The sequence below is a fragment of the Jaculus jaculus genome, chromosome 4 (assembly GCF_020740685.1).
Source record: "Jaculus jaculus isolate mJacJac1 chromosome 4, mJacJac1.mat.Y.cur, whole genome shotgun sequence".
In the NCBI taxonomy this organism is placed as follows: Eukaryota; Metazoa; Chordata; class Mammalia; order Rodentia; family Dipodidae; genus Jaculus; species Jaculus jaculus.
Window position 1 is genome coordinate 29,874,734 of NC_059105.1, and position 72,089 is coordinate 29,946,822.

The 72,089-nt window shown below is 42.8% G+C and overlaps 1 protein-coding gene across 1 annotated transcript; it reads left to right on the top strand.

Moving 5' to 3' along the window:
- Positions 1-10,905: 10,905 nt before the first annotated feature.
- On the top strand, positions 10,906-55,687 carry Lancl1 (LanC like 1). The gene is made up of 9 exons (XM_045147496.1): positions 10,906-11,107; positions 14,960-15,077; positions 36,381-36,588; positions 44,953-45,088; positions 45,517-45,663; positions 48,217-48,399; positions 50,856-51,032; positions 51,735-51,807; positions 52,541-55,687. Exons 1-9 carry the CDS (start codon positions 11,027-11,029, stop codon positions 52,615-52,617), a joined length of 1,200 nt encoding a protein of 399 aa, XP_045003431.1. The 5' UTR covers positions 10,906-11,026; the 3' UTR covers positions 52,618-55,687.
- The last annotated feature ends 16,402 nt before the right edge of the window (positions 55,688-72,089 follow it).

The following is a 72,089-nucleotide window of genomic DNA, read 5'->3' on the forward strand; positions in this document are numbered from 1 at the left end:
AGTGCACCAGTTCTCTCTTACTAGCTGCCTCTTTCTTTCTCTCTTTCAAATAAATAAATAAAATAAGATATTTAAAATGATTTTGCTGAATGAAAAAAAAGCAAGATTATATACTACAAAGGTTTTTTGTTGTTGTTTTTGAGGTAGGGTTTTACTCTAGTCCAGGCTGATCTGGAATTCACTATGTAATCTCAGGTTGGCCTTGAACTCACAGTGATCCTCCTACCTCTGCCTTCCAAGTACTGGGATTAAAGGCATGTGCCACCATGCCCAGCCAAAGGTCTATTTTTAAAATATTCTAGATAAGAGATAGCAGATCAGTGATTGCCCAGAGTTGAGGAAATTGGGGGATGTTAACTATTACTATCTATTACTATCTCAACTATAGCTATAGTTTCATTGGTGCATGCTTTAGTCAAAATTTATCATATGACATACTTAGGTATTATTAAGTATATAGCAATTGGATCTCATTAAAAATGTTTTAAACCATCCTGTGTTTCAGATTGACTCAGCAGTTAAGTGCTCTTCCTGAAAATGTTTGAGGGTACAAATGGAGCTGTGACTACCAAGTTCAAACATCCAGAACCCTCATAAACTGCTGGGTGTGGACTTTCATGGCTATAACCCCCATCCTGTGAAGAGCCAACACTGGAGAATCACTGGGGTTGATGAACATCAAGGTCTGGAATCAGTGAAAGACTGTCATAGGAAACACAGGCAGGTGAGACACAAAAGGGGATAATTGATGTTCTCCTCTGGCCACTGCAAACAAAACTGCCTGGCACCGCAGGAGAGTACACAGAATGTGACATATGCATACTCAACACACACCACCACCACGCATACTACATACAGGCAAAAAAAAAAAAAATTCCATTGCAACCTCTTGACTTTAGAATACAGCAAAGTCTCCTCATCTATCTTATGAAAACTTGTAGGACCAAGATGTCTCTCGCTTCGTTCTCTTGCAAGTCTTTACCCTTCACTTTCAACGTCGCAGCTGGGCTACTGGTGTTCATCTGAATGTGCTGTGGTTTTACTTGTGCTCACCTTTGCACAAGATGATCCTTTTGTTTAGGATGATCACTCCTATTACTCACTTTTACTTGACTATTGCTAAGCTTCTTTCCAAACTCAGCTCTGATGTCACCTTCCAGAGACACCCGTGACTGCCCCCAGTTGGTTTATTGCCTTTCCTATATAGATTTTCGGTATTTTATAGCACACCATGTTTGAACCTTGTAATCATTACTTGTGGCCTTTCTACTCATCATCACAATACAATAGAAGATAATTTAGATCAGAAAACACATTTTTTTAAAAAAAATATTTATTTGTAAGCAGAGAGACAGAGAGAGAATGGGAACAACAGGGCCACTAGCCACTGCAAATGAATCCCAGATACATCGGTCATTTTGTGCATCTGCCCTTATGTGGGTATTGGGGAATTAAACCCAGGTAATTAGGCTTTGCAGGGAAGCACCTTAACCACTAGGCAATCTCTCCAGCCCAGAAAACACATTTTTAATTTTTGTAATACCAAAACTTAGAACATAATAGGTATGCCATAAACACCTAGTTGAAACAGCCACATATATAGAATAAATAAATAGTGAGTAAATGAATCAAAAAATATTGAGAGATTTTAGAAGCCACAGTCTTATGTATTCATGTAGGCTCAATCTTGATATAAGCAAGATACACAAAGATAAGGTGTGATTTTTGCAGGAACGTGTAAAAATGTTTGTCTTTTGCCACATGCATCATCACGGGTTTATTTGAATTATACTCAAATATATAAAGTAAGGCAAATACAGGGTTGGGGCAAAGAAAGTCACTTAACACTTCATACAGAGGTCTGGGAGCTATGAGAGAAACCATGTTACAGCTAGAGAGCCCTGACTTCCAGCAGGGTTCCGATGGAAGTGAAGTTGGAAGTGCAGAAGACTGGCCAGAGCTGCCGGTATGGAGGAACGTGCCAAAGCATGGTCATGCGCAGGGCTCTCAAGTCAGGAAAACTGGTGTCACCACTTGCTTCATGGGGTCCCTGGACAGGTGACTTACCTTTGTCAACCTCACTTTCCTCACATGCGGAAGTACATAACAACACTGGTCACACAGTGAGGTTGTCAGAATGAAGACTGTGGTTTAATAAAAGGCCTGGCACGCGGCAAAGGTCCTGTGAACAGTGGGTGTTATTAGGAAAAAGCTGCTGTCCAGTCTCCACCTTTTGGCCTTTTCTTGTGTCCCCCAGCTATGCCAAATGTTCTGGAAGGTTTATGAGGGTTTCTACAGAATGACAATAAGCCTCCAGTACCCTCAGCACTTGCCCCTGGCTTGGTGTCAAGGAGCTCTGTTACACAGCTTCAGTCCTGGGATGAAAAGGTGCACAGTGGAATTATTCTGCCGGAAGAACAAGTTTGAGATATAAAACTCATAAAAGACTCGTCCTGACTAGTTATTCCCCACCCTGTTCAAGACATGTTTGAACTTATGGTTGGGAGATATTCAGGCTACAACTAAGAAAGAAATCCTAGCTTTTGAAGGAGAAATGCAACACCCCTTTGACAGCCGAAGTAACTGATGAGTGCTCTTTTCTGACAGCATTTTAGTGAGACATCCAAACTACTCACCTGAAGAATACCTTGGCTTAAGTCAAAGTGACTACACACTTCCTTCTTTTATTTTTTTTCCTTCTTTCTGTCTTTTCTTCTCCTGTTTTTTCTTTTAACTGTTGTCTAGAAAATACTTCAGAGACTATAGTGTACCATATATAAATTAGAAATCATAATAATTCACCAAACCAGTTCATTATCATTTAGAGCCATGGGGTTTTTATGTTCAGAATATTTTTTTTCTCTTCTCTCTTGAGAACATATAAAACTCTAGGCTGCAAAAAAATCACAAGAAAATTCAACCTCATCTACAAGACTCCAATGTGAAGGAGGTTCATATATTTTCATAATACACATTCAACTCAAACCTCCTGAGATAAAATACCTGGCAAAAAAAGAATCTGTACTTTAAATAAGCTATGGAGTGACACAGTGGATGGAAATTAGTTACCCATGGGACAAGTTTTATATTTCTTAGACTCCAAGTCCTGTCCTCCAAAGGTCAGGAAATTGAGAATTTCAGCCTCCCATTCTGTGCCGGTTTAGTGAACAGCCCTGAACATGGTCTCAAGGCTCAGCATAGGTGTGGGGATAGTAAAGAACCAGGTCCCCTCCGTAGCCACAGCCCTGATTGTCACAGCCTATTCTCTGTACCACTGTCAGGTCTGCTGTGAATAGTTCAAAATGTGAGACCTGGTGGTAACAAGCTAATGCAACTGTATACTTTAACTTTTAATTTTTATTTTCATTTTCTGTGAGTGGTGTGCGTGTGTGTGTGTGTGTGTATGCATGTTTACATTTGTACGTGAGTGAGGACACATGTGTATGCATGTATATGCAAACTAATATGGCATAGGACAACTTCCTTAATCGTACTCTACCTTGTTTTTTATGAGCTTTTCTGAGACTGTCTAGCCAGTAAGCTGCAATGATCCTCTTGTCTCTGCTGCCCCACACCGGGACATACCATGTACACACCATGTCTGACATTCTTTTAGTTATTCTTAACAACATATTTTATGTCGATACATCATGTGCTGGAACCCTCTTTTCCCTCGTCCCTGCTCCCATTCCAATGAGGACGCTGTGCAGTGGTATTGTAGGTGTTCCCCATGGGATTGTGGGTTATGTGTTATGGGAGCAGTAGTCAGTTATGAGGGGGGGGGCAGGGAATTTCTCTGGCCATGATGTCTTGACCTTTGGCTCTTACAAGCTTTCCGCCCCCTCTTCCACAAAATTCCCTGAGCCATGGTGAGCAAATTTCAAGTCCACTTCAGTGATGAACCCTTAGGAGCATAGGGATCTCTCTGCTTTGATAAATGTCACATATCCTCACATCTCTCTTTATCACCCTGGCACTGGTTATAAAGCACTCTTGTTCATCTCCCCAATTCCTCTGTAGCTTCAGCTGTGGCTGAAGTGCAAAGGGTAGTTTATCTCCTTGGGTCTCACCACCTTCTGAAAAAGAACAGATTATCCAACAGAGAGTGAAGTTTAAATGGGATAAGCATTATTAATTTAGGTAGAATTTGTTGAATGTAGACCTCTTTTAGCCAAAGACTGGTGAGAGCTCGACACTGGTGAACATAATCTTTGTTTTCATAGCATTCTGAGCTGGTTTCCAATTCCAGATAAGGGTTCCTTTCCACGGAGCAGATCTCTTAGCCATTTAGAAAGCTATTGCTTACCCACTAAATCTGCATGCCACTATTGCACTGATGTGCACATCCTGTCAGGGTGTTTGCTTGTGAGTAGCTTGGAACTCTCATTGCTCAAGCCATTGTTGACCACTTTCCCCCCAGTATCTCATGTAGCCCTTAATGTTTAAATGGGTGGAGGGATCCAAACTCAGGTCCTCATGCTTGTGAACCAAGCACTACAACAACTGAGCCATCTTCCCACTCCTAGATATTTATTTTTCTTTAAAGTATGTGTGTGCGCATGTGTGTGTGTGTGTGTGTGTGTGTGTGTGTGTGTGTGTGTGTGTGTGTAGATTATGTGCAGTGCGCTATGTGATGTGATGTATGTGTAGTTTATGCATATGTGTATATAGATGCATACTGTCTGTGCATACATGTGGGGAGGCCAGAGGAGAATATCAGGTACATTCTTTTTTTTGAACCACCTGTTTCCTTAAGACCAAGTCTCTCACTCAACCCAGAGCGGCCATTTTCAAAGCGTATTTTTCATAGTTTTTATTTTTTGTCAGCAAGCCCCAGCAATTTTCCAGTATCTATTGATTTTTCTGATCTCCACTGGTCTCTCCTCCACACCCAAGGACGAGAGTTTCAGACATGCATGCTGGGGAATAGAACTCTGGAGTTTCTGGCCATCTCTGGCCCTCATGCTTGTGCAGCAAGCACTCTTAACCACCAAGCCATCTCTCCAGCCCCTAGCTAGATGACTAAGCCCTCCTCAGGGTGACGTAAGTTGCACTGTTAAATTCACATTGCCCTGATGAAGCTGTTTGTCCACGTCTCATTGCCAACTGCAATTGCTCTAGTCAGTCACCCATGCCTCTGAACTCTTGCCATCATGGCAAGTAGAAAAGAAAAATGGAGTTCAAATAGTGAGGCTACCAGCCAAGTTGGAAATTTTTGGAATTTTTCTTCTTAATGATTGAACAACACCCATTCGAAGCAGTACTGAAACTTTAAAGAAGCATTATAAGATATTGTCTCCTTGTTAGATTCAGGACTGTGAGATATGTCAATGGACGTCTTAAAATGGGACAGAGCCAGGCTTAATAATACATGATGTCATTTTGTGAAAGAATGGTGTATGATTGGATGATTGGATACAGAAACACAAGCAGTCTACCATTGATAATCAATGGTTTCTGGTTGTGAGAACCCTCCAGGTAAGAAGCCACAATGACTTTCCATCTCTCTCGCCACATGTATTTCAAGCAAATCGGAAACAAGGGTATGAGTAATCTGAACCATACCATGCAGGTACATATTTTCAACAATGAATGGAAAACCTGCTTTCTTTTTTCTCCTGAAAATGTGAACTATACTCTTGATCAGGATCCTTTCTCAGAAGTTAAGTGTAAAGAGGGAAAACACAGGCTATATTTTTGAACATATTTGATCAATGTTCCATACTGACAATCTTTGCACTTTCCTAAAGAAATCCTAGCAAGTCTGTGTTTCACATCATAGTGGCTCTCACCTAGCAGGTACATTTAGAAAGGAACTTGTCAGCACACTGTGATGGTCCTGACAAGGTATAGAGGGAATGTTGCCTATACCACAGGAAATTTAAAATGTGCCACACTGTGATTGTTGTGTGTTTCTCTTCTTGTTTCCTCCATTGGAAATCACTTGTGTCAGCCCACGAATTCACTTCCATGAGTGAAACAGAAAATTGTTTCAGTAGTACATGTCACTGCTAGATGTTAGGCCAAAAGAATGGAGATATGAAATGCAGGTTTAGAGAACTCTCGCTTTATACAATGTTGAGCTAAAAAGAAAAGAATATTCTCCCACAAGAAGATGAAGAAAAGGAAAAAAGTCATGGGCCTGAGGATGTGTGTGTGTGTGTGTGTGTGTGTGTAGAAGGGGAACTTCCTTTTAAAAGATAAAAAAGGGATGGAGATATAGTTTAATGGTTGAGGTACTTGACTGTGAAGCCTAAGGACCCAGACTCAGTTCAACAGTACTCATGTAGGCCAGACCCACAAGGTGGTGCAAGTGTCTGGAATTTGTTTGCAGTGACCAGAGGCTCTGGTGAGCCCATTCTCTCTCTCTTTCTCTCTCTCTCTCCCTCTCTGTCTCTCTCTCTCTTCCTCTCTTTCTCTTCCTAATAAATATATTAAAAAATATGGAGTCACATAATTTGTCTTCTACCAATGGACCAATGATATAGCAACTAAGAAAGTTCAAGGGAAATTGTCATCGGAAATAGAGGAGCACCTGCAATGAGACAGGAGCAAAGGGAGGAGCACAGGAACTGAACTGCCAGGCCCTTTACCAGTAGACAGGTACTATCAGTTACTAGAACTCCCACTTCGCACTAGAGACCACTAAGTCTCCTTAAATCAGTCCTATTCCTGTCACTAAAGCTTGGCACCCACTAGCTAAGAAGAAGCCCTCATTTCTTAGCTTCCTGGGCAGGGAGAGACAGCCATGTTCTCATCAGTAGAACAAGAAGGGAAATGATGGATTTCACTAACTGGCCTATGCACGCCTGTCCTTGCTGGACCATCTCACAAGATGGAATACAGACATGCCTATGACCAGCATGGGTCCATCCTGGACAAGAATTACATAGTAAGGGAAGGATGAACAACATGGAAGAAATCTATAATACTGATTACATAGAACAAAGGTAACCAGAACTAAAAGAAATGCATTTATGTTCATTGCAGTAATTATGAATCAGAATTTAGCTTTTAACCTAATATTTGTTATAACATCTTGAAATTGAAATCTTAAAAAGGAACTAAAGAATGGTGAGACAATATTGACTTTCTCTGTTTAATGTTAACCTAAAATTTCTAGCACTATTCTCTTTTAAAGGCAATAATACAGTGATTATTTTCTGAGATTTCACATGACATCTTCATAAATTAAGACAGGGAACATTATAATACATAAATATATAAAAACCATTAAGTTCATCAAAAGTGGAACGGTCCTTGAAAAAATATAGCTATCAAACCTATGATACTCCATTGGGTTGAATTATACTCAAAATTTGTATGGAGTAGTCCTAAAAGCCAGTACTTCAGCATGGCTACAACTGGAGATGGAGTCTTTAAAGAAGTAATGAAAGTAAAGAAAGACATAGTGTGGGCTTTACTTCCATAGGATGATATCCTTAGGAGAGGTTAGGATACAGGCAGCACAGACTAAGCCATCCAATAAAAAAACAGGGAGGAGATGGCCATTCTTTCTTTTTTTTTTTTTAATTTATTTGAGAGCGACAAACACAGAGAGAAAGACAGAGGGAGAAAGAGAATGGGCGCGCCAGGGCTTCCAGCCTCTGCAAACGAACTCCAGATGCCTGCGCCCCCTTGTGCATCTGGCTAACGTGGGACCTGAGGAACCGAGCCTCGAACCGGGGTCCTTAGTTGTCACTGGCAAGCACTTAACTGCTAAGCCATCTCTCCAGCCCAAGATGGCCATTCTTAAGCCAAGTAGAAAAGCTACAGAAGAAATAAATGTGACCAACATCATGACCTCTTTTACCCTTCAGAACTTTGAGAAGCAAATGAATTCTTGTTGTTTAAGCTACATGGCCAAAAGTTCTCTGGTATGACTGTTGGGGCAGACTAATGTGAGTAGGAAGTCATCTTTGCAGCCTGTGAGCGTGAGGCTAAGTCTTCAAATCACAGTACCAAAATTGTATGGGTTTAACTTCATTGAAAGCCTAAAAAAGTTAACAGACCAGAGAACATACTTGCAATATTGAAAACCAGGGGTGATTAATACCTGCAGTACACTCTTCAAAAGAAATAAAATATCTGAAAAAAATAAAATAATGTCATAACTGATGGAAAAATACACATAGAATATCCACATATAAATCCCAGTCTAATACAAGTTCAACTCTTAGCAACTATTAGCATGCACGTCCACGCGTGTATGCATGCGCGCGCGCACACACACATTCATATTCCCTCTTTTTAAACTGCAAACAAACTCTAGGTACATGCGCCCTCTTGTGTATCTGGCTAAAGTGGGTCGTGGTGAATCAAACCTGGGTCCTTTGGCTTTGCAGGCAAAATGCCTTAATGACTAACCCATCCCTCTAGCCCTGATATTTACATGTTTTATATCACCTCAGTTTTCTGAGAGCAAGGTCATTGCCTGATTGTGTTCCTTGATCTGGCCTTTCCATAATTGTAGGACCAAACAAACCTCCTTTTTTATAACTTACCCAGTTTGTGGTATTGTTCATCAAAAGAATAAAGAGTAATACAGACACAATGCATGAAACCGTACCTAAAGTAACACACACAGATGTAAAACACATGTTGCTGATGCATCATTCTACTAAATATGACATATTTTCTAAAGGACATATGAATTTAATGTTGTGTTAGTTGTCTTTCAGAGAGAATAGGTAGGAAGTGGTGATTAAGAGAAAAAAATGAATAGAGTCTTGCATGCACAGAGGATACTGTACTGCAATCCAGGGAGTACAGTTGGCTAACTTTTGCATTCAAGGTTTAAACACACACACTCCCAATGTTCCTCCCAAATTCAAAACATTATTCAAGCAACCCATGACCTTGCTAGAGTTACCTCATTTAATTGCACTAAACACTTTTGGTGTCCTCAGTTGTTAAAAACTAGAGTCAAACTTGCCTCACTCCCACCTCCCAGAAAATAGACATTTGACATCTAGAAGCGTCTTCTGTCACCACTGGGAGAGATGATCTGCTGAACAGCCATGTGAGAAGACTTCAAAGAAGCATCTGTTTCAAAATGTGCTGGTGTTGAGGTGCCCTGCTGTCCCTCATTATCCTTGTAGACAGTATTTTGCCAGGCTCCTCAAAGCTGACCAACATTCTCTCTTCTTCCCTTTCTCCCTGCAGCCATATACCACTCCCATCTTCCTATGCACACTTTAATTTGCTCCAACACTATCTACTTACGTAAGATGTTGTGTTATGATGTTATTCCTTATGTATGTTATTAGCAAGTCTGAATGGAATACAGTGAGACTAAATTTGAAATAATAATTGATAAAATGCCCTCACTCTTTTTCCTGTCCTCTTTCCTGACTTGAGCTTTCAAACATCCATATTTTTTAAGATATTTATTTATTTGAAAGGAGACAGAGAGAAAGAGAAAAGAAAGGACAAGACATTGAGAAAGAATGGCCACTCTAAGGTGTCCAGTCATTGCAAATGAACTCCAGCTGCATGCATCACTGTGTATCTGGCTTTACATGGGTACTGGGGAATGAAACCTGGATTGTTAGGTTGTGCAGACAAACACCTGAACTGCTGAGCCATCTCTCCAGCCTCAAACATCCATATTTTAAAATATGAAGGATTTCCAGGTTAAAATTTACAAAGGTCCTTTCTAAATCTTCATTTTGGTGAGGGAACTGAGTTAATAAATTTTCTGGGAGATCAATAACTAGAAAACACTGAGCTCGGGGGTGGGGTCAAAGGTAAAGTTTGGGGTAGCATCTACACACGAAATAGCTTGCACCAAGGGGAGATCATGGTGAGGGCTGAACTTTATTACCTGGGGAGGTCTGAGGTTAGGAGCTTCCACTCAACAAAAGTAGTGGCAAGGAGTGACTGACACTTCCACTGGAACAGAAGGAAACTAGTATGTACCAGGTAGGTTTAAGTTTAAGGGAAAGGAAATTATTTCAGACCATGGAGATCATTAATCACTGAAATTGCACGCATGGGTCTCCTTTCTGTTGCCTTCGATTTAGTCATTAAAGGGATTCAATAGAGTCTAATTTAGGTTCAGGAGCAGACTAGATTTCCCGAGAGCTGTAATTTGATAATTTATGTATTTTCCCTCACATTTTATAAGTTGTCATTCGATACCTGCCCTTTGGGCACTCACATAGCCTCTGCACTTTAGGTAAAAATTATCCCCAAAGGACAATGATATCCCTTTCCAACACATACTGGTTTCCTTAATAATGTTGTTTGTAGTGGCTGTAATGGTTTTCTTTTCTTTTTCTTTTTTCCTTCCTTCCTCTCTTCTTCTAGAAACAAAAGGGTCATAAGATCACTGGAAAGGCATTGTCATCCACAAATTTTGTTGAATCACAGCAAAAGTAATACTAACATGTTTAGATCCGAAAGCAACTTTTTACTGCTCTAGATTTTCTTTAAAGGTTTTAGCTGCTATGAATCTAGAATTGAATGCTTTCCTTCATTTCTTTTTCTTTAAATATTGGGTACCTTTGCACATTTTTTTTTGTTCTAAATCAGCTCCTCACTGCACCTACCCAAGAATTAAATCATCTTCTTACTAGCTTTCAGAAATCACAATCCTGTGTCTTTAACAAACTGAAAGCAAGGAGGCGGGCCTGGGTAGCGGCGAAGGCTCTGATTGGTCGAGGTGGCAGGAAGTGGGCGGTGAAAGTTCCGCTTGTGTTGTCGTGCTACGCTGCCCGCGTGAGGCTGTCCGGCGGAGGCTCGCGGCGCGCGGCGTGCGGCGTGCGCCGGTCCTCGCGTTCGCGGCGTGGGGCGCGGGTGTACCTCGGGCCCCGTGCGTCTGCGTGGGCTCCGCGCCCTGGCTGCCTGTGTGCGCGTGTGCCGCGCGCGCCCGGGTCCCCTCGGCCGGTCGGCCTTGCGCAGCGGCGGCGCGGGACAGAAGCGGCTGCCGGGGCGCCTACCGCCGCCCTCGCATCCCGGCTGGGAGCCCCAGCGCAACCTCGGCCCTCTCTTTCCCCTGTTCTGCAGGCTCGCTTCCGGCATCATGGCTCAAAGGGCCTTCCCGAATCCTTATGCCGATTATAACAAATCCCTGGCCGAAGGCTACTTTGATGCTGCTGGGAGGGTGAGTCCGGGCCTACCTGCCTGCATCCACCTGTCCCCGCCAACCCCCGGTTGGGAACGGGCCTCTCCTCCGCCCTCGGTGGAAGGGTTGTTTGGCCTCCCTCTTCTGAAAACACGTGATTGGAGGAGAAATACTTAAGTATATAAGAGGCACGTTAAGGTATACCATTTGAGGTCTTTAACATGTTGAATGTGAAATTAAAAAAAAAAAACTCACTGTTAGTATTTCTGAAGAAATAGCCTCAAGCATTGAGAATATAACATAAAAATCGGCGGCTTCACAGCTTAGGTAGTTGGTATTTGCGATTGCTTTTGAAGGGACACGAGGACATCTGATGCTATTCCCCGTTGGATGTTATTCCTTTATCACTATAGACAGTTATGGGAGGGTTATGATAGAGCAAATGGCATGTGTAACTGACAGTACTGAGAGAAATGTGCCTGAGGCCTGGGATTCTTTGTACAGCTGCTCTTCTGTCAAGAACATCCCCAAAGCTGTAAGGAAGGAAGATAAGAGGACTGTGATGGTTTAATGTGTCTCCCATAAACTTAGGTGTTCTGGATGCTAGGTTCCCCAGCTGCTGACAGTTGGAAATTAAAGCCTCCTGGAGGCGTGTATTATTTGGGCGAGCTGATGAGTGTTATAGCTAGGTTACCCATGCCAGTGTTTGGCCCACTTTCCTGTTGCTGTGATCCACCTGATGTTGGCCAAGGGGGTGATGTGCACCCTCTCTGCTCATGCCATCATTTTCCCTGCCATCATGGAGATTCCTCCTCGAGCCTGAAAGCCAAAATAAACCCTATTTCCCCCCCCCCCCCACAAGTTGCTCTTTGTTGGGGGATTTCTACCAGCAATGCGAACCTGACTGCAGCAAGGGCCCAAATGGTTGGAGAAATGGGTGTAAAGTCAAGCCTAAGAAAGTGTGTATGTAGTTAGGATCTATTAGTTAATGATCAGTATTGAGCTGCCATAATAAAGCTTTTTGTCGTCGTCTTGAGTTGGATGGCTTGCCTGTTGCCTTCTGGGCCTGCCTTCTGCCTCACTCAGCAGGCTGAAGCTGCAGGATGAGTCCTGTCTTGTTGGAGGAAGGTGTGCCGCTTCATGCTAGCTTGGCAGCTGACTGAGAAGTGTGGTTCTCTTGTTAGGCTGCTTATAAGCTAATTGCTTTCACAATTTTTTTTTTCTGTTTCAATTCTTGAGATGTCGGCCTAGAACCTACTTTATAGTCACCCTGGCCTCAAACTCACAGCAGTCTTCCTGCCTTAGCTTTCTGAGTACTCACATGATAGATTTGAGCCACCAAATCCTGCCCTCAAATATAATACATTGCTGAGGAAGGCAAAAAAATAAAGGGCATAAATCTGACTATACATAGTTTGGGATCCTGTAAAGAAATGTCACCTAGCTCTAAAAATAGTGTTGAAGCAAGACCAGCCCCTGGAGATCTGTCTTCAATTTGTTAACATAAAGATTGCAGTAAGGAACTGATCTATTCTGGTGGTTGTCGGGGGAGGGGGAATTTAGAGACTCTTATCTTAATTGCTAGAGTTCCAACAGTTTGGTGGGCTGCCACAAGCAGTCAGTATTCACAGGTAGGTCACGTTAAATGCAGTATGTGCCAAATAAAAAATGGCCCCTTCTCAGGGCTGAACAGTTCTCCTTATGCATGGCTTCCTGAAGACTGGCCAACACAGTGATTATTTTACATGATCTATGTACAAAATGACACGTTCTCCTGCCCATCTGCTTCTGCTTCTCTTTATGTTAATCTTAAAAGTATTTTATCTTGCTAAATCTATTTGCAAGTGTTGTTGAAGACTTCACCTTTTGGCAGAAACTGTTAAATAATGGTAGTATGTTCATCAAACATGTGGCTTCTTCCTTTCATGCTGAAGGAAAGAATGTTCCTGGTTTTTAATATATCTTAAAAATGAGACTCTGGGCCAGGTGTGGTGCTGCACACCTTTAACCCAGCACTTGGGGGAGCTGAGGTAGAAAGATCACTATGAGTTTGAGGGCATCTTGAGATTATAAATTCCAGTAAATTCCAGGTCACCTTGTGCTAGAACAAGACCCTACCTCGAAAACCAAAAAGTAAAAAGAAAAGAGAGAAACTGATCATAACAGGTAGTGGCTGAATTTGCATCTCTAATCCTTACATGGTAAAACACAGTGTTTCTACCTTCATGATATTCCTTTAACATTGTACTGAAATTCTAATGCTCTGAGAAATCTAAGTTTGGGAATTATAAGTTCCTAAAATTGTTGCTTAATTAAAGTTACTTTAAAAAATTATTTGAGAGAGAGGCAGATAGAGAGAATGGGTGTGCCAGGGCCTCCAGCTACTGTAAACAAACTCCAGACACATGCACTACCTTGTGTATCTGGCTTATGTGGGTACTGGGGAATTGAACCTGGGTCCTTTGGCATTGGTGGCAAGCACCTTAACCTCTAAGCCATCTCTTCATCCCTAAAGTGACTTTTTAAGAGCCTTAGTAATATAGTGTGTATAGAACTTTAAACATGGTTTTCACCTGGCTTTATGGAGAATATGCATTGAGGAACATAATGATTGTCTAAGTCTCATAGTTTATCCAGTCTTCTTAACTTGATGTAGACCCTTGGGCTGCAAAAGAATTATTAAAATGTCAACATTGATGTTTCTGAATGAAAAAGACCTGTGACAATCTTACTGAATCCTAAAATAGATAGCCTTCTGAAATTTGTAAGGCAGATGTCACCTTACTTTATGAAAGTAGTTGAAGCCTAAGGAAGTTAGGCATTGAGACACTCCACTAACATCAGGTAAGTATGCAGCCATACCCGTGAAGCCCTTCCTCCTGCTGTGCACCATGTTGGGTATGGGTCATGTTCTTGCCACTCTGCTTGAGGTTCCTGAGTTCATTTTGCATTTTTTAAATATTTTATTTATTTATTGGAGATAGAGTGGGTACACCAGGGCACCAAGCAACTGCAAACGAATTCCAGATTACGTGGTCCTGGAGAATTGAACCTGGGTCCTTTGGCTTTGTAGGCAAGTGCCTTAACTGCTAAGCCATCTCTTTGCCCTCATTTTGTATTTTTCATGCTGCTTCAATTAAAAAAAAAAAAAAAGTTTACCAGATTTGAAAATATTAAAACAAGTTAGAATACCTTTTCAGGATTTAACATTGCCACTGCTTGGTATAGCAGCTTCAAATCAGCATCTAACTCTCTTTTGATCTGTGCTTCATAAAATGACTTTTTAATTTTTCTGATACAGCGTCTCACTATAGCTCAAGCTGGCCTCAAACTCCTCCTCCTGTGTCAGTCTCCCAAATGTCAGAGATACAGGCATGTATCTCTGTTACCTAACTTGAAGTAACTTTTATTAAAATAAAATGTTGAAATAAATAATATGGGCTTCTCACTGGGTGGAAACTTACATGTAAAACATTTAGCTTACAATAATATTTCTTACCTTAAGTAGAAAAATCTAGTAGTGCGTTTGAGTTTCATTAATGTGTTGTTATTCTCTGGGTCCCTCAGGCATAAAATGTGACCTTAGGGGTGATAACATACCTTCCAATTTTTTTGTTGTTGTTGTTGCTTTTTGATTTTTCGAGGTAGGGTCTCACTCAAGTCCAGGCTGACCTGGAATTCACTATGGAGTCTCAGGGTGGCCTCGAACTCATGGCAATCCTCTTACCTCTGCCTCCCGAGTGCTGGGATTAAAGGCGTGCACCACCACGCCCGGCTACCTTCCAATTTTTGATACCCTGTTTTAAAAGAAGTTAGATGGCTTTTTCTTTTTGTTTTTTTTTTAAACATACTAATGTTTATGTGTGTGTGTGTGTGTGTTAATTTCTGTAGCTGACTCCTGAATTCTCACAGCGTTTGACCATTAAGATTCGAGAACTCCTTCAGAGAATGGAGAGAGGACTGAAGTCAGCAGACCCTCGTGATGGCACGGGGTACACCGGCTGGGCAGGTAAGTTTAGAGTGCTGGCTGAGCTTGCATGTTCATTTTGCATGAGAGGGAAAGAACTGTGGAGGGTAATACTCACTACATGAGGGAAACAGAAGTGTGGAGACTCACGCTCACTACATGAGAGAGAAAGAGAACTATAGAGGGTCACGCTCAATGCATGAGAGGGAAAGGGAACTGTGGAGGGCCACGCTCGCTGCGTGAGAGGGAAAGGGAACTGTGGAGGGCCACGCTCACTGCGTGAGAGGGAAAGGCAACTGTGGCGGGTCACGCTCGCTGTGTGAGAGGGAAAGGGAACTGTGGAGGGCCACGCTCACTACATGAGAGGGAAAGGGAACTGTGGAGGGCCACGCTCACTGCGTGAGAGGGAAAGGGAACTGTGGAGGGTCACGCTCGCTGTGTGAGAGGGAAAGGGAACTGTGGAGGGCCACGTTCACTACATGAGAGGGAAAGGGAACTGTGGAGGGCCACGCTCGCTGTGTGAGAGGGAAAGGGAACTGTGGAGGGCCACGCTCTCTGCGTGAGAGGGAAAGGGAACTGTGGAGGGTCACGCTCGCTGTGTGAGAGGGAAAGGGAACTGTGGAGGGCCACGCTCTCTGCGTGAGAGGGAAAGGGAACTGTGGAGGGCCACGTTCACTACATGAGAGGGAAAGGGAACTGTGGAGGGCCACGCTCACTACATGAGAGGGAAAGGGAACTGTGGAGGGCCACGCTCACTGCGTGAGAGGGAAAGGGAACTGTGGAGGGTCACGCTCGCTGTGTGAGAGGGAAAGGGAACTGTGGAGGGCCACGCTCGCTGTGTGAGAGGGAAAGGGAACTGTGGAGGGCCACGCTCTCTGCGTGAGAGGGAAAGGGAACTGTGGAGGGCCACGCTCGCTGTGTGAGAGGGAAAGGGAACTGTGGAGGGCCACGCTCTCTGCGTGAGAGGGAAAGGGAACTGTGGAGGGCCACGTTCACTACATGAGAGGGAAAGGGAACTGTGGAGGGCCACGCTCACTACATGAGAGGGAAAGGGAACTGTGGAGGGCCACGCTCACTGCGTGAGAGGGAAAGGGAACTGTGGAGGGTCACGCTCGCTGTGTGAGAGGGAAAGGGAACTGTGGAGGGCCACGCTCTCTGCGTGAGAGGGAAAGGGAACTGTGGAGGGCCACGTTCACTACATGAGAGGGAAAGGGAACTGTGGAGGGCCACGCTCGCTGTGTGAGAGGGAAAGGGAACTGTGGAGGGCCACGCTCTCTGCGTGAGAGGGAAAGGGAACTGTGGAGGGCCACGCTCGCTGCGTGAGAGGGAAAGGGAACTGTGGAGGGCCACGCTCACTACATGAGAGGGAAAGGGAACTGTGGAGGGTCACGCTCACTGCGTGAGAGGGAAAGGGAACTGTGGAGGGCCACGCTCACTGCGTGAGAGGGAAAGGGAACTGTGGAGGGCCACGCTCACTGTGTGAGAGGGAAAGGGAACTGTGGAGGGCCACGTTCACTACATGAGAGGGAAAGGGAACTGTGGAGGGCCACGCTCACTACATGAGAGGGAAAGGGAACTGTGGAGGGCCACGCTCACTGCGTGAGAGGGAAAGGGAACTGTGGAGGGTCACGCTCGCTGTGTGAGAGGGAAAGGGAACTGTGGAGGGCCACGCTCGCTGTGTGAGAGGGAAAGGGAACTGTGGAGGGCCACGCTCTCTGCGTGAGAGGGAAAGGGAACTGTGGAGGGCCACGCTCGCTGTGTGAGAGGGAAAGGGAACTGTGGAGGGCCACGCTCTCTGCGTGAGAGGGAAAGGGAACTGTGGAGGGCCACGTTCACTACATGAGAGGGAAAGGGAACTGTGGAGGGCCACGCTCACTACATGAGAGGGAAAGGGAACTGTGGAGGGCCACGCTCACTGCGTGAGAGGGAAAGGGAACTGTGGAGGGTCACGCTCGCTGTGTGAGAGGGAAAGGGAACTGTGGAGGGCCACGCTCTCTGCGTGAGAGGGAAAGGGAACTGTGGAGGGCCACGTTCACTACATGAGAGGGAAAGGGAACTGTGGAGGGCCACGCTCGCTGTGTGAGAGGGAAAGGGAACTGTGGAGGGCCACGCTCTCTGCGTGAGAGGGAAAGGGAACTGTGGAGGGCCACGCTCGCTGCGTGAGAGGGAAAGGGAACTGTGGAGGGCCACGCTCACTACATGAGAGGGAAAGGGAACTGTGGAGGGTCACGCTCACTGCGTGAGAGGGAAAGGGAACTGTGGAGGGCCACGCTCACTGCGTGAGAGGGAAAGGGAACTGTGGAGGGCCACGCTCACTGTGTGAGAGGGAAAGGGAACTGTGGAGGGTCACGCTCGCTGTGTGAGAGGGAAAGGGAACTGTGGAGGGCCACGCTCTCTGCGTGAGAGGGAAAGGGAACTGTGGAGGGTCACGCTCGCTGCGTGAGAGGGAAAGGGAACTGTGGAGGGCCACGCTCACTACATGAGAGGGAAAGGGAACTGTGGAGGGTCACGCTCACTGCGTGAGAGGGAAAGGGAACTGTGGAGGGCCACGCTCACTGCGTGAGAGGGAAAGGGAACTGTGGAGGGCCACGCTCACTGCGTGAGAGGGAAAGGGAACTGTGGCGGGCCACGCTCACTGCGTGAGAGGGAAAGGCAACTGTGGCGGGTCACGCTCACTCTGTGAGAGGGAAAGGGAACTGTGGAGGGCCACGCTCACTGCGTGAGAGGGAAAGGGAACTGTGGCGGGCCACGCTCACTGCGTGAGAGGGAAAGGCAACTGTGGCGGGTCACGCTCACTCTGTGAGAGGGAAAGGGAACTGTGGAGGGCCACGTTCACTGCGTGAGAGGGAAAGGGAACTGTGGAGGGCCACGCTCACTACATGAGAGGGAAAGGCAACTGTGGCGGGTCACGCTCACTGCGTGAGAGGGAAAGGCAACTGTGGCGGGTCACGCTCGCTGCGTGAGAGGGAAAGGGAACTGTGGAGGGCCACGTTCGCTGCGTGAGAGGGAAAGGGAACTGGAGGGCCACGTTCACTACGTGAGAGGGAAAGGGAACTGTGGAGGGTCAAGCTCACTGCGTGAGAGGGAAAGGGAACTGTGGAGGGCCACGCTCACTGCGTGAGAGGGAAAGGGAACTGTGGAGGGCCACGCTCACTGCGTGAGAGGGAAAGGGAACTGTGGAGGGTCACGCTCGCTGCTTGAGAGGGAAAGGGAACTGTGGGGGGCCACGCTTGCTGCGTGAGAGGGAACTGTGGAGGGCCACGCTCGCTGCTTGAGAGGGAAAGGGAACTGTGGAGGGCCACGTTCACTGCATGAGAGGGAAAGGGAACTGTGGAGGGCCACGCTCTCTGCGTGAGAGGGAAAGGGAACTGTGGAGGGTCACGCTCGCTGCTTGAGAGGGAAAGGGAACTGTGGAGGGTCACGTTCACTGCGTGAGAGGGAAAGGGAACTGTGGAGGGCCACGCTCGCTGCGTGAGAGGGAAAGGGAACTGTGGAGGGCCACGCTCGCTGCGTGAGAGGGAAAGGGAACTGTTGCGGGTCACGCTCGCTGCGTGAGAGGGAAAGGGAACTGTGGAGGGCCACGTTCACTGCGTGAGAGGGAAAGGGAACTGTGGAAGGCCACGCTCACTACGTGAGAGGGAAAGGGAACTGTGGAGGGCCACGCTCACTGCGTGAGAGGGAAAGGGAACTGTGGAGGGCCACGTTCACTGCGTGAGAGGGAAAGGGAACTGTGGAGGGCCACGTTCACTACATGAGAGGGAAAGGGAACTGTGGAGGGCCACGCTCACTGTGTGAGAGGGAAAGGGAACTGTGGAGGGTCACGCTCGCTGCGTGAGAGGGAAAGGGAACTGTGGAGGGCCACGCTCTCTGCGTGAGAGGGAAAGGGAACTGTGGAGGGCCACGCTCGCTGCGTGAGAGGGAAAGGGAACTGTGGAGGGCCACGCTCACTACATGAGAGGGAAAGGGAACTGTGGAGGGTCACGCTCACTGCGTGAGAGGGAAAGGGAACTGTGGAGGGCCACGCTCACTGTGTGAGAGGGAAAGGGAACTGTGGAGGGCCACGCTCACTGTGTGAGAGGGAAAGGGAACTGTAGAGGGTCACGCTCGCTGTGTGAGAGGGAAAGGGAACTGTGGAGGGCCACGCTCTCTGCGTGAGAGGGAAAGGGAACTGTGGAGGGTCACGCTCGCTGCGTGAGAGGGAAAGGGAACTGTGGAGGGCCACGCTCACTACGTGAGAGGGAAAGGGAACTGTGGAGGGTCACGCTCACTGCGTGAGAGGGAAAGGGAACTGTGGAGGGCCACGCTCACTGCGTGAGAGGGAAAGGGAACTGTGGAGGGCCACGCTCACTGCGTGAGAGGGAAAGGGAACTGTGGCGGGCCACGCTCACTGCGTGAGAGGGAAAGGCAACTGTGGCGGGTCACGCTCACTCTGTGAGAGGGAAAGGGAACTGTGGAGGGCCACGTTCACTGCGTGAGAGGGAAAGGGAACTGTGGAGGGCCACGGTCACTACGTGAGAGGGAAAGGGAACTGTGGAGGGCCACGCTCACTACATGAGAGGGAAAGGCAACTGTGGCGGGTCACGCTCACTGCGTGAGAGGGAAAGGCAACTGTGGCGGGTCACGCTCGCTGCGTGAGAGGGAAAGGGAACTGTGGAGGGCCACGTTCGCTGCGTGAGAGGGAAAGGGAACTGGAGGGCCACGTTCACTACGTGAGAGGGAAAGGGAACTGTGGAGGGTCACGCTCACTGCGTGAGAGGGAAAGGGAACTGTGGAGGGCCACGCTCACTGCGTGAGAGGGAAAGGGAACTGTGGAGGGCCACGCTCACTGCGTGAGAGGGAAAGGGAACTGTGGAGGGTCACGCTCGCTGCTTGAGAGTGAAAGGGAACTGTGGGGGGCCACGCTTGCTGCGTGAGAGGGAACTGTGGAGGGCCACGCTCGCTGCTTGAGAGGGAAAGGGAACTGTGGAGGGCCACGTTCACTGCATGAGAGGGAAAGGGAACTGTGGAGGGCCACGCTCTCTGCGTGAGAGGGAAAGGGAACTGTGGAGGGTCACGCTCGCTGCTTGAGAGGGAAAGGGAACTGTGGAGGGTCACGTTCACTGCGTGAGAGGGAAAGGGAACTGTGGAGGGCCACGCTCGCTGCGTGAGAGGGAAAGGGAACTGTGGAGGGCCACGCTCGCTGCGTGAGAGGGAAAGGGAACTGTTGCGGGTCACGCTCGCTGCGTGAGAGGGAAAGGGAACTGTGGAGGGCCACGTTCACTGCGTGAGAGGGAAAGGGAACTGTGGAGGGCCACGCTCACTACGTGAGAGGGAAAGGGAACTGTGGAGGGCCACGCTCACTGCGTGAGAGGGAAAGGGAACTGTGGAGGGCCACGTTCACTGCGTGAGAGGGAAAGGGAACTGTGGAGGGCCACGTTCACTGCGTGAGAGGGAAAGGGAACTGTGGAGGGCCACGCTCGCTGCTTGAGAGGGAAAGGGAACTGTGGAGTGTCACGCCACGCTCGCTGCGTGAGAGGGAAAGGGAACTGTGGAGGGCCACGTTCACTGCATGAGAGGGAAAGGGAACTGTGGAGGGCCACGCTCGCTGCGTGAGAGGGAAAGGGAACTGTGGAGGGCCACGCTCGCTGCGTGAGAGGGAAAGGGAACTGTGGAGGGTCACGTTCGCTGCGTGAGAGGGAAAGGGAACTGTGGAGGGCCACGCTCACTGCGTGAGAGGGAAAGGGAACTGTGGAGGGCCACACTCACTGCGTGAGAGGGAATGGGAACTGTGGAGGGCCACGCTTGCTGCGCGAGAGGGAAAGGGAACTGTGGAGGGCCACGCTCGCTGCGTGAGAGGGAAAGGGAACTGTGGAGGGTCACGCTCGCTGCTTGAGAGGGAAAGGGAACTGTGGGGGGCCACGCTTGCTGCGTGAGAGGGAACTGTGGAGGGCCACGCTCGCTGCGTGAGAGGGAAAGGGAACTGTGGAGGGCCACGCTCGCTGCGTGAGAGGGAAAGGGAACTGTGGCGGGTCACGCTCGCTGCGTGAGAGGGAAAGGGAACTGTGGCGGGTCACGCTCGCTGTGTGAGAGGGAAAGGGAACTGTGGAGGGCCACGCTCAGTACATGAGAGGGAAAGGGAACTGTGGAGGGCCACGTTCACTACATGAGAGGGAAAGGGAACTGTGGAGGGCCACGCTCGCTGCGTGAGAGGGAATGGGAGCTGTGGAGGGCCACACTCTCTGCGTGAGAGGGAAAGGGAGCTGTGGAGGGCCACGCTCACTGCATGAGAGGGAAAGGGAACTGTGGCGGGCCACGCTCGCTGCGTGAGAGGGAAAGGGAATTGTGGAGGGCCACGCTCACTGCATGAGAGGGAAAGGGAACTGTGGAGGGCCACGCTCGCTACGTGAGAGGGAAAGGGAACTGTGGAGGGTCACGCTCGCTGCGTGAGAGGGAAAGGGAACTGTGGAGGGCCACGCTCGCTGCTTGAGAGGGAAAGGGAACTGTGGAGGGCCACGCCCGCTGCGTGAGAGGGAAAGGGAACTGTGGAGGGCCACGCTCGCTGCTTGAGAGGGAAAGGGAACTGTGGAGGGCCACGCTCGCTGCTTGAGAGGGAAAGGGAACTGTGGAGGGCCACGCTCGCTGCTTGAGAGGGAAAGGGAACTGTGGAGGGTCACGCTCGCTGCGTGAGAGGGTAAGGGAACTGTGGAGGGTCACGCTCACTGCATGAGAGGAAAAGCAGCCTGGAATAGTGAGACTAACAGTGCAGCCTTCAGTGCTCTTCCTACATTTGCGTGGAGTCACTGCTTCTGAGGATTGTTGTGCTCTCTACCATGCTAACCCTCATGTGAACAGAGCCGTACACATAGGGCAGAGTAAGCATGCTGCTTGTCGTCATGCCTGACATTGGGTGTCTACTGTACTTTTTGAGACAATAATTGTATTTTCATCATTACATAGTTAATTTGAGGAGTGCCTGAAATGGAGGTAAGGAGGATTGATCCTCAAGGTACCAAGGCTGTCTAGAGGGTCATTTTTAAACAACTGCCCTGTAACATTGATCTATGCAGGCACATTAGGGAATCTAGGCTCAATGAGTGAATCCTTCCATGCAGTCATTGCTGGCTGGTGGCTTTCCTATTTACCAATCCCAATCACTGAGAACTTGCAGGAAGTTGAAAAACTGGTATGCTGGTGTCAAAGAAGTGAGAAAAACCAAACAAGGAAAATTGAAGGGCTGCAGTCAGTTTACCTGATAAAGAGATGGAAAGATATCTTCATAGTCTTGATGAGGCTAGAGATTCTGTTTGCCACGTTTGTAGCTTAAGGACATTGAATTTCATTTTAAGACATTGTGTTTGTGAGGCAGTGCAAATTCCTGGGCCTCACAGCAAAGGTTTTGGTTGAGTATGTTATGAGCAGGCACCTGGAATATGCATTGGACCGCAGCTGCCATCCTGGTGTCGATGGTGGCCTATGGAGTGCTGTTCAGCAGCCAGCATCTCTTGGAGAGCTGTTGACTAGTGGCAACTTCTTAGCAGTTCTCCTTCATGTGACTAATATTCCTTTTTTCTTAACAAGGCTAGCAAAGGTAGATAAAACCAGAAATAATGTTAATTACAGAGAGCCTTAAGGTCAGTATTTTGAATTATAACAGATAATGTTGAGACATTTCTGAACACAAGGAATAGTGCAATGAGAATAATAGGACATTTTGTTTCAAAAAGAAAGTTACCACATCTCGTTTATCATGTACTGATTTACAGCTGTAGTGTAATTGATAGGTTACTCTCACTGATAGGAGCATTACTGTTCTTTATTTGACCATAACTGTTTGAAACAAGCAGGGCAAGTGCAGTGCACAGCTGTGTTTAGCTTCCTTCCATTGCACATTATGACACATGAGACCACACTTACAGATCCTTTCTTAAGGGATTTGAAGTTTCTATTTTATTATCCCAGGCCAGAGAAAAGAGACAGAAAAGCACTTATAACAGATGACAGATATGATTTCAAAACAGATTACAAAAAGAATGATTCAAACCCCTAAATCACCCACTCAGGTGAGTTTACATTATTTATTGTAAAGAACCTTGCTTTAGAGGGAAAAGAAAGGGAGATTGCTTTTAACAATGCCAGGAAAAACCATCAGTTGGACTTCCCTCATTGCTAGAGCTAACTGAGAAGCTAAAAGTCACTCTTTCTTTAGAAAATGAAAAGAATTTTCTTTTCTTTTGAAGTGCAAATTTGTTAGTGTAAATATTCTGGCTGTGTTAGGTTTCTGGCCTGATCTCCTTTGAATGCCTGTGTGTTTTATTCTCAAGTATCTGTCACACTCATTGCTGGCTCCTGGAAGCACTTTATATGGCAAGTGTCTGAGGCAAACTGGCATACTAAGCAGGTTAGGATATCTTCAGTTGCTGATAGTTTTATGAGGTAGCATAAAATCTAGATAAATTTGCTAATGGCTTTTGGGGCAAGGTTCCTAGTGTGCCTTAATTGAACACTGTTAAAAAGCCATTATTTCCATATAGGATGAACTGTCTCATGTAAAGTGCTACTCTGTGCCCTTCAGACAGTCTGAAAAATGTAAAGCTCCAAATTACCTAAGAAATTAACACTGATTGGCCACAGAAAATCATGATGTTAACTGCCTTCTCCTAGCCTAGTCACAACTGTGTTAATACACCCACAGCAGCACAATAAAAACACTTGGTGTTTCTTGAAAAGCACTGTTTTTCAAAGGATATTTATATGCATTGGACCGTGTGTGTGTGTGTGTGTGTGTGTGTGTGTGTGTGTGTGTGTGTATTTGTATGCTGCTTTGTGCATGCCCCATGTTATCTTTATAAAATGCTTTTTTAAATTTTATTTTATATATATTATAATAAGTTATACTTCTTTTCCTTCAACTTATTTTTCCTCATCCCAGCTCCCATTACTCTGGGGCCCTCAGTGGGGTTATGGTATTCCCTGTGGGGTCATGAAAGCCTAAGTCAGTTCTGTGGGGTGCGGAGAGATGCCTCAAGGTGTTCTTTCTCACTTGTGGTTCTTAGTCTTTACACCTCCTCTTCCACGATGTTAAGAAATAAAACTATACTTCTTTAGCATAGTTCAACACAAAATTTAGTACCATATTTTTTATAAATATTACCTAATTGTTGGAACAGTTTACTAATAACCAAAACCACATTACTTTGGGAAAATCTTCAAAACATGTGGTAGTTTTTGAGCATTTGTTGTCAACATACTCTTGCAAGTGATATTATGTATGGTTTACAAGAGCAAAAACATGTAATTGCAGTTGATTAGATCTTTAAGTTGCCTTCTTATTCTGTTACATTTCATTCTCCAGTAGAAATGTGGGCTTATAGCCCCTGCTGGCTTATGAGATTAGGATTTGGAATACAAATAGTCTCAGTGGTGTGAGTATGATGGTTTATTTTTCCCCTGTGGAAAGGAAAGCCAGAGAGAGGCAGTGAAGGGCCCATATGGTAACTTCGGCATGGTAATTCATTTCTGCTTTGGCATCCCTCAGCCATTCATTAGGCCTCTTAATCAGTCTAGTCATTATGTGGTCTCCTCAAGCTGAGGGAAGAAAGAAGAAGCAAAGAAAACTGCATTCCTTTCCCTGCAAGACTTTCTTGATGTCCCACTCACCATTTCTGCTCACTTGCTCACTTTATATTTGCTGCCCATAACCACATAGTCACTCCTGTTAATAAGAAAAGGTGATAAATGCAGTCTGTTAGCTGGAGTTCTCGTCATGTCTCCTACAAACCCCATGTAGCACAAAAAAGAAAAACATCTTTGCCACTATGTTCTTCAGAAGCCACTTGAACCTGGTCCTCATTTTTTCCATTTGCTTACAATGGCTAACGTCTGCCACTCTGGTGGAAATTGTTATGAGAATAAATTTACTGGCTAAGGTCATGACTTGCTGGGTGTACAGAGCTTACTGTGCAAGCATGAGGACCTGAATTTGGATTTCCAGCACCCAAGTGAAAGCCAGGTATGTTGGCACACACCTGTAATCTCAGCACCAGGGGGACAGAAACAGAGAATCTACAAGATTCTCGTACTTTGTTTATTGGGTCAATGAATCCTGGGTTCATTGAAAGACCTTGTCTCAAAAAATATGTTGGAGAGTGATTAGGGTACACACCCGACATTGACATCTGGTCTCCACACACATGTGCACATATACACAAGCACCCACGCTCATGTGTGCCCCCAAACATACAAACATGCAGACATACATATCCACACACCCATACACATACCAAAAAGAAGAGAAGAAAGGATCCATTTATCAGTGTCAGAAAGTGTTCCTGAATTCTGCTAAGCAGTTCTTTGCCTGTTTTCCACTTCAGGTTGGTGTGAAACAAATTTCTTTCTTTTGAGTTTTGTCCTCATTTCATAAATGTTGTTTTGATGGAGCTTACTGTGGAGATGTGTTGTAGGTATGTGAAGTCATAAATAATTTTCCTAGGACTGAGTGTAAATCTAAAAGAGACTGTAACTACTACTATGAAACATTTCCATTTTCTCTGCATGGTTAACTAGCTCTCTGACCCCCCTTTCTGCCTTTCAAACAATTATTTGCTAGTATAGCATTATGAAGTCCTTAATTTGCTTGTACCATGCATCAGTCCATACTAAACTCAATACACAGCTTACTTTTAGAGAGAGTGGGTGTGTGCGCATGTGTATGTATTTTCCACCATTCAGCAAAACTTGGAACAAAATGGTAACAGAATAGTTAGATTTTCTGGTAATGCACCTTTGTGTGTGATACAGGCTTTGGAACATGATTATTGTAATTAGAAGTGTAATGTTTTATTAATGGTTAATTCCTCTGTTCTAGTGTTTCTGATAATTAATTCTGACTCAGATGAGATTAAGATCTGTAAAATAACAAATAATCCACAGTTATACAAAATATTTGGTAAGATTTAAGAATGTAGAAATTTAAGAGAATAATTTCCTCACTTTTCAAAGTATTTTGCAACTAAAATTAATTTGGTCTTTATTTTAAAATGCAAACAAGAAAAGAATTGCAAAGATGAAAGTATTTAACATGACATTTTATGAGACTTCAAACATACAGATAGACCGATGAGTTGTCATTGTATGTTATCAAATTCCATGTCCCTCGCTATTACCTTTTTATATTCACAATAAACAAAATTCCTTGATCCTGGGAAATAGAAAATAATTTTCAGAACCCCATAACTCTCTCAGAGCCACAAATCCCTCTGGTCTCTCCACTATCCTGGAATGAGTGTAGTTAGTAATCAGATTTTCAAGCAGAAATTGAGAGTTCAAGTAAAGAATTCAGTAACTTAATAATAAAATAGATGGAATGAGCCTGGCATGGTATTGTATGACTATAATCCCAGCACTTGGAAGGTAGAGGCAAAAGGATCAAAAGTTCAGAGATGCTGTTGGCTACATACCAAGTTCATACACATAAATATTCTATTCCAAGTCTCCACATCACAGGTGGGAAAAATGAAGCAAAGCCAGGCCACGTACTTTGTTCAAGATTATACAACTAGCAAGTGACAGGTTCTGTTCCAGCAAGCCTGGCTCCAGTTGTGCTCCATAACCTGGAGGGCGGTGCGTATGCACGTGGGTACCACCAGGTCCTACAGCAGGTTCATTGGGCACAGTTGGTAAGTGAAGGTAGAAACAGTGAGGTAGAGGAATTCATGCAGTGACATTCTATCTGCCTAACACTGTAACACTGATGACCACTAAAGGTTGCATAAAGTATGGAGTGACTTTGAAAGGAATGGAAAGCAATATTTAGTCCACGGGCAAGAGTAATTATTATTAAGTGTGAGAAAAAATTCCTTAGAACTGGACATAAAGTAAAACCCCAGGAACATGAATGAGCATTTGCAGCCAGAGCAATGAAATCTTAGGCATTCTTTTGTAAGAAGGTATGTTCTCAGTCTTCCAGTAATACGTTCAAAATGGTTTCAGGATAAAACATTACTTGGCCCAAGACAGAGTCTCCTCATTAATGCTTGTCTTTAGAAAGGTTTGTTGAGGATCTTTCAAGTGGGTTACCACCCACAGTCTGAAATCAATCAGTAGCTCTTGCAGCTGCTCATAAGGAATAGTTTAAGAACAACCTTATTTTCACTGAAATCCTTCCTAAAATCTGTTACCTAGCATAGTCATGCATCATGGCGAATAGATAGCATATGCCAGCAGTGAACATTCGTTGTTAGTTCATAGCCTTAACCCTCTCCATAGACCTGCAGGAGTTGTCACCAGTGTGTACACACAGAAGAGTGGAAGCATTTTGCTTATTCAGGTGCTCCTCCAAGGACTCCATCATGACTGTACACATGGCAGCAGACAACAGGTGCGGAGGCCCCCTGGAACCAAAGCCCAAGTCCAGCTTCTGAGTGGACCTTGATGGGTCCAGATGTAGAACTCACCAGAGACTGTGATGCGACCTGTCACAGGGTTCGTGCAGATTTTGCTCCAAGTAAGACTATAGGTTTTAACATGAGGGAGAGAAAATTTTAAAGTGCTTTCTACAGTGGAAACCACAAAGCCCTGGGAGAAATTATTATTATAAAGGATTAAGTGGGCATGTTAAGTGTTCTTGTGTTAGAAATAAGCATTTGCTAGAAAGACTGCTTCTCTTGTAGATAACATAGTAGAAAAGCTAAGTAAACTCAAGGGATAGCTGATCTCACTAGTGTCTTAAAGAAAAAAAATGAGGAAGGAAGCTAGCCCTCATTTAATTTCATTTTTCTCCACTCTTAACTATAATGATTCATTGGAGAAATGGTGATCAGCTCGTACTTTTTTGCGCACACAGGACTCAAGGGGCTTTATTTCTAAAAGACATGACCCCGGCTTCTGTAACCAACTCACAAAGTTAATGAGACTAAGATTGGCATGCATTTCCTCTTCTCAAGTATTAGATAACATTTTAAATAAGAGGCTGTGCAGTATAATCCCTAGAGTAATATTAACTTGCGCTCTAAATGCAAACCATTATAGTATTTCAGGACGCTATTCCTCTGATCTGCCAAATGTATAGCCTTTAGCTGCCACATTATCATGCAGAGCTTTAGTTACTGCTGACACTAGATTCATTTCAAAGAAATCATTCTGCCCAGGTGTCTTCTCTTTTCAATTTGATTTCTTTTCAGGTCACTCTGCACTAGAGCCAACGTCCTAGTGTCTAATTGGACATTGAATAGATGCCCATCCCTCCCAGCCAGAAGGGTTGGGGCACGTGGAAGGACTCAAGGGCAGGGATGGACATTGGCTCACTGAGTCCTTCATACTGACTATTAGATAGATAGATAACTGTGTAAAGAGTGCTTTTCTCAGTACACATTGGGTAACATTGATGCCATTTTACTATAGGTTATCTTAAATTACTAAGGCACAAGCTTGAACAAGTGCTTGGCTTAGATCTCTCCAGTATGTTGAGGAAAGCACAGAGAACAGATGATAGTGTTTGTATATTGACAAGGAGAAATGGTAGAGAAAGCAGACACCTCTAGGCAGCGTGACTCACAAACAAAGGCTGCAGATGTGCCTGTCATTTCCACCTAGCACAATGCCACGCCCATAGAATAAAGGTGTTTGTTGAATGAATCTTTGAAGGGTAGTTCTGCCTGTGATTCAGTTAGTTACACTTCCCTGTGTCTGGTCCAAGTGCCATGTGAGCTCAGAAGTCGATGAGCTTCATCACATCTGCTTTGTGAGTAGGAGAAAGAGCATGCTGTTTAGACCTGGATGTAACTTGGCCTCCTCCTTCTCACCCTTTGATGGGAACCTGCCTCCCCAGATGCAGAGAATCTTGCAGTCCTGAGTGAGCGTGGCCACATGGGAAACAGGGAGAGAGGGAGGGAGGAGGTGATGAGATGGGCCAGAGGACAGGGCAGACTTCCAGAAAGCTAGAGTGTTCAGGTAGAATGTACATAGAGAATGCTTTTCCATCCTCACAGCTCAGAGGAGGAGGAAAGAAGCAGGTATATAGGAAGAGAGTATGCTTCCCTCTAGACTTTGCCCTTTTACATCAGGGATCAGAGACAGGGTTAATGGCAAAACCAAGCAGGTTTGCAATGTAAGAGAGTGGGGCATTTACCAAGTCAGCACTGTATGTCAGGGACTGTCTAAATGCATGATTCACAGTAACCTGTAGAGTAGCTGCTGTTATTTCTGCTTTTCAGATAAGCTTGGGCTCAGCCAAGAGTAGTAAATGGGTTGAGGTTGCACAGCTAGTAAGTGGCAAAGGCAGGCCCCACCCAGTGCCATTGTGAAGAGCCCATGCTCTTCATACTGCTATGCTGAAGGGTTATCACCTATTGCAACAGTCCAATAGAAGACTGCTTCCACATTGGATATATACAAAGCAGTGGACTGCAGGCATTCTTAGGCTGAATTACAGTGTAGATTTGCTGGTTCTTTGCTCCATAGATTACCTGTGGTAAAGCCCTGGGGTGTTTGTACAGCAAGCAGCCCATGGTGCTCAACTTGAATCTCACACTTGCAGTTCAGGTGCCACCCTTCCACCCAGGCTTGCCAGGGAGCACTGTGCACTGACAGTCATGCCCAGGAGAGACACTGCTGCTCCAGTGGTAAATGGAAGTGTGTGGCTGAAACAAAGGCATGTGCTCAGACATTCACATGCACAATTGGAAACAACTTTAAGAACAGTAGAAAGTACCAACATGGTATAGAAAGGCCAAGGTTTTTCTTCTCTTCCCCTAAATCTGACCAGAAGAAAACAGCAATTGATGAGATGCCTTTAGAGTTCCAGTGAGGGAACAGTGCCTTTGAATTTAGATTGGAATGCCCTCTCCCCCTCCTCTTAAGAAGTAGCAGGCTTTCCAGACTTCTGAGTGGTAGTGGACTGCCTCTGGTGGCTCCAGAAAATGGTAAAATCTGACATGATTTTCCTACCAGAGTGCATCAGAGGAATCTGTCAAAACATTTGTCCTATAAGGAATTCCCTTGCAAAGTTGAAGCACTGTGGCAAAGGCTTTTCATACCACTGTCAGCTGGTTGTAAAATAAATGAAAAATGTTAAAAAATTTATCTCTAGAAGTACAAAGTATTTTTCAGGATTCATATTTATATATAGAGAGAGAGTGTGTGTGTGTATGTGTGTATATGTATATATAAGTGTGGAGCGTGTGTGTGTGTGTGTGTGTAAGTAATATGGAGCTTTCATCTTTATATACATTTAAGCATTTAAGACACAGCAAGGTCTTGATTGGTCAAGATGAATAGAAGTAATGATCCCTCAGAAATCCAAAGACTTAGTATTAATTACTTCCAACAGCTGGCTGTATTTATAGTACTGCTGGGGATAAGTAGCTGAGTAAGGAAATCACATATTTAGAATGTCCCTGAACAGTTATATTCCCTTCCAAGAGGAGGGGCTGTAGGAGGAAACAACAGTCTGGTTTTGAGCTTCCAGGCTATGAGTCAGAGTTGATATCTATGACAGCAGAAGCTCTTTTGTCTTCACAGTGTTTTTTTCTTTATCTTTCTGTATTAGATATGAGCATGTTTTGTATGTAAACAACACATGTATCATGTATTCCCTTCTCCCTGCCCCTTTTCTGAAGAAACCTTCCTCACTGGGGATACAGGTCAATCCCATAGGGATTGTGGGTCATGCATCATTGGGTGGGGGGCAATGTCTCTGTGCAAAATGTCCCAACTTGAGGCTCTGACAATCTCCACCCCTCTTCCGCAAAATCCTCTGAGCCATGCTGGGAGCATCTTAAGTCTCTCTGTGATGAGCACTTAGGATCCTGCCTCTGGATAAGTGGTTTGATAGGTGTTGAGTGTCCTCAGGATCTTTCTCCATCACCCTTGTGCTGATGTCAGATTCACTATGAAAGCAGTATTCTTGCTCAGTTCCCCAATTTCTCTGTGGTTTCAGCTGGGACCAGGGTGTACTGCGCTAGGCCATTTATCTCCTGAGGTCCAGCTTCCATCTAAAAAAGAGAAGCAGATTATCCAGCAGAGAATGAAGTCAGCACCAGTTAAATGGGATAACCATTATTAATTAGAATTAAACGGGTTTAGACCCTCTTGTAGTCTAAGGTTAGTGGGAGCTTGGCAATGTAAAGCAGAATCATTATTATATCATATTATGATTCAGACTTGTTTTCCAGTTCCAGATATGGTTTCCTTTCCAGTGAGTGGATCTGTTAGCCAATCCAAGAGCAGTTGGTTACCCACGATGGCTGTGTGCTATGATTGCACTTATGTGAGCATCACGTCAGGTTGTTTGCTTCTGAGTCGCTTAGACTTTGAGTTGCTTCGACAGATGTTGGCCCCATTCCCCTAGTAGCTCATGTAATGCCTTTCAGCACCAGATGGGCTAATTGTCTGGGGACTGGCTGTCCTCCGACTTCCAACCTAGTCTCTCCATGATCTGTGCCGACAGCATTTGGTGTCCTCAGCAGTAGGGTCTTACCATTAACCTCTGATGAGTAATCAAGTGCTCTGACAGAAGTCTGTCTTGTTTGTTTTGGGAGATCTAGTGGGTCTCTCTGATCAACAGCTTATTGTTGACATAGACCACACCCTGGTACAGGGAATCACAGGCCAGTGTCAAGGAAAAAGAAAAAGAAAAAGCCAAAGAAGAAAGAGAAACAGGAGAAATTTGAGATTAGGTTTCATCTGACTCTCAACAGGGCCCTTCGATTCAGGTGCTCCTTCTAAGGTCTTTTTGAGGGTTCCACCTTTTTAGTCTCATTTTTTTGAGATTTTTTTTTCTCTCTGTGAAGAATGGTGCTTGAATTTTTATTGGTATTGCATTAAATCTCTACATTGCCTTTTGTAAAATGGCCATTTTCACAAACTTAATTCTACCTATACAGGAACATGGGAGGTCTTTCCATCTTCTCAAGTCCTCCTCATTTTCTTTCTTGAGTGTTTTTATGTTTTCATTATATAGGTCTTTCATGTCCTTGGCTAGTGTTATTCGAAGGTATTTAAATTTTTTTATTGCTATTGAAAATGGGACAGCCTCTTTGATTTCTTTCTCTGTATAATTGTCATTTGTATATGGAAAGGCTACTGATTTTGTGTGTTGATTTTGTATCCTGCCATTTTACTGAAGGAACTAATCACCTTTGAAGTTTTGAGATGGAGAGTTTTGGGTCACTTATATATAGGATCATGTCATCTGCAAATGGAGCTCACTTGAATTCTTCCTTTCCAATATGATTCCCTTTAATTTCTTTCTTCTGTCTTATTACTTGGTCTAGGACTTCTAGTACTATGTTGAAGAGCAGAGGTGAAAGTGGGCATCCCATCTTGTTCCTGATCTCAGTGGGAATTCCTTGAGCTTTTTTTCCCATTAAGTATTATTTAGGCCTTTATATATAGCCTTTATTGTGTTGAGATATAAACCCTCCATGCCTATTCTGTCCAGCGTTTTCATCATGAAGTGGTGTTGTATTTTGTCAAAGGCCTCTGTATCAATTAAGATGATCATATGGTTCTTGTGATTAAGTTCATTTATTTGGTATATTATGTTGACTAATTTTTGTATGTTGAGCTATCCTGGCATCCCTAGGATGAGCCTACTTGTTCAAGGTGGATAATGCTTTCGATATGTTGTTGGATTTGGTTTGCAAGGATTTTGTTGAGGATCTTTACATCTAAATTCATCAGAGATATAGGCCTATAGTTTCCTACAAAGTCTGTGATCAGAAAGAAAGAAGAAAATATATAAAAGAGACTAAACTCTGTAACATAAAACCTTTTACCCCATTGTGGTATGGTGGGTGACCCCCATTGAGGTATGGTGGTTGTTCCAGAATTTTTTTTTCCTCATTATAGTAAGTGTCCTTTAAAAACTACTTCGTATTTGACAGTGAGTTTCTATGTGGGCACAACTGTTAACTCCTTTGAAAACTTAGTGCCTGGATGACATTTACCTGGTGGAGGGATGGTAACACTGCCACCAGCATTTGAACCTGAAAATTTGGGAGCTTTCTCAATGTCTGCTGCACTCACTCCCTGCCAAGTTCTGTGCATGTACTCTAGGCAGGTTCATTCTGAGTCCATCTCTCTTGTGCCTACCCATCCCACATCTCTACCCTCTGCCCAAGGTTTCTCCGAATAATGTCCCTGCTTCCTTGCTGTGTGCTAACAAGTGCAGGGCAACTACAATGAATTTCTTATTAATACCATTATCTCTTCCCATCACTTAAAATGGTGTGTATCAAGTGAAAGCAAAACCTTGTAATGGACTAGAAGACCCTGTGTGATACAGCTTCTGCTCCCACTAGCTTCCAGAAGACCTCTGTTCTTGATTTGTCTTAGACGTTTTCCATGATAGTACCCCTAAAATAGCAGTGGTTTATTTTTAGCAAGAAATTTCATGTCTCTTGTGTGCATGCACAGTGTGGTGTCAGCAGTAGTGCACTTAAAGCTTTCTGGGACATAGGCTGCTGTGTTCTTCCTACTTTGCTATCCTCATAATGGAGCTTCCAGATCCTAGCCTAAAATAACTACCCCAGCCATACTGTCACATCTGCATTCCAGACAGGAGGAAGGAAGAAACGGAATGAAATGGCAGGTCTCATCCTTTCCCATCAAGAATATGTACAAAGTTGTTCCTGTGTGCCTAATGCATCCATTGGTCAGAGCCTATCCATGGACCATATCCCACTGCAGAGATTTGTTCTGCCTGTGCCGCTCCCAAGTCCAGGGTGTAACTGATGAGTGAAGACAGATAAGCATTTAAAAAGCCACTGAGAAGTCTCTGTCATGAGGTACAGTATCATATTCCAGAGTAGACTGGAAATCAGAATTGTCTAAAGTGGACAAGTTAACAGATATATGGATACTGCATAGACATTTTATTAGAACTTGGAACTTTATCATTCAACAAGTAGATGAAAACATTGAAAGCGACTGTCTCTAAAAGGTAGGGGTGGAGTGATGGTAGGGACTGGTGTTTTGCATGTTCAGTCTTGCAGTGCAATGAGACTTCAGTGAAGAGCATATGTACTTTGATAAAAATCACATTTAAAGCATTAGCCAAAACTTGCCTATGACTGTTCATACATAACGACTAGAGTATTTCCCCTGAGAAGCTGTAGTTGGTGTCTTGAGTCTGGTATTTATGCATAGTTGGTGTCACATGCATGTATACTGTTGACTTGGGGAATTACAGGATTTGAATCAATACATTTGGCCACAGACGACACATTATATTACTAAATTAAAAACATACAAATAAGACATGAAATGTCTTTGAGTTATGCAGTTTGTCTAATTTTCCTGACATGGGCTGGTCTGTAAGTCTGTCCAAAAGATTGGTAATAGCACTCGTCACTTAAAGGCCTTTTCATCCCTGAGTACTTTGTGGCAGCAAGGTAGACACCACCAACTGCCTGAAGATTCCCTACTCAAAACCTGACACTGATGCTGAGAGCAGGAGAACAAAAGAAATAGAACCTGGGGCTGGGCGTGGAGGCGCACACCTTTAATCCCAGCACTTGGGAGGCAGAAGTAGGAGGATCACTGTGAGTTTGAGGCCACCCTGAGAATACATAGTGAATTCTAGGTCAGCCTGGACTAAAGTAAAACCCTACCTTGAAAACCCCCCCAAAAAGGAAAAGAAAAATGGAACCTGGGACCTGCAGCCCACAAAGCCAGAAAAATTCTTCACTGATCAAAAAGAAACGATATAGTGTGAGAATTGAGGAATGATAGCCTGATCTTTATAAGAAGCATACCAAATCTTTACATGCCAGTCTTAATAGGTTTGCTTGTTAGCCATTTAAGCCAGAAGGAATTGTTGATCAGAAGAGATAGAGGTCTGGAAGGGAAAGCAATCATTGGGCTTATATTTAATCACTTTGTATTTTTCCAGATCTCGGTCATGTCATTATCTAGCATTGGTACTTACATAACTTAATTAGGGGAGTTCAGGCAGCAGTGGGAATAAGAAGACAAAATGAGAGGGCAACAGTTTCAGTGAGTTGCCAGCAGGTGCGTGATATGGGTGGAGAAGAAGCCTATTAAAAGACCTAATTTTGGAAGAAGCTCTTGACATTGATCATTTGTGAAAAAGGGATTTCTTTTTCCTCACTGGCATATGTGGTTTTGTACATTTGTCTACAGCTTTAAGAACTGGCACATCTGATCATCGGCTTATGGAAGTACTAACACACCAAACCACTTTGAAAGAGCAGACAAGGTTATTAACTTAGGCAGGAAATGAAAAGTTGGCCTTAATATACATGTGAAATTGAATTGTCTGTAGCACAAAGCTTTGGAGATTACCCATACAAAGTGAGAAAACTATCTGAATTTAAAACTGTCCTCAGTACAGTGAAAAGTAATTTTGTAGACTGCATTGAAATCTGTGAAGAGACTGGCTCTATTAATTTAGATTTAAACAGAGGATCTGTGTCTTCTAAAAGTGGTAAATGCGATGGGAAATGTACTTGAAGGGAACAAGGAACTTCTGGAAATGCTGAGGGCAGGCCGACTTCCTGGCCCACATCCCTAAGTCTGCTGTGAGAAGCTTTGGCTCTGTGGCTTGTAACAGACACTGGGAATAGGACATGCACACAGTGCTTGTGTGCAGAGTGGGCTGGTAGAAGAGGACAAAAAGCAAGGCAAGTGGCAGCCGCGAAAGTCGCAGTTCCAAAGAAGTGGGTCCTTGACACACAGTTCAGACTTGAATGCATTTTCTCAGATGTCAGATTGTATGACCTCTGTCTGCAAGGATACTAGAGTATGGAATTTGATTACACAAACTGCCTTCTCTCACACAATCAAAAATCTTGTTTAAAGAGAAATTGAGATTGTCTTTCCCTCCTGATTTTCTTTGTATCATAAGGATAAAACATTGCTTGTTCATTATAAAGTTGTTCACTGAGTAGATGGCTTTATTTGAAACAATAATTTGATGACCTATTTTTACCCATCAAAACAATATATTAAGCTAGAGTTTTTTGTAACTCAGCAATAGAGCACTTTACTGCATGCATGAGGCCCTGGGTTCCATCCCCAGGGATGAAAAAATACAATACCATATTAGAGTTCCAAAAAACAATTTTAAGCAAAGTATATGACTGTGTCTGTTTATTGGCCAAGGTCTTAATTAAGTTCTTACTGCTTAATAATTATGACGGAACTGAAGACAAGTGTTTGCCTCTGCTCTAGTCTTACAGCTGCTTAGCAATAAATGGAGCTGAACCTAGAACTAAAATCAACCCAAACTTGCATATAATTTACGTATTTTCTATAACTTATAAAAATCAACACTGCTGAGGAGGGAACACATGGACACAAGTAACAGCATCTCTGCCCTGTCTTCATCTTCACCTTTGCTTTCAGGCATTGCCGTGCTTTACTTACATCTCTATGAGGTGTTTGGAGACCCTGCCTACTTGGAGATGGCACATGGCTATGTAAAGCAAAGCCTGAACTGTTTGAGCAAGCGTTCCATCACCTTCTTGTGCGGAGATGCAGGACCCCTGGCTGTGGCCGCAGTGCTGTACCACAAAATGAACAGTGAAAAGCAGGCAGAGGACTGCATCACACGGTAATGTGCCTTTGTGAGGATTATCACCTACACATCAGTGTGCACACTGCAGATGTGAATCAGAAGACATTCTAGTGGATTTGCTTTCCTCTCACCACAGACATCTCACTCCTGCATGTGATCAGTTCTCATAGGCCTATGTTGTAGTTTAGGAATAGCCATATAATCCATACTCTATTGCAAGGTAGAAGACACTGTCATGTTCCAGATCAAGCATCAGTTCAGGGAGATAAAGCTCAGTGGTAAAGACTAAGGCCCAGTGCTCCACAGGATTGGTGGTCTGCAGGAATGTGTGTTCCTGCTTGTAGGCCAGCTGCAAGGGACAATAACTTATTCAAGACCATTAGAACCAGACATAGTGACATACATCTATAATCCCAGTACTCTGGAAGCTGAGGCAGGAAGATCCAGTTTGAGGTCAGCCTGGGCCACATAAGGAGGCTGCCTCCAAAATCCACTAATAATAATAATTTCACCATTATAAATTATCATTAATTTAGCTTGCTTAGGATCCTGTAATTAATCTTGTATAGTCATCCCTCTGTATTTATTGGTTTATGTTTACATTCAGCCAACCATGTATCAAAATTACTAGGTGAGGGGCTGGAGAGATGGCTTAGTGGTTAAGGCATTTGCCTGCAAAATCAAAGGATCCTGGTTCAGTTCTCCAGGACCCATGTAAGCCCGGTGCACAAGGGGCTGCATGTATCTGCAGTTTGTTTGTAGTGGCTGGAGGCCCTGGCACACCCATTCTCTCTCTCTCTCTCTCTCTCTCTCTCTCTCTCTCTCTCAAATAAATAAATAAATTATAATTTAAAAAATTACTAGGAAAAAAAATATATCTGAAATTGCACACTTATATACTGGTATTATATCAGTTAACTGCTATGGACAGGACAAACTTTAGGTAGGTTTTAATTCTTTTTACATAGATTATAGCCTTATATCCTGTCTTCCCTGGTCCCCACTTCCCTGCAGGCCCTCCTCAGTGGGGTTATTAGTGTTCACTGTGAAGTATTAGGGCCTCTGTCAGTGGGGGGCGGGGGGTGCTTTGCCTCTTACAGTCTTCCAGCCCCCTTTTCCACAACCATCCCTGAGCCTTGGTGGGTGTATTTGCAGTTTATTTTAGTTGAGTTTTCTGCAGTCTTTCTGTTCCTGCTATGATGTTTTCCAATTCACCACAATGTTGGTTGCTGTTTCCCTGGAGATGGTTTGAGGCTAGCATTAGAAGTAACACTTGGTTATGTAATAGAGATATTTTAAAGGATTTGGGAGAACGTACATAGGTTATATGCTGATTACACCATTTCATATGGACTTCAGTGCCCATAGATTTCATTATCCACTGTAGGTGCCCAAACCATTCCCCACAGATACCTAGGGATAACTCTACTGTGTATATATATTTTATCAACAGACTTTTGAGCTCTTTGAGGTGTGATTGTGCTATAAAGAATTATCCACATCTTTGTTAGTCATGTACATATATTTTGTATTTGTATATTTTGTGTATATACATATTCATACACACACATATATGTAAATCCTCCCTCCTCCCACAATTTTTTTCCCATGCAATGATACTTTCTCATTGTAACTAACTTTTACTGCTAGAAATTATGGTAGTAATGTGTAGGGCAAGGAATGTTGTGCTCTGCCTGTAATTATAGTAAATCATTCCCTGAACTGATAGGTTTTCTGGTGTGTGTGCATGTATATGCAGATGTGTGCACCCTATGTGAACACTCCAGAGGCCAGAGGAAGATGCCACCTTCCTCCTTATTCACTCTTCCAACATACTTGACAGAGACAGAGTCTGTCATTGAACCTGGAAAAACTGGCTGATCACTGGAGTGCCATTGGTCCTCCTGACTTCACCTCCCTCAGGGCTCGGGTTACTGACATGGACAGCTATGCCTGGCCTTATTCATGGGTACTGGGGATTGAACTCCAAGTCCTCCTGCTTGCTTACCAAGTACTCTCACCTGCTTGAGCCTTCTCTCCAGCCCCCTTTTGTTATACTTTTTATATTAACTATACTATATCCATCAGAGGCTACAAATTATATAGTCCAACTTCTAGTTAAAAACTACAGAGGTATGTAGGTAAAAAAAAAAAACTATGGTAGAGTAATATTAATCTAAAGATTACCAACCTTGATTTACATGGCAAAAGATACAAAATAATGGTTTTCCCCAAGTCTAACTAAAATATGTCCCTTCTATAGCATAAGACCAGCCAGTACAAAAGCATTTGATACATGCTTAAATTTGAAACACAAACTACCTTATCTTTTGTTATGTCCAGTTTAAAGCCATTAGCTACATGAGGTCCATAAGATAGTCCCTTTGATGAATTAGTCTTAAATACCATCAATTTATATTGTAGTGGTCTCAGAATTTTATACATGTCACCTTTCCTGAAATGCATATTGCCCAGTAGCTATAGTCTGTTACATGAAAAATGGTCATGGCATTGGCTGGAAAAAAAAAAAAAAAGATACTCAGATTTGGGTTTGTATGTGTTTAAATGCTACTTAGGCAAACTGAACTACACGTGCCTTTGCTTTGCCCAGCCTGATTAGCTTGTGCATAGAGAAGCACTGCAGTCTGTCTTTCATATGTTTAGGACCCTTCTCCATCTTGAGGGCCTGGCCTGAGAAACACTTTTTGGGAAGTGGTACCATATGTCCGTATTGCTTTATTAAAATTAAAGTGTTCTGAAAAGTAACATAAAACTCTATCCTCTCTCTCTCTCTCTCTTTGATACTTTATAATAAAGATGCACATCCTTTTAATCTTTTATGACATTTCAAGAACATTTTTTTTGTAGAATGTTGCAGTCAGTTCCATGTTGCTGGGACAAACTTCCAAGGAAACACAGTTTTTGGAAGGAAGGGATTTATTTAAAGTTCCAGGGGAAGTTCCATCAATGGTGGAAGACACTATTTACTTCATACATCCAAGCAGAGAGAATAACTGCAGCAATCAAACACGAACCAGTTGCCAGCAGCACAAACTGGCACAGCCAGAGTTCAAACTCTACACCTCTGGGCTGGAATTCTGATCCATTTTTAGTGACCCTCCCCCCCCCCCCCATAGCAGGAGTCTGCCTGCTAGGGGCTAAAGCTGCAAACTCAGTTTTAATAAAACACCTGAGTCTATGGGGGCATACATTTTAAATTGCCACATTCAAACTACCACAAGATAATAGGCTTGTAAGGATAAAGATATAAAATGTGAGTTAAGACGTGGTGGCTCTCATCTGTAACCCAGTGCTTGAGAAGTTGAGGCAAGAGACTTTCCATGAGTTCAAGGCCAGGCTGGCCTGCAGGGTGGGAGGGGGAGGGGTGTGGAGATAAGAAAGGAATGTGCAGCGTTTGTGGCACAGCTTTGGCTGCCTAGATGTCTTTCAGGGCACAAGGAGAGGACAAAGTGTGATTTGCAAATTACAGTATTTCATCTTTTACTCTTTCACTTAGTAAAAAAAGTTATTGTCTCTTTCCATTCAATTTGTAGAAATCCAAAATTATTTGATCTCACCATTTAATTGTTGTACATTTAATCAATGTACATATTTCTTGTGCTTCTTAACAAGCCATCTTCTCCTCTCATGGCCCTCTGGGGACATTGTCGACCCTTGTGTTTTTTTCTGCACAGTGTCTGTTTCCTGTATCACATCTCAGCTTATCTGTGCTGTGTTTACTTCATGTAATGGTCTTTCAAAATTACAATTTTGAGATTTAGGGACCAAAAGTGCTTTTGAGATCATCAAAATATTTTAACCCTTGAATAAAGAAACTGAATCAAAATAAATCAGTGTTTATTCCAGATAAAAGTTCTTAACCTTGAGCCCTTGAGAATCTTTGGCTTCCAGAGAATTAAAACTCCCAAGTCAATTTTAAGTGTGGAGAAAGCACTTGCATTTTTGGTGGCATTGGGGTGGGTGTTCATATTCAAATGTCCTGCAGATAGCTAATGTGGGTGACACTTAATAGCACTGATATTCTTCCTGTTGTCTACAACATAGAATGTTTATTTTCATCTTCCACCTGTATAGAGGTATAGATGCACAACAGAGATAGAGATTGCTTCTTTTGTACACTGAGGTGGCTAGCTGGTATAGACAGTGCTCTGAGGTCTGTACTTAGAATGACAAAGAACTTTTTCTTTGTAGACAGAAAATGTCTCCTTTATAGTATAATGGGCCAGGACTTTTTAAAAAATATTTATTTATTTGCAAGCAGAGAGGCATAGGTAGAAGATACACCAACAGAGACAATGGGCACGCCAGGGCCTCCAGCCACTGCAAACAAACTCCAGATGCAGGTGCCGCCTAGAGCATCTGGCTTTACAAGGGCACTGGTGAATCAAACTTGGGTCATTAGGCTTTGCAGGCAAACACCTTAACCGCTAAGCCATCTCTCCAGCCCAGGACTTTATACACACACACATACATACATACATACATACATACTAGAAATCTTTTGATATATTAATGCAAGGCAGAAACCTCCAATTACACCATGGGGGAACATTGCTGAAGTGGAACAGAACCATCCTGATTTCAAATGTCTCTTTTCCCTCCAGTGCCAGTTCAGTGGCTTGCTTCTCTCTTCTAAAGATCGGTTGCTGTTAATGTCTGCATATCCAAACAAATAAATAGAGCTGCAACGATATGCTTGTGGGTTTGAGAGTCTCCAAAGATGTAAAATGACCATTTATAAATGCCATCTATCTTGAAAATATAGCATGTAAAACATACAGTTTCAATTCCAACCCTTAGTAATCTTCAGAACCAACTGAATAAATTTTATTGATGTGAATTCCTATCTAGGAAAAAATGAAATGCATCCTTATTAGTGTAAACTAATAAGGTTCTAGCCAATTTGATGATGATTTTCATTGCTTGGAGGGTATTGGATATCTGTTTTGAACAGTCCAAATGAAATGAGTTTGGTTTTAAAATAGTTGGAATGCTAATTTTGTATCACCGCCTAGTGGTAGTGTGGGAGATAACACTAGCAAATGAAGGAGTGGTTTTCTAACAGGGATTCAAACACTCATAATGAGAGGACATCATAATGCAATAATTGTTCTGAATAATACTTCCTGAGATCAGTACCTGCATTTAAAACGATCACTGAAATTTCCTTCTTTTTAATATTTTCATCAGTCTCTTAAAAGTAAATCAAAGGTACATTTTTATTTCTGAATTTTGCACCATTTGATTTATTGATATGAAAAGTTGTTTCTGCATTCTTATTGAACCCTGACACACCCTATTTACTATAGCAACTAAAATTATATCTAGTAAACAGATTTGTTTCTTATGGTCCTAAAGTTACTGAGCTGCTGGGCTTTCCAATTCTAGGAACTACAACTAGTCATGCCTTTTCAAACCTCTTTCCCACTGGCAAGCAAACTCCCTCAATAGATCTTTTCCTTTTCCTTTTTCTAGACCTTTGGTTCATATTCATCAGCTGTTTGTTTGTCTGTTTGAGGCAGGGTCTCACTCTGACCCAGGTTGACCTGGAATCCACTATGTAATCTCAGGCTGGCCTCAAATTCACAACAATTCTCCTGCCTTGGCCTCCAGAGTACTGGGATTAAAGGCGTGTGCCACCACGCTTGGCAGCATGGGCTCTTGTAGTCAGGAAAACCATCTCACTCAGATTATGGAAACAAATCCATTTCACTGAAGTGTACCTTCCTCTCCCTTCCCAGAAGTTTGTAGAAGTGGTAGAAACAGTGCTATGAGAGGAGGATTATTCTCCTCACAAGAACCCTTCCTGCCCAGCCTAGCTAGGACATCATTTCAATACATTCGGTGGTAGAATTACCTGATTTTTATGTACCTGGACTTCTTGTGTTCTTGTTTTGGGTAAATATTAGCCTGCAGAGATAACCAGTGGGGGCATCTTCCACCTCAGCTATGTCCTGACTCCTAAGTATATTGAGAGCATGGGTGACTGCCCAATTCTACTATGAAGAAGAAAGCATACAAATAGTTCCTTAACCTGCTTTGTAGCTCAGAGAAAGCCACATTGTTCTGTTAGACTATATACACTAGGACAGAAAGCTTGTACCATAGCCCACACCTCAACTCATATCTAGTACACATTCTTCCAATGAATGTCATTTTCAAGCATGAGAATGGGCATGACAGGGCCTCTTGCTACTGCAGATGAACTCTAGTCACTGGCATCTGGCTTTATGTGCGTACTGGAGAATCACACCCAAGTTGTCAGGCTTTACAAGCAAGCACCTTTAACCTCTGAGCCATCTCTCCAGTCCCCGTGAAAGCCATTTTTTAACAATGCTCCCTATGCTTTTGTTGTTGCTCTTGCAGGCATGTGTGTGGGTGCCTGCACGTGTGTGCCATGGTGCTCTGGTGGTGGTTGATGAACAACTGTTGGATGTTGGTCCTTACCTTCCATCCTGTTTAAAGACAGGCTCTCATGGTTCGCCAGACTAGCTGGTCCATGAGCTTCTGAGAAATTGTGTGTTTACCTCCTATCTCACCATATGCACTGGGACTGCAGAAGTCTACCGTTGGCTTTGAGGTGTGGTGTAAGTTCCAAATTCAGGTACTTAGCTTACACAGCAAGTGCTTTATCCACTAATGCATCTCCCCAGCCTCTGTACTACACTCATTAACCAGTGCTTGGTGTAGATTTTGATAAACATATTTGAAGTACTAAGTCTCTCTGAATACCAATTCCTGATTATCTTATTTTAAATTGAACCAGTCACACCATGTGGAATGTAATACTTCAAATGCTAGTTAACCATCTGGTGGAAGATTAATTTAGACAGGCACAGCACCCTATGCAAACTACTTAAAAGTAATTTCCCACACAGATAACAAGTAAGAGAATTTTAAGTCAGGGTATTTTATAGATGAGAATTTTAAGGATTAATGAAATAGTACATAGATTGTTTTGTGTCAAAAGCTATCAGATAACAACTGAATTTTTCTAAAAATTCTATTGTGCTTTATACTGTTCTTTGTATTATGTATATAATGTCATTATTTTTTATTTATTTGAAAGACAGAGAGATTGGGTATTCCAGGGGGCCCCACAGCTGCTGCAAACAAATTCAAGATGCAGGCACTCCCTCATGCCTCGGGCTTACGTGGGTCCCGGGGAATTGAACCTGGGTCCTTAGGCTTCACAGGCAAGTGCCTTGACCGCTGAGCCATCTCTCCAGCCCATACGTATATTATGTCGTTTTGTCAGTGTTTTCCAATGTGTCCCTGTCCAGGGGATAGGGAGAATGGAGTCTGGTTACTACATCTTACTTGGAACCAAGACCCCAAAAATTTTTGAGACATGAACTGAGTTCTCTCAATAGAACCTAATGGTAATACATCCATTTAACACCAGTCTAGTTCACAAAACAAAAGACTATTTTGTGTGTGCTGATAAGAAGTGGTTGTGAGGGGTGATGTTGTTTAGTAAGCAGAGGACATTGGGTGGGATATGTTTATATGTATAGAACGTTCATTGTTACAGTCAGGTTCGCATTGCTGTAAAAATCACCCAACCAAGAGCAGCTTATGGGGAAAGAAGATTTATTTTGGCTTATAGGTTCCAGGGGAAAGCTCCATGATGGCATGGAAAAACGGTGGCATGAGCAGAGGGTGGACATCACCCCCTGGCCAACATAAGGTGGATCATGACAACAGGAGAGTGTACCAAACACTGGCATGGGAAAACTGGTTGTAACACCCACCAGCCCACCCTCTACAATACACCGCTTCCAAGAGGCTTTAATTTCCACTTGCCATCAGCTGGGGAACCTAGAGTCCAGAAGACCTAAGTTTATGAGGGACACCTGAATCAAACCACCATATTCATTTGTGCTTATATGTGCATAATATAAAACTAGGAGCATGCACACCAATTGGTAACCAGGGTTGTTTCTGAAGATAAGAACTAGATGTCTTGGAGACTAGGAGGACAGACTGATGATTTTCCATTTGCATGTGAATTGTGGAGATCCCACTATAGTACAGGCCCTTCCCCTAGGCCTGCTGACATTAAGGAATAACCGAGAGAGGAGGCAAGTCGGCTACAGCAAACGTTTTGTTCTGTGGAAGCAGACGGCGCCTTGAGTGTCGATATAGCCCAAGCTAATGCTCTGAGAGCCAGCAGCTCTTGGTTTCTCTGATCACACCACTTAAGCTCAAGTCTCAGAGCATGCTGCTCTGAGGAGCTTCGGAGTGTCAGGCAGTCTCAGTTGCACGTGTGCATTCTTTCATTCATAGAAGTGCCAGTTTCATTGTGAACTAAAGAAAAGTAGCTTAATTTAGGACTAATATTTTAACTATGCATATATGTGTGTGTTTCTTTCCTAGGCTCATTCACCTAAATAAGATTGACCCCCATGCTCCAAATGAAATGCTCTATGGCAGAGCAGGCTACATCTATGCTCTTCTTTTTGTCAATAAGAACTTTGGAGAGGAGAAGATTCCTCAAAGCCATATTCAGCAGGTGACAAAGTCTTATTCCTTGTCGAGATCCCACTGACTGTCCCTTCACTTAGCACATCCCACAAAGGATTTCTTGACCTCTGGAGGTGAGGCAGAGCAGGATGACCCCACCCCCATCATCCAGAGAGACCGGGAGTCAGAAGGCCATCAGGTTCCATTGGAAAGTTCAAAGGCCTTTGCTCAGATACAAAGAGGCCAGGTCTGATATTTCCCTTAGGACCTGGCGGAGCTGGTGCTTCTCACTACAGGCAAGTGCTGTTGAGTGGAAGACCCTCCCCACTCTCCCTCTGCTAGGCCGAGCAGTCTGGGGTAGAAATGAGCTGTCCACTGGCTAGATTGTATCTGAGTCCCTACCAGTTCTCCATTACCCCTTAGCAGAAAATTTTGACTGTGATTGTCTTGTTGCTTTGGTTGGCTTTCTCCCTGCAGGTTTGTGAAACAATTTTACAGTCTGGAGAAAACCTAGCTAGAAAGAGAAACTTCACAGCCAAGTCTCCGCTGATGTATGAGTGGTACCAGGAGTATTACGTGGGGGCTGCTCACGGCCTGGCAGGAATTTACTACTACCTGATGCAGGTAAGAGATGAAGATGGCAGACTTGGGATTGTGCTGCCTTGTCCTTCTTTCTGTCAGCCACTGCAATGCACTCCTCACTCCTCACTCCTCACATGTGACCTGGACAAATAGTATTCTACTTGCCAAAGTGCGGCTTCAGATGTGAAACACCTAAGCACTGCCTTTGAGAGCGCGCTGGACTGTCAGTGAACGCGCTGCCTCCTGCATGCTCCTTGTGCAGCACCTAGCATTGGACCTCTAGTTCTGCTTGAAGGGCTCTTCTGCTCTTCTCTTTCAGCAGCTGCCTTAATTAACAATGTTGTTCTCTATTATAAAGTACAACCCACTGAAGCAAACTCCAGAGTGGAAACAAGATCAATGGAAAATAAATCACAGGTTGCCCGAGGCTCACTTAGAAAGCAAGCCAGGGCTAGAGAGATGCGTAGCAATTAAGGCATTTGCCTGCAAAGCCTAAGGACCCAGGTTCAATTCTCCAGTACCCACGTAAGGCAGATGCACAAGGTAGCACATGTGTCACGTTTGTCTGCAGTGGCAGGAGGCCCTGATATGTCCATTTCCTCTTTATCTCTCTCTCTTTCTCAAATAAATATTTTTCTAACTCTTTTTTAAAAAGGAAGAAAAACTGAGAAGCCTTTTGAGTAAATTTTGTATACCTAACCAAAAAAAATAGCTGAATGTGTTGTGCCCAACAGTTCTGTCAGTACATTGGGAGACATCAACGAAAGTCACAAAGACTGAGGACATCTTTGATTAACTCTTTGCAGCAAATATGTCTTGGGAGAAAAGGTCAGAAGAGAATTCTTTGTCATTATAGGGACATATGAAGCTCTCCCTAAATAGCAATTGCTGCTTCTGAATAAAGACTTATGAAAAGGAAAATTGATTCTTAATGGAAGCAGAGATACCCCTTCATCTTTCCGAAGCACAGTGGGGTTTAAAGGAAAAGGTTTATTAGTCTGTTTGACATGAGTTGTTGGATACACAGATCCCTGGCTGGCTGGGATGGTGGCTGTCATAATGCAGCATCAGTGTCTGACCTGCCCTCTGCTTTAACTAAATAATGCACCAAAGCTGAAAAATTCAAAGTGAACTTTGCTTTTGAATACACAGTCACCTTGAATAGTAGGGTGTTCAAAAGCCTATTGTTATATTTATTCTATACTTCTCAATTACAAGTTTTATAATTTGGCTTTTGACAATTTAGATTTTAATTCCTTTTTCTGGCACGTTCCTCTGACTCTTTATTTCTAGAAGTACATATAGAGTCATGAAAATTTTCACAAAAGGAGAGTCCATGTCTTCTATAGTTTATGGTGAGTTAGAATCATATATCAGTGACTTAGATGGTCTTGTTGACCTGTTATTAAAACATTATCAGTCCTCCTCTCTGTAACCGGTAATATGTTTGAAAACCAAATCTTTGATTTTTCTACTTGCAGGTTATTATCTATCTGAAATGACTTAAGTTTTAGTGCTGGAAGTCCATTCATGTGTGTGCCTTTGTATCAACATAAAATTCAATAATACTGTTTTTAGATCATGTTGTATAATCTGGAGATTTACTTATTCTACATTTCACTTGTTAAATTGGATTCTACTTTTTGTGTAGAATAAAACCCTTATGTTCTCAAAACAAGTTGTGCCATGTCTCTTCACCCCCCCTCCTCCTGCCTGTGCTTCACACCACTCCCAACTTCTCACCCCTGCACCGCACACTTTCCACCCCACACCTGGAAAAGTACATCTTGAATTTGTTGTTTTAAAGAGTTCATGGGACATTAGGGTAAGAACAGAGCCAAACAGAGAGACTACAAAACTGAACTCAGCGTGGAGCCTACATGCCCTGTGCTCACATGCCCTGTGTCTCCGTGTCGTTTCCCAATAACCCTGCACAAGATCAGTTCCAGGTGCTCCGCAGAAAGATTTGATCTGGCATGCTGCAGTTTGAAACAGGCTCCAGATTGTCTAACTCTGTCCTTCCCTACTGCGTCCCTGAATGTAAAACTGAGTATCATGTTGGCTGCCTGAATTGTCCTTTTGGCCGGCAGAGCACCGTCAGGTAGTGAAGTGTCAGAAATGTCTTCACTCTCACTCTCAAGCACTGACTACAAGAGTTATTTGGATAAACATAGATGCCAACAAATGTTAGAAAACTACATACAGATTCCCCAAGAGTGGCTTGATTTTGGTTTGTTTAATTTATTTTGCAATCATTAAATGAAGTTGACATGATGGCACCTGCTTTTAATACTACCACTCAGGAGGCTGAGGTATGGCATCACTGTGAGTTTTAGGCCAGCCCGGAACTAGAGTGAGTTCCAGGTTGGCCTGGGCTAGAGTGAGACCCTACCTCAAAACAGAAAACCATAAAGTGAAATCGTGGAAAATTAAAAGTAGCCGGGAAGTGGAAAATAGGATGAAATCCAAAACCTTTCAGTGACTCTAAGCCCGGCCAGTCATGCTTTTTTTTTTTTTTTTTTTTTCCCTGCTTTTAAACTCATGCTAAGTAAGTCTCGTTTCAGCAGAATGAACCTTTCTTTTTCTCACTTTCAGCCCAGCCTCCAGGTGAACCAAGGGAAGTTGCAGAGTCTGGTGAAGCCCAGCATCGACTTTGTCTGCCAGCTGAAGTTCCCGTCTGGCAATTACCCGCCCTGTGTGGATGATACCAGAGATCTGCTTGTGCACTGGTGCCACGGTGCCCCTGGGGTCATCTACATGCTCATCCAGGCCTACAAGGTTCAGTGGGTCTTCTCGTTTAAGAAAAGTGGAAAGCACAACAAAAACTTCTATAGTTTTACTCTTAAACCCTTAAAGGAATAGCACATAAACTTTACCTTGCTAAATGGATTACACTTCATTCTCACAGTGTCTATCACACAATAGCAGACAGCATCTCATAGTGCAGATAGGTGGCTGCTTCACAGACAAGGAAGAGTGATTTAAGATTATTAGTGCCTGAGGCAGGTTGAGTGACCCAGAAGCTCATTTGAAGATAGAACGCTTATGCATTGGTGGTGGGAATATGAAATGGTAAAATTGCCACAGAAAACAGTTGGCTGATCCTTCAAAGAATTAAAAGTCCAGTTAATATGTAATCTCACAGTTCTACTTGTAGACATAATACGTGGTATATATGTGGGAGGAGAAATTTCACAACAAAAATTCAAACAGATAAAAACACACTACTGTTTTTAAACAGTTCCTCTGTAAGCCAAAACAGTGAAAAATATGAAAGTGTCCATCAATGGATGAATAAAGAAAATACACAGCCTACCTATAGTATATTCCACAATATTCTTGAACCTTGAAAACATGCTAAGTAAAAGAAGCTAGACATGAAAGGGTAAATACTGCATGATTCCATCCATATGGAATAATGGTGAATATGATGTGTCTAAAAGTAGGCAAATTTGTAGAGATAGTAATTAGAGGCTGTCAGGTTCAGGAGGTGGGGAGCAGGGGATAGTGGTATATTTCTTAATGAGTAGACTTGCTCAATGATGAAAATATTTTGCACAGGATTGAAATATAGCTAATGCTACTGTAATATATGCATAAATATGATTCATATGGTAACATAAAATGTGTATGTTACCACTATAAAAAATACAAATGTCACTCCTAAAAAGCTAGCCATCGAAGAACGGCAAGCAAGGAAGAAAAGACTTAATTATAAAGCAGTAGAAGTAAACCAAGGCATCTGTGACACTTGCTACCAAATCAGCAGATTTTAAATCCACAACCTGTAAATAGTCACCACTAGTATCTCACAACTCAATGAATGTGCTTTTATTAATTCTGTTTCAGAAAGTGGAATGTAATGGAAAAGATTTTAGAACCACCTTATTCTACTTTTAAAGATACTTTGTTTTCAATGAAATTCTTACTCAGACTATTTAAGTCTTTTTTTTTTTTTTTTTTTACCAAAATATGAGGGCAGCAGATGACTAAAGGTCTATCTATTTTTTTGCCAGCCTAGGGTTTTATAATAAACTTATATGTTAATAGCTCACAGTTTGTTCCCAACTAGTAAAGAGAGTTTATTTATTTAATCATGAAGGGTATCATAGTAACAAAAGAAGTTGGAAGGTTGGCATGTATTCTTTGGAGAGTGACTAATAGTGAGAAGCAGGTGCCTGGTTAAAAGTGCTGCTTTATCAGTAACACATGTGCAAACTCCTGCACATAACACTAAGACTGCACACTCAAGACCAGACACAATTATTTTTGAAAGGCAAAGGTAGGGTTAGGAAGATGACTCAGTGGGTAAAATGCTATTCAGGCAAGCATGAGCACCTGAATTCAGAGCCTCATTACTCATGTAAAATGCTGGCTTCGGTGGCACCACTTAAGGCTTACTGACCAGCTAGTCTAACTAAATCAGGGAGCTCTAGGCTCAGTGAGAGACCCTGTCTCTTAAAAGTAAGGTGGAGAGCAGTTGTCCAATGTCAACCTCTTGTCTCCACACACATGTGCACACATGCACTTATGTACCCATACACATATGAACATGCATTCGTGTATATATGCCGCACAAAATGCATGTAAAGAAAAGAGAAGAAGGAAAAGCTAATCAATATTAAGAATTTGTTGATTTGAGGGAGTGGTTCAGTGACTAAAGGCGCTTGCTTGCAAAGTCTGCCTGCCTGGGTTTCAGTCCCCAACACCCAGGTAAAGCTAGATATAAAAAGTGGTGCATGCATCTGGCATTTGTTTGCAGACACAGGATATCCTGGAGCATACATAAATGAATACACACATAGACATGTTAATAAAAGTATTTTTTTAAACAATTATTGTTTGAAAAGGTGAAAAAAGTTGTTACTACCAATATAAAACATGTGCCTGTCATCACATCTCATACCTTCTTTTTAAATATTTTGGTGTATTGATTTGCAACCAGAGAGAGAGAGAGAATGGGTGTGCCAGCACCTCTAACCACTGCGAACAGCTCCAGATACATGTGTCGCCTTGTGCGTCTGGCTTCACATGGGTGCTGGGAATTGAACCGGGGTTGTTATGTTGCACAGGAAAGCACTTTCACCACTGAGTTATCTCTTCAGCCCTTCCTTACCTTCTCACTGGGCCATCCTCTTCTTTCCCTCGCTCCTCCTTTCCTAGCAGATGGAATGTCAGTAGCATTTTCCTTTGTGTCCCAGATGATGAAACTCTTACAGGAACTCTGTCCACAGGTGTTCAGAGAGGAACAGTACCTGTGTGATGCCTACCGGTGTGCTGATGTCATCTGGCAGTATGGGTTGCTGAAGAAGGGCTATGGTCTGTGCCATGGTGCTGCAGGGAATGCCTATGCCTTCCTGGCACTCTACAACCTCACGCAAGATGTGAAGTACCTGTACAGAGCCTGCAAGGTAGGAGCCAGGCTGCTTACGGGAGAGCAGCTCCTCCAAGAGGCTGAAAGGGCTCCAGCTCATCTATGGATATTTAGCCCCTGAGCCTATAGATAACAGACGTGTTCCTTAAAAAACACCTTCAAAAGTTGTTCAGGGGCTGGAGAGATGGCTTAGCGGTTAAGCGCTTGCCTGTGAAGCCTAAGGACCCCGGTTCGAGGCTCGGTTCCCCAGGACCCACGTTAGCCAGATGCACAAGGGGGCGCACGCGTCTGGAGTTCATTTGCAGTGGCTGGAAGCCCTGGCGTGCCCATTCTCAATCTCTCTCTCTGTCTCTTTCTCTCTCTCTCTATCACTCTCAAATAAATTAATAAAAAATGAACAAAAAAAAAATTTAAAAAAAAAGTTGTTCAGGTCAATTAACTCTTTAAAGATTATGACTCTACTCCACAACATTTACTGGAGTAAAGAACGACTGCTACAGGGTGATCTGGTTCTTTTCTTCTTTGATAATCTGTCAGTTTGTAGCTTAGACAGCTCACTAAATTCTTCCCCAGCCACATACTTGCTTTCAGATCATGTTCCTCAACATTATCCCCTCTTCTCTCGTTTGCTAGCTTTTGAATTTTTCAGAATAGTACAATCTCTTTCTCACCTTAGATCTCTGGACAAAATCAGTATCATAATCCATTATTTTAAAATTTCACATGGTCTCGTTTTCAGTTTGCTGAATGGTGCTTAGACTATGGGGAGCACGGGTGCCGAACACCAGACACGCCCTACTCACTCTTTGAAGGTATTTTTCACACGTGACTTATATCAGCTTCTACTGTGCTTGATAATAATGTGTTTGAGATTTGAGGTATGTCAACAAATTAATTTTCACGGTTATTTCTTCTAGTACTTTACTTTCTAATATGGTAAGTCAGTATTTAAAATCAGGTAGCGGACTGAGGATGAGTGCTTGCACAGCATGCATGGAGCCCTGGGTCTGACCTAAGCACTCAGGGTGTGGAAGCAGAAGGATCAGAAAGTCTATCTCCAAGTATATGTGAAGCTCAAGTGCTGCTGGGATGTAAAAGACCCCATCTCAGAAGTGAAAAATCATAAAGAATTAGCACAGTAATGCCACAGACTTAATACCAGTAGTTGTAATGGTGACCACCATGTGTGGAATGGGAACATGCAGAGCATTTTACAGATCCTGTGACAAGTCATTTCAAGACACATGGGCATTACTGTCCTCGTGTCAGAAGGAGCCAGAGAGGACGTGGTGGCTATGGTGCCCTAGTGAAGGAGTCAGATGACAGGGCAGTGACTTTAACTGGTTTGGCTGCATTCTGTTTTTCCCCAAGATAAAAACCCTCACTGGAGATCCCTTCTAATACTGACTGCAGTGTGTGGATTATAGACAGCTGCCTTTGTCCTTAAATGCTTCAATTCTTACTGTAATGCTGATGTGAAAAGCTATAGCCACTGTAAGATGAAGTCACTGCTATAATAACTTTTGCCTCTTTCTCTTCCTTTAGGAATGGCTGGAACAATATATTTCTTGGCCGACCTTCTAGTCCCCACGAAAGCCAGGTTCCCTGCATTTGAACTATGAGAGAAGCATGCCCCCCCCCCCCCCCCCCGCACTTAACAGCATGACCCTTCCTCTGTGTTCAAACCTGGGCTAAGTGCTTTTGTTGCTTTTCAAGGAAACAGATTCAAACTGTGTGCTTCATTGAGTTGGTTTTTTTCATAATTTGTCTTTAGAGTTCAGTTCCATTCTTTTATTGTTTACTTTTATTTAAAAGTGTACAAGAAAACCTTTATATTTCTTCCAAAAGGAAGGGTAGGTGATAAGTACAGTATTTTGTAGTCATTTACATATATTTCCAAACTTGAAGGAAATCTTATTTAAAGTTTGAATAACAATCTATTCCTATTCTTAAAAAGTATTTCCAAAAAAACTAAATAAGCCAGGCCTGATAACATGTGCCTTTAACCCCAGCTACTCAGGGGATTGAGGCAGGAGGATCACAAATTCAAGGCCAACCTGGACAACTTAATGAGACCCTGTCTCAAAAGTCAAAATTTAAAAAGGCCTAGGGTTATAGCTCAATAGTTGAGTTTTTTTCTAGAATGCAATTGCCCTAGATTCAGTCCCCAGTAAAAATACCACAAAATAATAAGCAGGTATATGTATATAGCAAATGTTGATATTGCCTTCCATCTCTCCTGTGTAATATATTTCCTCCAACAGAAGTGTAGTTTTAAGTGGTTGATTATAAAAGGGGACAAAAATACAACTATATGCTTCCAGAAGAAGAACCACAAGAATTGCAAACTGTCCTAGGGACCTACATCCCATTTTCCAGATCCTGGTGACTGTTGGGAAGAAGTAAACATGCTTCTGAGCTTGCCGGTCTGTCAGCAGTAAGTGGCCCAGGCACTGCAGGTCAGCATTTTTATCAAAAGCTTGTAAAATTTACGTGTTAGTTGTCATGAAAATTCTCATTTGAAAGTTAATTTGTTAGTAATAATTTATTGTTTTCTCTTTTAAAACCAACTTGTGGATTTGGGAACTATTGATTTCACCTGCTTATCCTGTAGTGTTCGTAGGCTCAGGAGGCATATCTCCTATGTGAGCTGCTGTGACCAGGATCCAGTCCACCTCGTGCAGCCACACTCCTCCAGCTTTGTTCTGCACAGTGTGCTTTCATGCTGAGTGTCTGGCACAAGCCATAAAATATGTTCCTCTGTCACTTTACTTAACACTGATCTTTGCATTAAATAGTATAGAATTTTGTGTATGTTTAAGAGGGCAAGAAGAGGAATGCTGTGGGGGCAGTAAGTTGAGAAAACACTAAGCTCTCTGTCAGGAATACCATGTATTAGGAGGTACTAGTTTGTTCTTACACAGATGAATCTCTGTATCCCCTAAGAGCAGCCCTTCATTGGTTCTGAAAGCACAGAACAGGGTTTATGTGGTAGAGGAAACTCCCTGGGGCTTCTCATTCTGAACAAATGTTCACTCATCAGCTCTTCCTCTTCCTCCTCCTCTTCCTATTGCTGCCTTTCCCACATCTATTTAGACTTGTTAACTGCTTTCCGAATATTTTTTTATTTTAAAGCAACAGGGCTTGAGAAATTTAAATGTGCATATTTTATGGCTCTCTCGGCCACAAAAGCACGTTATTTCTACTAGAAATTTATATCAAATTATATCCCCACAGAGTGTGTGTGCTGGTTCCTATGAGGAAGAGTCCCCTGTTATATTCTATTTAGCTCCCCACAAAAAGCTAATATTAGCAATTTCTGGACTGTTAAAGAATACCTACCACAGGATATGAAAAGTAGCCCCCTGCTCACACTCTTGAGTTGGATTGCTCCATTTGTGACTTGAGTGAGTCAGGGACCTTGCTTCTTAGCCTTCTGAAGTGCTGTGGGTACACGGGCTTTTGCCTGGGTATCCAGCTTGAAGGACAAAGCTTATATGATTTAGTTAAGTATCTTACATTGTGCCTGGACAGGAAACTTCATCACAGTGTTTCTCTGAGTGTCTTGACTAATTTAACCCCAGGAAGAACTCAAAACAGTACATTTTGATTAAGTCTTGTCACAATCTAAATTGCCTGTTGTCATCCATTAACAAATTCCTCAGCACAAATACAACTTGGGTTTCTATCTTATTTCAAAGTAGAAAGATGTTTGTGCCACTGTTTTATTTATGCTATAGAACGAGGAATGCTTTATTAGGATTTTACACTAAGGCAGAGTGTACAAACCGTAGACTAGTGCCTCAGTACCATGATACTGTCAGACAGAAGCATTTCCACTAACTGTCTCACTCAGTTTACACAGGAAGCAGCTTCATTGGTTCTACCACACTTTTAGGTGGCTGATTCTATCAAATTTTTTCCCTCAAATATTTTTCTTCTTGGTAAAAAAAAAAAAAAAAACTTTGTAAAATTTACTTCCCGAAAAAACTAGTACCAGTGCTTACCTCCACTCAAAGACTAGATAGTGAAACCTGTAGAACTTTTCAGGCAGCACCCATCTATCCCAACATAGGTTTCTGTTCATGTAGTGATGAGAAAGTGCAAAGGTGAACTCCTGGTCATGTAAAGCATGCCAACATTATTGTGACCCTTTCCATAGATCCTACTGGGTATGACTTTCCTCTGAACTGCCAGTCTCTAATCCTTACCCTCATCCAGCTCCCTTTCAGCTTTGCTGTCAGAAGCATCCATGGTAGGAAGAGTTTTAGGTAAAAAGGGATCTAAGGGTATTTTTCTGTCCTATCCCCACTTCCCTAAATACTTGAGAAAGATGCTCAGCTCCTATATTCTCAGGTCTGTGTGGGTCTTTCTGATTTTATGTTCTTGCCTTCTACCTTACATAAATGTAAAGGGTGGCATGTATTCACATTCTCCTTTCATTCCTAGAGCTCATCTGTAGTCCTTGATGTCTTATCCTGAATTTTGATTCCTATTCTACTGCCTTGAAACATGTCAGAGCCCATTTCTGAATGCACTGGTTATTGGGCTGCAGAACTAATTCCCTCCTATAGATATTCAGTGAACCACCCCAATATTACATTACCATTTATTAAAAAGGGTGGAATCACCTGTACTTATGTCATGTAAAGAATTTAACTTACTTGTTCTCAATAAAAGTTTATTACACTATATGGTGTTCTATTATTTTTGTTTGTGTGTTTCTTTATTTTCAAGTTTAAACTTAGTGTCTGTTTCCATAAAGAGAAATAGTAGCTTTCTCTGTATACGCTTACCCTCTGGGTATGTTTCTGTTCACTTTTCTTCATTGTTGAGTCAAGTAAGAGTTCCATATTTTAAAATAATCAATACTAGAAAAGGAAAACATTTTCACATTTGGTTATTGTAGAGTTGGAAGGAATCTACTAGCTCAAACAGAGCAGTGTTACCATCTCACACACGTGAATAAACCCTGTAGTCAGTAGCTAGCACCCACTTTTCAGAAGTCTCCCTGCTTACCCATTAAGGGAGTTTGAATTGAAAAGGGAATTAAATGAGGCAAGATTGTAAGGAAAAGAGTGTGCTGAATCACCTGGGGTGAATTTATACCCCTACCTGTCATGACACAGCTAGTTAGTATGAGCACACCAAAAGTTCGCCATCAAGGGCTGCAGAGATTGCTTAGTGGTTAAGGCGCTTACCTGCCTAAGAACCCAGGTTCAACTCCTGAGAATCCATGTAAGTAAGACGTACAAGGTGGCACATGCATCTGCAGTTCGATTTGATTGCAGTGGCTAGAGGCCCTGGCATACCAATACTCTCTTCGTTCATAAAAAAGTTTACCATCTATAAAGTACTATTTTCATTTGTAAATCACATATAATTAAAATGTCCTTTATGTCTCCACTGTTGACTGAATGCCTTATAATGATGAGGCTAAATGAGTTATTTTTATTTTCTCCTTTTTTTTGTTGTTTGTTTTGTGATAGGGTGTCACTTTAGCTCAGGCTGGCCTGGAATTCACTGTATAGTTTCAGGCTGACGTCAAACTCACAGTGATCTCCTACCTCTGCTCCTGAGTGCTGGGATTAAAGGCATGTGCCACCAGGCCCAGCTGTTTCTCCTTTGAATAAAATGCATGTATGCATGGTGATAATCCAGTATTGATGAAGGATCCCAACCTTGTGACATGATATTGTCATCTGCAAACATGTTGGGCTGTATTCATAGCAATCCTGGGACACAGTGGCAGTGGGCTGGGACACACCGGCTTTAGATGGAGCAGTGTCTTACAGCAGGCATACAAGTGCCAAAATGACTCCGCAAAACTTTCCAGCTGGGAAGGCCAGCTGGCATTGGTCTACCTTATCCCTAAGGAAATGAGATGAACACTTTTTTTTTTCCTTTGGTTTTTCGAGGTAGGGTCTCACTCTAGCCCAGGCTGACCTATGTAGTCTCAGGGTGGCCTCAAACTCATGGCAGTCCTCCTACCTCTGCCTCCTGAGTGCTGGGATTAAAGGTGTGTGCCACCACGCCTGGCTAGAGATGCCACACTTAATCTCATTAACATATAAAATGTAAGTAGTTGGTCTCGTGTAATGTGGTTTGAGTCAGGTGTCCCCCATAAATGTTCTGGATGCTAGGTTCCCCAGCTGATGGCAATTGAAAATTAATGCTTCCTGGAGGCAATGTATTGTTGGGGGCGGGTTTATGGGTGTTATAGCCAGCTTCCCCATGCCACCGTTTGGCACATTCTCCTGTTACTACAGTACACCTTATGTTGGCCAGGGGGTGATGTCCACCCTCGCTCATGCCATCTTTTTCCCACAAGCTGCTCTTGGTCAGGTGATTTCTACCAGCATTGCAAACCTGACTGCAATAGTAAAGTGGTATCGAGGAGTGGGATTGCTGCTAGACACCTGACTGTGGCTTTGGCTTTTTGGAGCTGATTTTCAAGAGGAATGTGGAAGGATTTGAAACCTTGGCCTAAGAGATCCCTTGCAGTGCTGTAAGTACAGCTTGATGAACTATTCTGGTCAGAGTTGCAAGACCTGAATGTGGTAAGAACTATGGACTGTGAGGTTTGACTTAGGAGGATAAGAAAGAGCTTTTTTTAGACTGGGCTAGCACTTTGAGTGAGAAGCTTGCTCTTATGCCCATGCCCTGAGAAATTGTTCAGGGTTGCTTTGTGTAGAAATGAACTGGTGTGAGCAGAGGGATATGGCACAGAAAAAAAAAAAAAAAAGAAAGAAAGAAATCTTTGGACCTAAACTGCTGCCCATTCACCTGCAAATTGTTTGAGAAATTACAACCTTTGAGATTGAGTCAGCTGACCTGCACTGGGGCAACATAAAGAATGTATACTCAAGCCGGGCGTGGTGGCGCACGCCTTTAATCCCAGCACTCGGGAGGCAGAGGTAGGAGGATCGCCAAGAGTTCGAGGCCACCCTGAGACTACATAGTGAATTCCAGGTCAGCCTGAGCCAGAGTGAGACCCTAACTCGAAAAACCAAAAAAAAAAAAAAAAAAAAGAATGTATACTCTTTTGGAGGGGACTGGGTGCTCAAGAAGTGTCCTGTTCTTCAAAGTCTGCTTTATTTCCCCCTGGATTAACAAATTGGCACCCTACCTGGTATTGTGGAGTATAAGAAATGCAGGAAAGAGAGGGTCATTGAGTTTTCAACACAGTCTTGTGTTTTGGAAATGGCCATGAGCAGTGTGAAGCAGGTTTGCTGGTTGCCTGCGTGGAGACCCAACAGAGCCATAAAGATGAACCATGGATTACAATGGAGACCCAGTGGAGATGCCAGGATCACGAGATGACTGCTAAGGAAAGCTGCTGGCCCTGATGAAGCTTTCCAGGACTGTGAGTAGCCTAGCTGGAGGGGCGGAATTGGAATGCCAGAGACTTATTGCTGGTTAGAATTAATTGAACTTGGAGATTTGTCACTGGCTAGAGTTGTTGGACTTGAAGTTAGAGAGTTTGATGTTTGCCTTGTATTGGTTGAATATATCTTTGCTATGGTCAATGACATCTTTTACAGTGTGAGTATTTATTCTGTGCCATTATGGGTTTTGGGGGGATTTTTTTGGTTATGGCTCAGTTAAAAGATCTTGTACTATGAGGATGTTTGAACATCGTTGCAATTGATAAAAACTATGGGGACTTTTAAAGTTGAATGAAGGTATTGCATTTTACATCATGTATGGTTACCAGCTTATGGGGGCCAGGGATAATGTGGTTTGAGTCAGGTGTCCCCCATAAACTTAAGTGCTCTGGATGCTAGGTTTCCCAGCTGATGGCAACTGGAAATTAACGCTTCCTGGAGGGGAGTGTATTGTTGGGGGTGGGCATATGAGTCCAAAAGCCAGTTTCCCCATGCCAGTGTTTGGCACATTCTTCTGTTGCTATGGTACACCTTATGTTGGCCAGGGGGTGATGTACACCCTCTGCTCATGCCATCATTTTCCCTGCCATCATGGAGCTTCCCCTCAAGCCTGAAAGCCAAAATAAACCTCTTTTTCCCACAAGCTGCTCTTGGTCAGGTGATTTCTACCAGCAGTGAGAACCTGACTAAAACACAACTTATCCACACTATTTTTCCTAACTTTAATAGAAAAGACCTTTGCCCCACCATAGTAGTCTCTGTTCAGAAGAAAATAATAATGTTTATGCCATTTCTTGTTCTCGTAGCTTTCATTGTGATCCAATGTTCCTAAACAACTATATTATTTTCTTAGGAGCGTCTCTCAGAAAACCACACGTGTATTCCCTGGATATTTGCTTGTTCATTGTTTGCCATCCACACTCTCCTTTCCAAAGCTGTAGGTTAATGAATGAAGGGGAATAATGGTCTTCTTAGAATGGAGAACATACTGATTCAAACCCTTGTTATGTTAACTGTCCAAACACTGCTTTCTAAAAGCCTTGAGCTGGTGCATCCTTGGGGATGTATTGTACAGTTTTATGAGTAATGAGAAAAAGCAATAAACACAGTAAGTGAAAGTTGAAATAATGAGGAAAGAGAAATACATCTTAGTAGGGCTGCTCCTGTAGTTGACCAGTTTAACTTCACATTTCTACATTATACTAACTTTTCATCAATATGCAAATTACAACCACAGTGACATTCAATCTACAGCTAATGTCCTGTCAGTCTACAAATAAGTGTTAGAGTCATTATGTATGGAAAGGCTACACTCCTGATAAATCAGTTTATAAAGTATTGTCCAAATTGCCTGATTTTTCTGATAGACCTGGAAATTTAAGAAAAGCATTTGTGCCGGGCGTGGTGGTGCATGTCTTTAATCCCAGCACTCAAAAGGCAGAGGTAGGAGGATTGCTGTGAGTTCAAGGCCACCCTGAGCCTACAGAGTGAATTCCAGGTCAGCCTGGGATACAGTGAGACCCTACTTCAGAAACTTCCCCCCCCCCCAAAAAAAAAGGAAAGCATTTTTAACCTGAAAAATATTGATGTGACTCACTGTGCAAGTTGATTGTTTTCTGGAGATGTGGCATTCTGGGATCATGCGATTCTTCACAATGTGAACTACTGGCTGTTAGGTAATGTGCTGTGGATCTACTTTTGTCCTGCTGGTGGTGTGAGGAAGACTGACTAAATATGTGTGCAAGGTATCCGACTACAAGTTCTACACACACAAAATAGAACCCTACTCTAACAGGGGCTATACAAGTAATTAGAAGGAAATGCAGTCTGACATTCTCACTAACTCAAACTACCTTTCCCTTGATTTTATTTATAAAGTTTCAGGTAAGCCTAGGTCACATAGGTGCACCAAGATTTCTGTCTATGTTTGGAAATATTAAGTTTAGATACTCTTACAGGGAGAAGACACTTTATAGCCTCTTAGCAAGACCAGAAGCATTCACAGTTAATATATTTGTGCTACCTTGGCAAAGGACAAAGTAGATGGAAATCTGAAGATATAAAACTACTTGCCCCCAAAATTACCTCAATTATTTAATCAACTTCTGGAGAACAAAAGAGAACTTGTTGGAAGTGGCATGCAGATGACAAGTAAAAGAAGCCGATGGCACAGAATGAGACAAGACCTTTCTATCACCTTGGCCAGGGCCCAGAGGAAGTAGTGGATTAAATGAGTGCTGCTAGCTGGAGATCCTCCTCCTGGGAGATAGCAGTAGACACTGAGGAGACTCAAAACTTATCACAGCTGAAAATCAAAAGGCTGCTGACAACACTAAAAGAGACAACACATCCTCCTCAAGGCTCAGACTTACAATACATCCTCTGCAGACTTAAAAACAACACATCCCCTAAGGCTCATGGAATATTGTGGAAGAGGGGCTGCAAGAATGTAAGAGCCACAGGGTAAGAAGGTATACTCTGAGGCATTGTCCCAAAGGGGCTGACCCCACAGTGATTACTGACAAGCCCACTGAGAAGAGCCTTGAGTGGAATGGGGACAGGGAGAGGGAACAAAAATATCATCTAAAAAGAACATGACCTAATGACAGTACATTCATATATTAATATTCTAAAAGAAAAAAAAAGGAAAAGATGGGCACCTTGAGGCTATGCTGTAACCACCACATGTCAGCTGTGTCATGTGCAGTGTCCATCATCCCAAGGTCCTCCCTGTGGAGGAAACTAACCAGAGCAGGGTTGTGCTGTCCATTAGTCAACATGAACATGGTGCGTTGCCTTGAGAATTTTCCACAGACTTATGGGTATGGGCTCTAAAATGCAACAACAGGAAATTTGGAACCCCCCACTTTTAAATTAAATAAACATCAGGCTTTCATTGTTGTTACTTTGGCCTTTTAAAATCCTCTTCAGGCTCTAAAGATGGCTCAGTGGTGCTTTCTTGTAAGCCTACTGACCTGAGTTTGATCTTCCTCAGTGTCCATATGAAGCTGGAAGCAAAGCTGTGTTCCTGTCTACAATCCAAATACACTTGCACCTATCTAGGGCAAAGGGAGATGGAGCCAGCAATCTGGATGCTCACAGCAGCCCCAGCAGTAGGAAAGACCCTGTGTCAAGAAGATGGAAAGAGAAGAAAGACCCGGGGGTGTCATCTCCACATGTATGTGGCATGTGTGCCTCCCATCATATACACAAAACTAATAATAATAATAGAAAAATGAATAAAGTCCTGGTCTTTCAGCAGGTCAAATTTGATGAAGACCCAAACCCTTGTTTGTTGTTCTCCTTCACACAAGTCTTTGTTTTCCTGAGACTTTCCCAGAGATAAGACCCACCATGGAAAATCCTCAGTGTAAGGCACTGCGTCTGCATTGCCTGATGGACAAAACAACCCTGCTCTGTTTCATTTGTTCCACAAAGATGACCTTGGGATTCTGGACACATCCTCTGTGCTGCTGAGAGGAGAAACCTGGACGAAACGCTTCTGAAGGACATGTTTAGACGTTCCCTGTCGCTAGCACACCCTGCCTGCACCCCATGCAAGGAGAGCTCTGCTTTCACTGTGCAGCTGTGTCCCCGCTAGCATGGAGTGGGGGCTCGGAAAGTATGTGTGGACCCCCACACTGAAATGTGATCTTTACCACCTAGAGCTATGGACTTGAAAAACACTTTATTTGGTACTAATTAATAATCTTGAGCATAGCTTAGTTCTGATTTCCATTTCATTTGGTCTAGCTTTTTTCCCAAGCCAATCATCAGATTACAAAGACACATCCCGTCCAGCAGGTGTCAGTAGAACTCAGTTTAATAATCTCCATTGTGATGAATTTAGAAAATTGACAGAGATAAGAGGGAAAATTTCTTGCACCCAGGACAGCATTTCTTTGTTGACATTTGAGGAAATATCAAAGCATCAAACATCCACTGAATTAAGCAATTTAGAAACTACAAATACTGATTCTATAACATGGTTTTAATGTTTCCGCTTAGAAGTTTAAAGTGGTTTAAACTGGATGTCAAGTTGTTGTACAGTAGAGCCCTAATTATAAAAGATGGGTCAGGGGACCATTTCTTCCTGGGCCTCTTCATCCTTCTCTCTTTATTTCAGAGGAAAGGAGGGTTCGTCTGTCCCCAGGAATTGTGCAGGGAATTGCAAAGATTCACGATGAGGCGGTTTCTCCTTAGCCTTCATGCTTTACCCATCGACTCTGACGTTTAAAACTATCAAGGCTACATAGGCATTATTACCCCTTCTTTCTTCGGTAAGGAAACTGACGCTTAAAGAACTGAAGTACTCTTCGCAGGGTCAGTTGGGCAGTCAATAAATATAGTGTAACAAAAGACTTACTGTGCCGGGGACATTTTTCTAGACCCAGGGTATTTCCTGGAAAAAAATATATGTGTGTGTGTGTGTGTGTGTGTGTGTGTGTGTGTGTGTGTGTAAAGATTATTAGCCGGGCTTGGTGGCGCACGCCTTTAATCCTAGCACTCAGCAGAGATAGGAGTTCAAGGGCACCTTGAGACTACATAGTGAATTCCAGGTCAGTTTGGGCTAGTGTGAGACCCTACTTGGAAAAAATCAAAAACCAAAAAAAAAAAAAAATTAAGTTTAAACAACTGAAACAGTGAATTTCAGGTCGGGTTAGAGAAAGAGAGAGACCCTACCTCAAAAAAAAAAAAAAAAAAGGGCTGGAGAGATGGCTTAGCAGTTAAGCGCTTGCCTGTGAAGCCTAAGGACCCCGGTTCGAGGCTCAGTTCCCCAGGTCCCACGTTAGCCAGATGCACAAGGGGGCGCACGCGTCTGGAGTTCGTTTGCAATGGCTGGAAGCCCTGGCGCGCCCATTCTCTCTCTCTCCCTCTATCTGTCTTTCTCTCTATGTCTGTCGCTCTCAAATAAATAAATAAAAAATGAACAAAAAAAAAAAAGATGGGTCAACAGCAAGGCTGCATATATGAGAATATTATTCAAATGTGTGTTGAAACTGTTTACTTAGGGCCACATGATTATTTCACTTTACTAATTATTTAATTCTCTCCTTTCTCCAGAATAATATTAAACCATCCCTTTATACTTTTAAATTTTTAACAGCCTTTACATAGCTTTAAATTTATTTTTATTTTTTTGTGGGATTTTTTTGAGGTAGGGACTTACTCTAGCCCAGGCTGAGCTTGAAATTTAAATGGAGAACTAAGTAAAAGGAAGCCCATTTTTAATTGAAAAATTCACACATATACACAACACAAATTAACCAATCCCAGTGTTTTTAATAGAGCTTCATGAAGCCATCACATAACAATAATAATAACTAAGCATTTCCTAGTTCTGAAAATTCAATCTACTTAAGAAGAAATTGCTCTCTCTAATAAGTCTTAAAAATATACATCTCGGGCTGGAGAGATGGCTTAGTGGTTAAGCGTTTGCCTATGAAGCCTAAGGACCCTGGTGCGAGGCTCGATTCCCCAGGACCCACGTTAGCCAGATGCACAAGGGGGCACGCGCATCTGGAGTTCGTTTGCAGTGGCTGGAGGCCCTGGCGTGCCCATTCTCTCACTCTCTCTCTCTCTCTCTATCTGCCTTTCTCTCTCTGTCTGTCACTCTCAAAGAAATAAATAAAAATGAACAAAAATTTTAAAAAAGTACATCTCTATCTGGAAAGTGTCATAGAATCAGGCCCTGCATCTTTTGGCCTTTCAATCTGTCTCCAGGCTTCTATCCTCAGTCCAATTCTCTCTTCTGTGTAATTTGTGCACACCTTCCTTTCGGTTCCTGATGGGCAGAGACATGAACTCCCACCAAAGGTCCATGGTGCTTAGTGTCAGCATGGAAGTCTCCCCAGGCTGCCATAGGACTTGGATGATATGGAAGGAGCAGGGATCAGTGAATCCTTCAGACTTTCTGCCACTCCTCAACAAGGACTTCCATTGTAATCGACTGTTTTGGTAGCTATTCCCATTTTAATTTTTGCAGAACAGTTCTTCAGTACAACAGTATAACTATAAATGTTTGTAGCAAACTAACTGATACTTCAAGTTTGGGAGAATAGCTTATATTAATGAAACTCATCTGTAGCCTTCTTCATGCAGACATGGTATTTAAATGCTCATTCGTGTTTGGCTTAAAGTATATAAATTTTCACTATGTTCATGATCACATTTGGTTATTACAAGAAACTGCAGTTAAATCTGCCACTGACAACATCCTTTAAAAAGTGAACAAATGATAAGCTAAGAGGTCACTGATACATGTTTGACATACTTTGTTTTTCCTTCAGAATAGAAGAACCTTCACCTGGGCAACCCCCAGAGACTGACATCCACAGCATCTTTTCAGGAGTACTCTAAGCAGCCATTTCCCTTTGAGGCATTGAACATGGGTTGTAGCCTTCAATCTGAAAGTCTTCAGCTCTGAAACCATCAATCAGCTCAATGTTCCAAAGGAATCTGAACTTTTGGAAATGCCTGGGTTCTCACTGAACCTGGATTTTCAGGGCTAAACATGAATCAGATAACTATTTGCATCTCCTACAGTGTTTTCAAAGTCATCTGGCTGCAGGCCTGTGATGTACAAACAGGTAGGTGAACAGTACAGCTATCAGTGTTGAAGGGCATGCCCATACCCATGTCTTCTTATCTCTGGTACCCATTTTTATTTTCATTCTCAGACCAGAAGTAAGTGAAATGGCTCTTTTGAAGCTAAAATCTCCCCAATGGCACATGTACACATGTGCACGCACATGTACACATACACTTCCTCCACTCACAGTCCCAATGAGCCTTGGCTCACACAGAGTCCTTGGTGGACCATTCATGATGGGTAGACACTTTTATAAGATCAGCTTCCTCTGTCATAGTCCCTTTACTGTACCTTTGAATTATCATATCCTAATGGGGAGAAAAGTTGATATTCACAGAAATATTAAAGGATAAAAGAGACAAGAAGCAACTGGCTTTTATTAATAAGTTTGCTGGAAAGCAGCAAGGCAACATCTGGAATACTTATTACCCATTTGGCATGCTGTTCATCTCCACGGATGAGATTCAACATGACAAGCTCTGTCAAAAGGAAATAAGCCCCATCTAGTTAAATTAGGATGATTAGGGTCATTTAGACAGGAGAAGTTTAATTTGTATGGATCTAGAAATTTTATATAAACTGGAATACCTAAGTATTTAATCTTCCCTGAAACTCAATTTAAAATTGAAAGAGGCTGCTGCATAGTTCTGTAATGAGATGAGACATATTAGAAATTAATTTAACTATTACTGTACTGTGAGCATGTAAACCCGGGAAACCAAAGGACATTTCACTTGCAGTTTGTACCCAGTAATGGAAGCAAGTGTTTTGCCACAAGTTATTAGCCATCCTATTACTTTAAATGCACTTTAAACAGAAGCATGAATATCCAAAGTGAACTTAGAAATTTTTTCCATTTCTCTTCTAAAATCTGCCTCTTTATGCTGCAAAGTAAATTTAAAAGAATATTTGAAGCCAGGCATGGTGGCACACGCCTTTAATCCCACCACTTGGGAGGCAGAGGTAGGAGTATCACCAATGGTTTGAGGCCACCCTGAAACTACATAGTGAGTTCCAGGTCACCCTGGGCTAGAGTGAAACTCTACCTCAAAACAAAAAAAGAAAAGAAAAGAAAAGAGAAGAAAATTTGAGTAAATTCCACCATAGTTATACTGTAAGTAGAAATTTTTAACCTTCCTAGTGTCTGCTGAGAGCCCAAGGAAAGCTATTGAGACCACAGATTAATGTTTTAAAGACAAAATATAAAATACATGTGGGCTTTTTTTTTTTTTTTGCTTTTAATGAGTAACTTTTTACATATAGGTTTATCAAGTAAATTGCCCATGTTTAAATTTGTATATCAAATTATTTTCAAATATGTGATAGAGGAGTATATTTGTTGCCTCTTTATTATTATTAGCACATCTAATGACATATCTAATAAGCATTATTATCTTGAACTAATTATAGATAGATATGACTACTTCAGTATAGTATAAAAATATAAGTGGTTTCTATTTTTTAATTCTTTATTTTACAAGGAAAGCAAGAGAGAACAGGCCCACCAGGGCCTACAACCACTGCAAATGAACTCCAGATGTATGCACCACCTTAAATAGGTCCTGAGGAATTGAACCTGGGTCCTTTGGCTTTTCAGGCAAATGCCTTAGCCACTAAGCTATCTCTCCAGCCCTCATAAGTGGTTTCTATTAATAGCAAAGTCTCAGGTACCAAAACTCCAACTGTGTCTGTTGTCTGTGTTACCCATCTCAATAACTGAATTGAAAGAAATGCCTAATTTTAGTAAGAATTTAGTGAAAAGTAATGTGCGATTTTGTTTTTCCCATCCTTGGTCATAGACTATCAAATCTGTATCATAGACACCAGTGGTTGGTTAGAAACCCAGTTAAGAAAACTAAGGGTGGCCACTATAGCTGCTGACATATGTTGACAGCAAAAATTAGGATGTAATGGTGGATTGGCCATTCATTCTTTAGTTAGCCAATTCATAGTCCACACAGATATAAGAGGACTTGAGTAACCAATCAGAATTAGAGCAGAACTGCCAAATTTCCAGCTTATATCATGCTATGCTGCCAAAAGGCACAAGCTTATCCCAGATTTGTAAAGGACACTGATCCAAATTACCTGCTTGAAGAAAGTTATTTGGCTAATTCTATATCTTCTTTTTTTTTTTTTTTTTTCGAGGTAGGGTCTCACTGTAGCCCAGGCTGACCTGGAATTCACTATGGAGTCTCAGGGTGGCCTCGAACTCACAATCCTCCCACCTCTGCCTCCTGAGTGCTGGGATTAAAGGTGTACGCCACCACGCCCGGCTAAATATCTTAAGCCACTCTTCTTCAAGATCTCCTTTTGTGATTTTTTTGTTTTCTTTTGTTTCACTGGACAGCAAAACTGATAAAACCTGGTAATTTGTGAATTCCAAGAAGAACCAAATGAGTAGATCACAGCAGCAAGGTGTAATTCTCACAAGACCGCTGAAGCCCAGAAAGAGGCCATCCTTCCCAGCTGGAGGAAGACTGCAAAGTGTAGAGAAGAGCAGAGGACAGGGAGGAATGGGTGGATTTGCCGAGAGATTAGTGTTTGCAGAGGCTGTACAAAGATGACAGAAGGGTGGAGCTCCATGGGAAGTATCAGGACCAGGATGGGGAACGACTCCTTGTGTGCATACCATCTTGCTGCATCACCTGGAGCTTGCTGGAAGGGTATTTTCTCAGAATGCCGCCTGAGACTAATGATCTGAAATCTGAGTGTGGAACCTAGGAGTCTGCATTAGCACATCCCCCTGCCAACTGGTGTCCACACTGAGCACTGTGAACTGCCTTGACATAAAGTAGTCATTTCACTAAGAGCTAGTTTGATAGAAAAGCCACCAGAATATAGGAAAACTCTCTTCTGCCATATTAGCAGAGTAAGCAATAGAGCTGCATTTTAAAAAAAGGACTACTTCTACATGAAAGATGACATAGAGAAAGAAGAAGAAAACAGCAAAACTATTAGGAGTCTGTGCTGTATGACAGGGAAGACCTGGGAAGGATTAAAACCAGTGAAGTGGGGATGGGAACAAGCAGATAACAATCAACAGATGCAGCACTAGATCATGGGACATGGGACAGGATGGAAAATGCTGAGGGCGACCTGTTTGCACAGTAATTGCCTTAAAAGGCTCACTTGGGCTTCCATCTGGAGGCTAGCAGAGTCAGCCTTTGATGTGTGCACACCTCACATTTAGGTGCTTTGACAGCTGCAGTTTAGAAAAGGTATACATGAGCCAATAATAATTAGTAATGCACAAATAAGATCTGTGAACTGTTTCAGCAAATAAGACCCAGGATTTAAAGAATAAATACAAAAGTGTAGTAATCAGAAAAGCCTGCTAGGAGGCTTTTAGGGAAGTGATTAATTCCAGGGCTGGGCAGAAAAAGGAAGCAGAAAAAGAAAAGGATGTCTGGAACATCCTTTGTTGTTACAAAATAAAGAAATACTAAGAAAAAAAAAATAAAGAATGCATGCAGATTGAAATGACCCAGCAGGCAACCTAAAAGCAGCTTCTAAAACCAGAGCTAAAACATCCTACTGAGAAAATAATAGGGACTAGGGAGATTGCTAGTGGGAAAAGTGCTTGCCGTGAGGACCAGAATTCATATTTCAAGTATTCACATAAATGCTGGCTATAAACTCCAAGTTCAGGTCTATGAAAGCTAACTGGAGACTGAGAGACTGTCACAACCAGAAAGAGACTAACATAACGAGGAAACTAACAAGATCTGACTATACACCAGAAGTACCCTGGAGGTGAGAATGTGACCTAAACCTGGTACATTTTAAATTAAAGCTGTAATTTACTTAATAGTATTTTGAGACTGCTCATTTCCAATGTTCTGTGATTGTGCATTGTATGGTGTTAACATCAGGACAAGGTAAGTGAAGAATAGACATTCTGCATATAGTGTTTTTGTATATAGTATTTTTGCAACTTCTTGGTGGGTCTAAATTCATTCCAGAATAAAATTTTATATAAAAGAAATCATCATCATTGGAATCATAGTGTAATCTAAACAACTATTCCAGATAGATGAATACCACCAAGAATTTCTTTCCTTGGGAGATTCAATGACTATTGTTATTGTAACTTATTTGGGTCTGGGAACTGTGTTTTATGTATCTTCATTCTCTATTTAGACAGAGTCATACTTACTTTGAAGCTTTGTGAAGCTTAACAGCCATGGCTTTTTTCCTTATATAGACCCCACTGGATGATGAGAGTTGCCTGGAGCTATAGAATATATTATGTAGGTGAGGAGGAAGAGAAGCCAGGTTTTGATTAGAACTACTGTATATATCATTCTTATAGATTACCTAAGGAGAGCTCAGGAGAAAGATTTAAATCACAAAGCCTCCAGTAACTTGCTATTTCTCTTCTCATTTAAGTTATATTTACTCTGAAATGTCATGCTGCACCTAATTTTATATTGTTTTTTTTGTGAAGAGGACCCCTAGAATAATACAAAATTCATGTTCAACTAATCGGTATTTGGTTCTGCTCCTAGTACAAATGCTCAACAAATGTCAATTGAGTTACAACAAAAATCACCCCACTTCTTTTTTAAATTTATTTATTTATTTATTTGAGAAAGAGATAGAATGAGTGTACCAGGGCATCCAGCCACTACAAACAAATTCCAGTTGCATGCCCCATCTTGTGCATCTGGCTTATGTGGGTCCTGGGGAATCAAACCTGGGTCCTTTGGCTTTTTCTGGCAAGTAACTTGATCACTAAGCTGTCTCTCCAGCCCAATCATCCCACTTATATAAAATGGGCTGATATTGATCAGTCAGTCATTGACTACCAAAGTTTGAAAGTGCAATTTTAGGGACAATTTTTAAAGGATAATAATCCTCTGTACAATACCTTTAATCTATTTATTTATTTATTTGTCTGTTTGCTTTTTCAGGTAGGGTCTCACTCCATCTCCCTAGCTTAGGCTGACTTGGAATTTACTATACAATCTCAAAGTGCCTGGAACTCGTGGTGATCTTCCTACCTCTGCCTCCCCAGTGCTGAGATTAAAGGGATGTGCCACCATGCCCAGCTAATCTTTATTTTTAATGTGTGAATGTGCATATGTGTGGATGTTTACATCTGTCCAAGTGTGTATGCAGGTGTGTGCAGATATATTTAGAAGCCAGAGGACAACCTCAGGTGTGATTACTCAGGAACATCACATACCTCTTTTTGAGATAGGAGTCTCTTATTGGCTTGGAATTCTCCAGTTAAGTTAGAATGGCTAGCTAGTGAGCCCCAGAGTATTGCCTGTCTCTGCCTTCCTAGTGCTGGTATGACAGGCATGCACCACCATGCCTGACATTTTAAATGGATACTGCAGAGCCACCCTAGGTTCTCATGCTATGAGCTATGGACTGAGCTGGCTCCCCAGCCTCTAACACCTTTAATCTTTAAATATACTTTACATCTGCATTGGCAGAGTATTAGTGCTTTAAAGATCTTCTAAACACCTCCTTTGACAAATGAATGATTAGTACCCTGCCTGGCAACATTTCCACTTAAGATTTTCCAGCTAAACCATTTTGCCAAAACAATACCCTACCTGGACTTCAAATTGTGAATGTTGTTCTTTTCCTGGCCTGCGATACATGGTATCATCTTCTCTCAGAATTTGGAGAAGCTGCTGTGAATAGGAACAGTCAGACAGCCATGGGGTCACAAGGCCACATGACCCTCACACTACAGTATCCTGTATTGCCAGATTATGATATTTAGTTCATTAGGTGACTAAATGAATTGTGTGGGAATATTTTCAACTTATGATGCATTCATGAGGATGTAACCCCTTAGTGAACTGGTGATTGCCTGTAATTTATTTGGGAGATCAGTTTAGGATTTATATACACTTCCTATAACAAAATCCTCTAATATTTTTCCTCTTACTGTTATCAATTGTCACAGATCTGAAAACTTCAAAATATAGCTTGTCTCTTTTTGTAACCAATACAGTAGCATATGCAGTTTTAAGAGACAATAATCATAGACTAAACTAGCTTTGTACACATTAAGCTACCTCTACGAAAATCTCTTCAATCTAAGCAACCATACTTAGGTATTAAAGAGTCAAAAAGAATAATATAGGAGAAGAGCCAGGGTGGCATTGGACTTGGGGTTGCAGGAATGTCCCCTCAAGGCTGGGACATCCGGATATCTTCTCCAAGCAGGTGTGTGCTCCAGAGAACACTTGGTGCCTGAAGACTTTGCAGTGACTGCAACACTGCACTCCCGGATGAAACAAAATCTACCGATAGCTCATCCCGTCATCTGGAGCCAAGCCCAGGAATAGCTCCACTGTGCCTTAATGGGATTGGGGACAGGAGCAAATGTTCTACACTGTGGCGCCTGTTGGCTCTAATCAAAGAAATTAAGGAGTTGAGCATGTTTCCACCATTGGGTTTAGTTTTATTTTTAGTCTCCAAGTCCCTTTGCTCCCATTTTAAGGCCTGGCACTCTCTCACTGTGAAAGCCACACAGCCTTGTCATGAGAGAAGCTTCCTCAAGTAGAAGCACTACACACCATGCCGTGTGGGTCCAGAGATGCTCCAAGCTCACAGACCCCTGAGACAGCTGCTCTGAAACATCACATAGGCCGCCTCCTTGTCTCAGCATGCTTAAAATCACCTTCCAGGACAAAACACAAATAATTAAAAAAAAAAATCAAGAGTGAGATAGGTGAGTGTTTTGGGAGTGCAAAGGGTCTTTTCACACAGAGAATATAAAGACTGTGTAAATAGACTCTGGCTGTGTTTATAGAAACAACATAAGGAACAATATACGCTTTCATATTTGTTGACAAGGACAACTCCAATTACAGATCTTCTCCCAATGCACTGCTACTACTTAGTTAAATCATATTATCTTGCCAATAGTTGCTGCCTTTGACATACAAGAGCTGTGGCTTTACATGATTCTAAGAGACATGTGCTTATACTTTTAGATAATTGGCTCAGCTCTCTCATGCTTACTTCCTTGTACAGCTTTTTCCACTGACAGGAAGCATCCCAAAATGAGTGTTGGATGTGAAAGATGCTCTCTGGGGTTTATGAGGAATCATCTGATAGCTGGATCAGTCCTGGCAAGAAGCAG

Coding starts and splice junctions, on each gene's coding strand:
- Lancl1 (XM_045147496.1), top strand. CDS start 11,027: ATGGCTCAAAGGGCCTTCCCGAATCCTTATGCCGATTATAACAAATCC. Junction 48,400..50,855: donor TGCTCATCCAGGCCTACAAG/GTTCAGTGGGTC, acceptor CTCTGTCCACAG/GTGTTCAGAGAGGAACAGTA. Junction 51,808..52,540: donor GCCCTACTCACTCTTTGAAG/GTATTTTTCACA, acceptor CTCTTCCTTTAG/GAATGGCTGGAACAATATAT.